This window comes from Ascaphus truei, chromosome 4, assembly GCF_040206685.1.
Source record: "Ascaphus truei isolate aAscTru1 chromosome 4, aAscTru1.hap1, whole genome shotgun sequence".
Lineage (NCBI taxonomy): Eukaryota > Metazoa > Chordata > Amphibia > Anura > Ascaphidae > Ascaphus > Ascaphus truei.
The window spans coordinates 390,296,748-390,368,836 of record NC_134486.1 but is presented as its reverse complement, the minus strand read 5'-3'; the positions used below and the strand labels follow the sequence as shown (position 1 = coordinate 390,368,836).

General features: G+C 46.2%; 2 protein-coding genes across 5 annotated transcripts in view; one reads left to right on the top strand and one right to left on the bottom strand.

Moving 5' to 3' along the window:
• MMUT (methylmalonyl-CoA mutase) overlaps window positions 1–1,323 on the top strand; it is a 68,156-nt gene extending 66,833 nt beyond the window's left edge. For all 4 annotated transcript variants that reach the window (XM_075598560.1, XM_075598562.1, XM_075598559.1 and 1 more), the window contains exon 13: window positions 1–1,323. This exon is cut by the window's left edge and continues 2,588 nt beyond it. The gene's annotated coding sequence lies outside the window, so the exon portion shown is untranslated.
• A 34,801-nt stretch (window positions 1,324–36,124) lies between these two features.
• LOC142492440 (opsin-5-like) lies at window positions 36,125–55,161 on the bottom strand. Its single transcript, XM_075595079.1, has 5 exons — window positions 55,054–55,161; window positions 54,779–54,872; window positions 39,918–40,211; window positions 38,461–38,792; window positions 36,125–37,458 (listed from the first exon to the last, which is right to left on the bottom strand). The coding sequence occupies exons 1-5, from the start codon at window positions 55,159–55,161 to the stop codon at window positions 37,099–37,101; spliced, it is 1,188 nt and encodes a 395-aa protein (XP_075451194.1). The 3' UTR covers window positions 36,125–37,098.
• Window positions 55,162–72,089: the final 16,928 nt, after the last annotated feature.

Sequence of the window (72,089 nt, the reverse complement as noted above, 5' to 3'; positions counted from 1 at the left end):
GGTGCAGTTGGTTTGCTCCAGTTTTCCTGCTGTTAGACACAATTTCTCTGAGTTTTTGTGTGCAAAAAATAAACACGTTCTAACATCCAATAACTACTAAGGTTGTGGTGGTAGGGGACTCCATTATTAGGAGGCTAGAGAAGGCAATCTGTTGCCATCACTGCATGAACCAAACAGTCTGTTGTCTCCCGGGTGCTCGGGCTCAGCACATTGCGGGCCAGGTAGATCGTTTTTTGGGAGGGCCTGGGACTGGCCCGGTAGTCTTTGTACACATTGGCACCAATGACCAAGTTAAAGAAAGATGGAGTCTCCTAAAAAAAGATTTCCGTGATCTAGATCGAAAGCTTAAGGCAAGGACCTCCCTTGCGTTACCCCAGGGAGGCAGTTAAAAGTTAGGGAGGTTAATGCATGGCTAAGAAAGTGGTGTGGGAAGAACATTATTAAGAATACGAATTCATCTTATATATCTCATTTGCTTAGTATATTTGTACATGTGAAATTTTATTTACATACTCTGGTTAACAATTGATGATTCTCCTTTCTATTGAACACTTTTTCTACTAATGAAGTTCATTATTCAAAGTTTTTTTTATTATAAGCAAGATTTTTCATACCGAGGCATCATATATTTGGATATATAGCATAAAAGGTATAGCATTATAGTGGAATTGGGATCTTCTTTATTTTGTAATAGTTTACAAATAGCTTTATTACGTTACTAATTATTTGTCATTTCTTTTAATTTATATGTTTTGTAATAGTTTTTGTATATCTTTTTTAATTATAGGGGTGTTATAGGGATGTGTTGCTTCTTCCTCCGTAATATTGTCAAGATCCGCCCTTTCCTCTGTCAATCTACTGCTAAAATTCTAATGCATGTTCTTATCCTCTCCCGCCTTGATTATTGTAACGCATTGCTAATAGGTCTCTTTTCCCTCATTGCACCTTACCTGTGGAACGTCTTCACACTCTGTAAGCAAAGCAAAGTCTCTCCCGATCTTTAAGACAAACCTTACAAATCATCTCTTTAATGAAACATTTCAATAGCCTGGACTCATGGCTACTGTCCCATACCCACATTCGCTCCTATCAACCATTGTGGTCAAGCACTGCCATCTACTGCACATATTCCTTCTATTGCTGTCTCTGTAACTCTCCCATCATTCCACTTAGATTGTAATCTTACTGGGGTAGGGATTTCTTTTCCTATTGTCTGACTCTGTTGCACTTAATGTATTATAATTACCTGAACTGTAGTCTCTCTTTTGTAAAGTGCCAAGTACTCTCTGGGCACTATATAAATAAAGATATACATACATACAATTTCTACTAGGATAATGCCGTTGATGGTGTCGACTGAGATTTTGCAACGGATTCTGCTACGTTGGCACACTAGAGGTTATAGTACAACATTTATTTCTCAAAGGTTGCAGTATTACTCAAATTTCTTGTAATGTGTCTAAGCTCTCCAAAGGAAATATTATCAAGCCATTTGTGATAGTGGTTTCTACGTAATTTCTACAGTATACTGTTTGTTTTAATCTGGCCATCCTCTATATAAAGAAGTAAATCTAAGAATTATATTTATTGTCTACTATATTTTTATGAGAGTCAATTTGAAATTCTTCATATTTAAGTACCCCATAAATTGCACCAGAGACTCAAATATTATAACGCTCACTCCTTTATCGGCAGGCTTCACAAATATTTCCTCATTTTCGGCCAGTTCTTTTGAGTGCTTTTTAGTGTTTATTATTTAAATTATTTTGACCATGTTGCCTCTTGCTATCAATTCTCTCCAAATCTTCCTGCACTGATTTGCCAAAACTGTCTAGGAAGTTTCTTTTATGTACATTTACTGGGATAAAATAGGGATCTCTTTGTATGGTGTATGGACTAATCTAGTACATACAGTTCTACTTGCAGGGCTGCTGATTGTATGCAATGCCTTGAAGGTTTTTGTAATCTCTAGAGCGATATCTGCAGGGCTGCATTGACTGCAGGTAGACCAGCGAGCGAGCAGTATAACCGGCAAATTACCACTGGATAGGTGTTCAGATGCCTGGTGTCGGCCGAAGTCAAACCTCTGTAAATATTCCCCTACAGAAGAGGAGTGTAAGGATAGGGGAAAACAAGGGTAGCTTGATCAATAAGGCTTAACATGACCTTGTCTAGTCAAATGCCTAGTAACGACAATAAAGTTTTATCGATCTCTACATACATAACCCTACAATAAGAGAAGGGTGGGGGTAGAGAAATCAATTCTTTGTTATGTTTATCACGGTATACCCTCTAGTACAAAGTGCAAGTGTATCACTGAGCTCCATTCTCTAATTTTCCTCTATGTGAACATCTTCATATTATACACTGGTTACTGAGTGCACAATATAGGGGCCTGTCACGGTAGACCAAGACTTACACACAAATTAATACTGGGATTCTGCACTGAGCACACAAGTTGAGTAAAATAAATTGTAATTTATTTCTTTTCAGACAGACACACATCTTCACAATATACACTCAATAAACACTTGCTGGAATGGGGAAACAAAAACAAATGTCCTTGGAATGAAACAAAGTCTCTGGGCACCCCTGGACGCATGCAAGTGGGTGCGCAAAACCATCCGTGTAGCAGTTCCTGGCTAGGGCGCAACTTGCCAGCCCTATATCTCAGTCAACAGGAAAAAGTTTGTTCAGTCCTTAAAGGGTTCGTTCGGGAACCCTTAGCTCTAACGAATTCCAGAAGAGGGGGATGATCCTTGGTTACGATATTAACCCCTCACACTCCGGAACCGCTGACGCTGGAACTTGGTTGAATCGTTGTTAAAATCAGGTTAATCTCTCTGGGACTGGGCTACAGGGATCTTAATAGGGTTATGGGTCCTATACCTAACATACACACCCAATCCCTTCCGTGGGAACACTTTTTCCCCCTATCCCAGACTTGCCAGTAGTTCATAGCATGGGCAGAAGTGGCTTCCTGGTTTGCACAGCGCATGTGTCAACTTGATGCATAACCTGCTTTGCATACCGGGTCCAACTTCTTACCTGGAAAAAGTAAGTCTGGGGTTTGGCTACCAAGTGTGAAGTACCCATACTTTACACCGGTATCTGGCACTCACAATATCCCGGCAACACTAACACCTAGGATTGCTGAGGCTTTTCAACTCCAGACTTCTCATAGACATTGAGGCACCCTCTCTGCAGGGTGTCTTTGAAGCACGGAGTTGAGAAATCCCTCAGTTCATCCACCTTTAGCATATTTACATGTTAATACATTCCTGGCAGGAAAAGCTTCCTGCCTGTACATTTTTGAAACACCAGTACAATACAGTTTATTTATAAAAGTATGTTCTGCTTATGCTACTATTATAAACCTTATATGTATGGGTTTGGTTTCTTTTTACTTAGCTGCACTCCAAAAATTAGAGTGCTAGCTCTTTCCAAGCGCGTTAGCCCCTTAATTGAATGTGCTTTGATCGGGGATCACAGGCACACGCCAGCACTGAAACACACTTTCTTTTGTATATGTGGTTTCTACCTGTATGAACAATATAAAACAAATATGGAGGTGTGTCATATTTCTTCAGCTATCTGGGATCCAAAAATTAGATTGCTAGCTCACTCCTAGTGCCGCAAATACAATTAGCACATTTCACATACATCTAGTTACCTGCAGCTAGCTTTAGAGCTGCAAAACAGGGACACAAATAATAGTATAGGGGAAAACATGATATTAGGGAGACAATACATTTAACCCCTTCAGTCCCAACAGGGATTAGGGTTTATAGCGGTGGTGTAGGGGAAAACATGTCAGTGTGGTGAACATACAATTAACCCCTTCCGTCCCAACACAATTTAGGGTTAATAGCAGTGGTGTAGGGGAAAATGGGATTATGGGGATAATATATTTTAACCCCTTCACTCCCAACAGGGTTTAGGGTTAACCAGCAGGCTATAATGCCTTTATTATTGGCCTGGTTAACCCCTCTCGCCACAGGGCCTTCCTGCCTATATCCCCACTTTGGGGAGAAGGTCTTCGGCTAGGATTTTTCCTTTGCTTTGTATGACACCACATATACAAAAAAAATGTCTAAGGAAAAAAGTATATATGAGATATGTACTGTATGTATCATATTGTATCTAGTGCAGCTTGGTAAGCAGAGACGTTCATGCCAACCAAAGCTTGACACATTTTTGGCACAAATATAATGGGAAAAAATTAAGCATGAGAGGTACATATGATACATTTTATTATTATATGTGTCAGGTAACTCCTACAGACACTCCCAAATCATAAACTGCTTGGCCACATCCACCTTGGTCTTGTGTCTGAAGTGTCACGTGAAGTACAGTACAGTATATTTTAATTTTGCCTTGCTTTTCAGTAAGTGAAACCTACAGTTAATATCATTTCAATAAACGTTATCTCCCTGATGTTACCAAATAGTTTCCTATCCACATTGAAACTATATTAATTCCGGGGAATAGCACCACTGTATGTTGGCTCCGTTTATGTGACTCTGTTCTTTATGTCGTAGAATGGTAATGTGTCACGGGAGACCAGGTTTATCAAAACCTTTTATACTGGGATCATATGATTGAGCAAAATTGTCAAAAACGACCTCTGTAGGAGCCCTTTCCAATGAACGGGAGGTACTCACGAAAGTCCTGGAACGCAATTCGGCATGCAATCCCAACCCCGACCGCTACGTTCTCAAAAAGCGGGACTTAGAAAATGCTATGAGTCAAATTTTCTGAAGCCGGCTCACATCTATTCTTCACAGAGCATCTTTGAATTTGCCGTTGTTTGCGGTTTGGCGCTTGGAATCTGCGCTCCGGATTGGCTGCAAGGTTTCTTATGGGTTTCAGTGTCCCATTCACAAACCTTTACAGCCTATCATCGTGTGGGAATTCTCCTGCCAGCCAATCACCAATTTTCCGGTATTCTAAAGCCGGATGGGCACCTTTTTTCATTCTGCTAAGGGGCATGCGCCAACCTGACACCTCTGCCTCTTAGCATACTGAGACCACCGCTGTCCAGGCTCCGCAGAGTCTGGGACAGGGTAAATGGTTGCTGGATAGCCCTTTGTTAGCCCAGGACGGAGGTACTCAAGTATAACTGCAGTACTCCTCCTGTTTTAACACCTTGACATCCATGAGGCTTTCATGTCCGGACTCCGCACAGACGTTAGGCATCAAGCTTGGTAGCCATCTGGTCCCTCGGAAACCCCGGACTCAGAAATCCCACAGTTCATTGACAGGTTATCAGTACATATACATACTAAACATAACGCTTTAATAAAATATACTGTTCCCTGTATCTTGTGTGATAAAAATATGTAAGTCCCCGTTCTGGTGTCAGGGATGGAATAAGGGGGTATACTGCCTACACTTACTAGCCTCATCCCTGCCACACTATAGAAATGACTTTAAACTTTTAGACACAAAAAAAACACACAGCTTTATCATATAGCTGAAACATCCCCTGAACCCCTATACTAGGTACAGAGCACCTGGGAATGTACCTGGGCATCCCCCCTTATACTAGGGACCCCCTGTATATTGCAGGTATACATTAACCCCTTCATGCCCCGTTTACCTGGTCTGGATCATGCTGCAGCAGGAATCCTGGCGATGAGTTGCAAGAACGTTTTCAGGGTAGGAGTTTGCCCGGAGCAATGTGCTTTGATATATCCAAGAATCTTACTTGATTCCTGGATATATCGTTGGGGTATCCTGTAACTTTGGAACCCTGCTACTGTACATAGCCACATTCTGTAAAGACTTTCTCCGACAAACCCACCCTGAAACTTGCAGCCTAGAAATCTCCTTGTCCCAGCACCCCGAGAAAGGCAAAACACAGAAAAAATCTTTAATGTCGCATAATTTGCACAGTCACAGCAATGCATTTCCGACATCTAGGTCCAAGAGCTAACACTCTAGAACCTCCATACACGGATCAGGGGTAACAAAAGAAATGTCAAGTAGATGCTGCAAAGCATGGATGGAATGGCAGTGTGCAGTCAAATAATGTGATTGTTTTTCGGAGACACTAGAATATACATTTTTTTTAAAAACAGAAAGATGTTAGAGAAGCTATGCTGGGTTACTTTTAATTGTGCAAAAGTTAATGAGTACTTCAATCGTAATAATCATTTTTTATTTGGACTGGCAGAATTAATTTTCAAGACAAGCTTTTGAAAGCAATGTAGTATTCTTCAGGGCGACTAGTACAGGTTTACAAACCTATTTATTCATTTTTTGCACAACAAAAATAAAAGATCCGTTAAAGTGTAGTGAGTTGAATGAATGCACGTCTTTTATCTGAGAGGTATGAAGGATAATGTTGCCACTCTTCAGAAGTTAATAACTCATAATAACAAGTCCTGAGTATATGGGATTATATTGGTAAATAGCAGCCTTCTACCACATTAGAGACTTTCATTTTGAGTAAAATAGTTTTTGATTACACTGACAGATCTGACTGATTGCATAGACTGTTGTGCATTGGGTGATTAGAGGCAAGACGAGTGAGGAATAGGAATAGGAAAAAATAGACTCCACAGATAATTATTCTTATATAAGTAGACATGATAATTTAGCTGCATAGCAGTAGAATTTCACTGTATGTAATGTCGTTATTCTCCTTTGTCCTAGTCTTCAACTGGTACAGATGCAGCCACCAGTATTAGAACACTTACCTGGGAAATTCTGGGAGATTCTGAGGCAGTCTAACAGCAAATGCCTCAACATTTCTGTGAGATTCTTAACGGCTTATCGGATTAACACAAAGGGGGGGGGGGGGCTTGTGACGAAAGAGCGTAGCCGACTTTCATTAATAAAGGTGGAACCTGGCTTGCTGTCCCTGAAACCATATGGCAAGGGCGGAGAGTGTCAGCTCTTGGGTCTAATATTGTACCTCACTGTGTTTCCCTGTAACCTTGTTCCACTATTATACTGTCCCCCATAGGGTTATAAGCTAGGAACTGTGTGTGTGGGGTTAACTGTGTAAGCCCAGTGGGCTAGTTAATGCAGTCTCTGTGTATTCCCTTTGACTCATTGGCCCGTAGCTGCCTGTGCAAGCTTATAAGTAGATTGCCTTGTATGGGTGGCCTCTTATGAGAAATAGCTGCAGGGCAGAGACTTCTGGCACACGAGGGTAAAGGGGGGGTATTTTAACCTGTATTGCCTGCCAGCGAGGTATTATAGGTGGTGTCTAAGAGAAGGTTTTTGAACCCCCACATGATAGGTGCGAATGGTGGAGTGTAAGCTCTTGTGTCTAAATGTTGGTTTTCTGTGTTTTAAAACTAGAATGCATTTTATGTTTGTGCTATGAGTGGGACTGCATACAGGACAAAAGGCAGCAACATGTAATTAGCATTTCAAAGCAAAAGGCTCAAGTAATTGGATTCCCTGTGCAAAACCAGTTAGGTTGGTGCACATGGCCAAGGGGAGGGGATTACAGGATATCTGCCTTTGTTTCCTCCAGACGTATAGGAGCCTTGACAGAACTGGGGTCCTATCAAGGTAATCCTTTGCTGAAGCAGGTGCCTTGCAACTAGGAAAGGGCTAGATCTCATTCCCCAGACCCCAGTAAGTGTGTATATTCTCTGTATTATGTATTTCTGTGTTTCCGAGGTCTTATCCGAATAAACCGCAATTTATTTTACTGCCTGTTTTGCCCTGTGACTGATCCCTTAAATATAAAGGTGTATTTGGCCTGGTCTCCCGTGACAGGCCTGCAATTAACTCCCCTCACACTTTATTTTCTGCAGTCTCTCTCAACAGTTGTCTGCACACAACTTCCTCTCACATCCCCCAAATCCCTCTGCAATCCCTTAACACACCCTAGCACTGCTAAAAGCTGCACACTTTCAGTGGCAGGCAAAAAGCACAAATCTGCTCAATGCACACACTAACTTGACTTACCACAGCTTCATGCAAAGTTACCTACCTTTGTGATAATCACGTACAGTCAATTAGTGATATGCGCTCCAACATAAAAGTCCAATCATATTGTAAATCCTTTAGGTAATAATGTAGAAAAATAGGTACTGGGGCTAGTGAGGTATGTATTCATAATGTAGCATATACCATTAACAAGAACTCTAGCCCTGAAGGCTGAAGGCTGAAATATGAAGAAAATCAGACCTACAGCCTCATTGGGGGAGTCCAGAGGTAGGTAGAAAGAGGAATATCTACTCACAATTTGTATTGCCCCAGTCCTGTAGTTCTTGGTGGGCGTGCAGCCAGGAGAATGCAGAGAGATCCAAGGGGAAAAAAACTCCAACGCCGCACAGCCCTGAACAGAGTAGGTCCCAAAAAACTAATAAAAATATCAAATGCTTTATTCTTCCATAGTTAAAAAAACGGAGGTAGGTACCCTCCTACGCGTTTCGGGCAATCCGCCCTTTATCTCCTTTGTTCAGGGCTGTGCGTTGGAGTTTTTTTCCCTTTGTGATAATCAACCTGCTACTTACCACAACTCTGTTTTTTATTGTGACCTCATGGAAATGGTGATGTAGCCGTGACCCTTGATTCACCCCGGGTAATGAGAGGTTGCGCGTGCAAGGAGTAGTTGCAGAAGCCCGCGAAGTAGGAGGATACATATTGGCGGGAAAGGAGCAGTCCTTTGACCCAGCAGCCCCAAGGGGAAGGTCAGGTGAGCACGTTTAGCCTATGGGCGGAGGAGTTGCCAGAGATATAGGCAGTGGTTGCGCGCACGTGGGGCAGAGCATCGTGGAGAGACGAGGAGAAGGAGACTCTGCATTGGGAGGTTGTACCCCCGGCACAGTCAAGGTGCCCCCGGCCCAGTTAGCCCTGAGTCACCGTAGAGACAAGCGGAGCTAGGGACACCCTTAGTAAGGGCTTTACCACCCCTATATCTACAGCTGTGTTTGGGACTATCCTGTTGGGGAGAAGCGCCCCATACCGTAGCGTGGAATCCCCAGAGACTCTTTGTGAAGAACCGTGGTAGTTCCGAGCATCGGAGTGCTCGCCAGGTATTTCATCAAGTGCACCAACTCTATCCTTCCAATCACCTAAGACCTAGTGGCTGCGCAGTCACTCATACACACATACACGGCCATGGGAAGCGAGAGAACTGATTAACGTTTTGGACACGGGGTGGGAACATCCGGTGGTGGGATTGGGGGAAAGTTATTGTTGGCATCCGCCGATGTGCAAGGTTATGGTGGCATCTGCCGAGGCGCATAATTGGGGACGTCCTCCGTGGCGTGTTAAATGTTGTGTACCATCGTATGGGAATGTCATGGCATGCAATGTATCGTAAGGTCGACTAATCAGTAAACGAGATTTGTTTTATAACATGGTTGTGTGAGAGAATTTCTTGTATAGAGGTCTTGCGAAGACTAACTCCCCCTTTGGAGGGATCTGTCGCAGCTGGAGGCGCTGCACCGAACCTATATATATATATATTGTATGCACCCCGAGCTCTCCGTGGCAGAGGCTCAGACCCTGTGAGTCAGCAGGTAACACAGCACAGAGTAACAGCTTGTCTAGTGATAGGAAGCAGGGTTACATTTGGAGGCGCTGCTGAGTTTTTAGACCTGGGGTGCCCCTCGAACCTAAATTGTGATCACCATGGCTTTACCCACCCGTCAAGAGATACGAGACTAGGCCCGTCAAGTCCGCACTCGCCGCGCCGTAGCGTTGGCCCGAGTACCCGTGGCCTTGCCCTTAGAGACTTTACAGGTGGCCTTGCGACAACTCCCAGGGTTTGCCAAAGCTCGCCTGGTAGATGTAATGATAGACCACGACTCCAAGTGGAATACCTTACTTGTAGACTGTCGACGTAACCTGTTGGTGTTAGAAACTGCTGTTCCACAATCCCTGGTCTTGCCCGACGCACCGCCTGGCGGGTAGTCATTTCGTCTACCCCCTTCGAAGCCCCTTCGTATGCCCGTTGGGGGAGGACGACCCCACCCTTCCGCTGCTTCACTATGCCGAGAGCGAACTCGGTAGCTGCCGCTCTCTGTCCAGTAACCCGGAATCCAGCGCATCCCTGGAAGCGGGAGTGAATAGTAACCTACTAAAGAAACTAAATGACAAAATAGATCTGCTATCTAGCCCCCTCAGTTTACCGCCGTTAGTCGAAGCGCTCACCTTAGCCACCCACACTCAGAACTACCGGAAGCTAAAAGCCTTTTCGGGGACCCTCCCGGTGCCTACCGGGGAAGATGGGGTCGAGACGTGGAAAGAGCACACGCGAGGGGTGATGGAAGAGTGGTCTTGCACAGATGTAGTAAAACGCCAGCGGCTCATGGAGTGTCTGCGGCCCCCGGCTGACACCCTGATCGGAATACACAGCGAACAGCACCCCGATTTGACCTCTCGCTTAATGATAGAATTCCTGGCCGAAGCCTATAGTGCCAAGGAGGATGATGGGGCCCTGTGGGCCAAGTATTATGCCGTAAACCAGAAGGATGGGGAAGAACTGTACGCCTATATACACCGGGTGCAAATATCCCTCGGCCCGCTACTGCATTATAAATACGTACTCCCCTCCCAGATGGATGAGTATCTCCGGAAGCAGTACCTCCGCGGATCCAGTCCGTCTCACCCAATAGCCGCCATGATTCGAGATCACCTCACTGGGGCTCCCCCCCTTCGTTCATCCAACTACTGCAACAGGTGAAGGAACACGAGACGCATCTAACGCTAGACTCCCCTCCGAAACTGAAAGTTAGTGGCGGCGCTAAATCCCGAGGAAGTACAGAGAAGAAAGAGGAACCACCGGAACCATCTGGTTCTGAAAAATCGCCTCCCACGGGACGGTCGTCCCCTCCGTTGGATCGCCGGGCTATCCCCCGCGATATGTCCTGTTTCAAGTGCGGAAAGCGGGGCCATCTATCCTACGATTGTCGCCTGGGCACTTCTCGTCCTCTGAGCCCTTCACCCCTGAAGTTCCCGTCCCAGTCTATGGTCTGCGGGGTGTATGCGGTGGATGCTGATACCGACGAGCCCCCATCGGGAGGGGCTGAATCCCTCGAAGATGGAAATCGAGTGGGGCCGGTAGCGCTGATCCGAGTGTTAGTGGATGGAATCTACTCTTCGGCCCTAGTAGACACCGGATCCCAAGTCACCATCATATATCGAGGGTTCTATGATCGTCACCTTCGGAAGCGACCGCTACGACCGGCCGATCACATCAAGGTACGCGGGTTGAGCAACGACGACTATCCCATCGATGGGTTAGTGACCGTGGATCTGGAAATCCAACAGCAAGTCTCACCCCATGAAGGTAGATGCCTTGGTGTGCCCAGAACCCCGAGACACCCCCAAGTACCCTATTATCCTAGGCACCAATGCCGATATCGTACAAGCGGTCATCCGGGCTTATCTACACGAAACTAAAGAGCTCCCCATGGCTGCAGCTGCAATTGGTCCAGTCCGATCCTGCCTTGCCTTTCCCCCTCCAGATGACTACGGACTGCTGTTCTGTGGGCGAAAGGGGTGGACCAAGCTGCGGCCAGGAGAAACGCAAAGGATGTCTGCCTGGTGTGCTTATGCCGAGCGTCTAGCCGAAGACCAACAATTCTCACTTGAAAGGACGCCAGCGGAAGATGTGAGGCGAGGCTATCGACTCGTACCCGAATTTCGCTATTGGCAAGGCGCCATCCCTAGGCGGATTGATGTGATGGTGCAGAATCTATCACCCTTCCCCCTGGCCATTGATGTGGGCCAGCCGATAGGAAGAATCTATCTGGTTAGTTCTGTGGAAGAGTCATTACAAGCAAATACGACCCGAGTGAAAGAAATAGGGACGGCCCTGGACTTCGACTTCGGCTCGGCCGAATTGCCGAGAACCTGGAAGAATCGGTTACGGGCGCAACTGGAAAAAGACGGTCCGTATTCTCTACCGAGGAGATGGATGTGGGCTGCAGCCGCAGTGCCCAGCATACCATTTGCATGATAGATGAGAAACCTTTCAGAGAACGTTCACGCCGACTCACTCCAAGAGATGTGGAGGATGTGAGAGCTGCTATCCATGACATGGAGGCTGCCGGAATTGTCACTGAGTCCCGCAGCCCTTATGCCTCCCCATAGTAGTGGTGAGAAAGAAAAATGGAACTGTGAGGCTATGTGTGGATTACCGGACGTTGAACAATCGGACGGTACCGGATCAGTACAACCTCCCTCGTATACAAGAGATCCTGGATGCTCTCCACGGGAGCCAGTGGTTCAGCGTGCTGGACCTGCGGTCTGGATACTATCAAGTCCCAATGAGCCCAGAAGATCAGGAATAGACTGCCTTCGTCTGCCCCCTTGGGTTTTATCAGTTCACTCGCATGCCTCAAGGCATATGCAGAGCGCCCGCCACCTTCCAGCGACTAATGGAAAAAACGCTGGGTGACCTCAACCCCCGAGAATGCTTGGTATATCTGGATGGCATCATCGTCTTCGGGAAAACTTTGGAAGAGCATGAGAGTCGCCTCGTGAAGGTGTTAGATAGGCTGTCTGCGGAAGGCCTCAAACTCTCTCTGGACAAATGTCGGTTCTGTCGGACCTCAGTAACGTATGTGGGACACATAGTGTCCGGCGCCGGAATCGCCACTGATCCCGCTAAGATAGAAGCTGTCGTTAGCTGGCCTCGTCCCGAGAATGTGGGGGAACTACGCTCGTTCCTGGGTTTCTGCGGCTACTATCGGCGTTTTGTGGAGGGGTATTCAAGAAGGGCCAAAGCCCTCAACAGTCTGCTCCGCATATACCCGTCTGACCCGGGCCAGAAGACACCCTCGACCAAGCAGCCCTTCGGGGATAAATGGACCCCCGAGTGTGACCAAGCCTTCCACGACCTGAAGCAGAGCCTGATGGCTGCTCCGGTCTTGGCCTACGCCAACCCTGATCAACCCTACATCCTGCACGTGGACGCCAGTCTTAGTGGCCTAGGAGCTGTGTTGCACCAGAAATATCCTGAGGGGTTACGGCCCATAGCGTACATCAGCCGCAGTCTCAACCCCAGTGAACAGAACTATCCGGTACACAAGCCCGAATTCTTGGCCCTTAAGTGGGCCATAGTGGATAAACTACGGGACTACCTGTACGGGGTGACGTTTGAAGTACGTACCGACAATAATCCTCTAACCTACATCATGACCTCCGCCAAGCTGGATGCGACCGGACATCGTTGGTTGGCCGCGCTTTTCAATTACAACTTCACCTTAAAATACAAACCTGGGCCCTTAAACATTGGGGCCGATGCCTTGTCGAGACGACCGGGGTTGGTTCCTGCCAGCGACGACGATCAGTGGGAAGAGATCCCCGGACCGGGAATAGGAGCCCTTTGCAGCACAGCAGCCATCATAGATGAGCAGGTAGCCTTTTCGGAGTTACGAGTGGCTGACTCTCTAGGTTGTGCACCCACCGCTATACCTGCAGCCTATCGAGACCCGAGTGGAATGCATGTCGCCCCCGACAAGATCATTGCCTGGGAAGATATGGTACGTTATCAGGAACAGGATCCGGTCGCAGGAATAATCCGGGAGGCCCTTCGACAAAAGCGACGGGAACTGCTTCGCCAGGCCCCGAGGGACATAGGAGGTATCCTAATGCGGGAGGCGGACAAATTTGAAATTCAAGATCGATTGTTATACCGAGTAGTGAAGTATCACGATCACCCAGATCGGCACCAACTAGTACTGCCAAAACGACTACAATACTTAGTGCTGAAAGCTCTCCATGATGAACACGGACATTTGGGGGTGGACAAGACTTTCGGACTAGTAAGGGATAGATTTTTTTGGCCAAAAATGAGAGAATCCGTAGAGCATCACTAACATAGGTGTGTACGGTGTATCCAACGCAAGACTCTGCCCACCCGAACTGCCCCCATGTGTCATCTAAAGAGTACGGGACCTATGGATTTAGTCTGCATGGACTTCTTGTGCATCGAACCTGACACCCATGGTATAGGGAACGTGTTGGTCATCACTGATCATTATACCCGCTACGCCCAAGCATTTCCGACCAAGGATCAAAAAGCTATCACGGTGGCTAAAGTCCTCTGGGAAAAATACTTCATGCATTATGGGCTACCTCAACGCCTGCATTCCGACCAGGGCCGGGACTTTGAAAGTAGGCTAATAAAAGAATTATTGAACCTCCTGCACATTAACAAGGCCCGTACTACTCCATACCATCCAGAAGGGGATGCCTTGCCTGAACGTTTCAATCGCACTCTGCTGGACATGCTGAGCACACTAACAGGTGTCAAGAAGACTAAGTGGAGTCGCCATGTGGAAATTCTAGTCCATGCTTACAATTGCACCCGGCACGAATCTACCGGGTTCTCCCCCTACTTTCTTATGTTTGGCTGTGAAGCCCGCTTGCCAGTAGATATACAGTTAAGAGTCTCCACCGATGGGGTGCCCAATTCCAACCATTTTTGCTACGTACAAAGATTACAAGAGAATTTGCAGAAGGCCTATGGGCAAGCCGAAAGATTCACTGAAAAATTGAATGCCGGGAACAAAAGGCGCTATGATCACAAAGTAAAACATAGAGACATTAAAATTGGCAACGCCGTACTGCTGCGCAACCTGGGAGTACCGGGAAAGCATAAATTGGCTGACCGCTGGCGAGAAGGGGTATACGAAGTGGTCTCTCAAATGCCTGGCCTTCCAGTGTACCGGATAAAAGACTCGGAGGGTCGGATAAAGACGTGGCATCGAAATCATCTGCTCCCCATTCCCCAACTAGAAGAAGGAGTGTTAGAATGGCCTACATCTCACCTGAGTGGGGAACCGTCATCAGGAAATGAAAGTCTGGACAATCCACAGGAAGGAACCTCTCAAAGGGGCCTTCCAGCCGCGGGGGCATCTCCCGAGGGAGCTATGGGTAAAGAGCCCCTTGGCCCCATAAAAGATACACTGACTCCAGTGAGTCCGCCACTAAATCCTCAGAGCCCGTGCTTTGTATCACAAAGAGACTTTACAGATCTACCCCGCCCCTCAAGGGCCGAGTTGAAGACTCCCGATGAGTCCTGCTACTCCCCCAAGGAGGTAGCGGAGGAACCAATTCGTAGAAGCCAAAGAGCCGGCAAACCTCCCATGAGGTTGGTTTATGATCAGTTCGGGGCACCTCATTACGAGTCTCAGCAGTGGGCTCGCAGCCGGGTGCAGTCAGTGATTATCATGTTCAGTGAAATGTACAAGTTGATAGAGGAACCCATGTATTAGTGTTTTTCATTATATAAATGGCTGTGTTATTGTCGTTGTCCAAGCGGGGACGTTGGAATCCACAGGGGGGAGGATGTAGCCGTGACCCTTGATTCACCCCGGGTAATGAGAGGTTGCGCGTGCAAGGAGTAGTTGCAGAAGCCTGCGAAGGAGGAGGATACATATTGGCGGGAAAGGAGCAGTCCCTTGACCCAGCAGCCCCAAGGGGAAGGTCAGGTGAGCGCGTTTAGCCTATGGGCGGAGGAGTTTCCAGAGATATAGGCAGTGGTTGCGCGCACGGTGGGGCAGAGCATCGTGGAGAGACGAGGAGAAGGAGACTCTGCGTTGGGAGGTTGTACCCCTGGCACAGTCAAGGTGCCCCCGGCCCAGTTAGCCCTGAGTCACCGTAGAGACAAGCGGAGCTAGGGACACCCTTAGTAAGGGCTTTACCACCCCTATATCTACAGCTGTGTTTGGGACTATCCTGTTGGGGAGAAGCGCCCCATACCGTAGCGTGGAATCCCCAGAGACTCTTTTTGAAGAACCATGGCAGTTCCGAGCACTGGAGTGCTCGCCAGGTATTTCATCAAGTGCACCAACTCTATCCTTCCAATCACCTAAGACCTAGTGGCTGCGCAGTCACTCATACACACATACACGGCCGTGGGAAGCGAGAGAACTGATTAACGTTTTGGACACGGGGTGGGAACATCCGGTGGTGGGATTGGGGGAAAGTTATTGTTGGCGTCCGCCGAGGTGCAAGGTTATGGTGGCATCCGCCGAGGCGCATAATTGGGGACGTCCTCCGTGGCGTGTTAAATGTTGTGTACCATCGTATGGGAATGTCATGGCATGCAATGTATCGTAAGGTCGACTTATCAGTAAACGAGATTTGTTTTATAACATGGTTGTGTGAGAGAATTTCTTGTATAGAGGTCCTGCGAAGACTAACTCCCCCTTTGGCGGGATCTGTCGCAGCTGGAGGCGCTGCACCGAACCTATATATATATATATATATATTGTATGCACCCCAGGCTCTCCGTGGCAGAGGCTCAGGCCCTGTGAGTCAGCAGGTAACACAGCACAGAGTAACAGCTTGTCTAGTGATAGGAAGCAGGGTTACAGTACTCTCTCTATTCAATACAAACTCCTCCCTCCTGGCCCACACCCAATATAAGCATACACCCTGGACTACTCAAAAGCCTTGCACTATCTACTTAATGTTGGTACAGAACTCTGAAAACCAGTGCACCAACAACCATTCATTCTAATGGCACACACCACAAACTTGCTGCCTACAAACAATTAATAAAATGTTTATTTATATTGTTACTCTCTTTAAAAGGGGATATTGACCTCAACACAGGCCCTCGCGTTTCAACTCTGTCCTATAACCCTGAAAATAACCATTTCAAATGCCAAAAAGGGCCTTCTGTTGGCCATATAAATATCTGGAGCCTGTTGTCCAAACTGGATGAACTAAGGGCATGGTGCCTTATGCATAAACCCAAAGCCATAATTCTCATAGAAACATGGCTAACTCCTAAAACCCTTGATGCAACTGTCACCATTCAGGGCTACTCAATCTCTAGGAAAGATAGGTCAAAGAAAGGAGGAGGGGTGTTACTTTATATTGAAGTCTCCTTACAAGTTACACTGCTAAATTGACCCCTAAGCCAAGCCTTTTTGGAAATTCTAGTTTGAAAAATTTACCTTCGCTCTAAGCTCACTCTTATTGCAAACATCTACTGCCCCCCTAAAACCCCACTATAATCCCTGACTGATATCATTCGGTTTCTTGGCTCAATTTCCTCTCTGAATGAATGTTAAGTGGGAGCTGCTAGTTCTTGGGGATTTCAACTTCAAACGGTTTGACCATAAAAACAATGAAATCCAGACACAACTCAAGTCATAAAACTTAACCCAACTAATTTCCCAATCCACCTGGATAAACCTAACATCTCACAACCATTCCTTGCTATACTGGCTTCTCTCCTCTAGTCCCAACAGAATCCAATCATCTGGTATCCTACCTGACATTTTCAGAGACCATGCAATAGTGTTCTGCGTAAGGAAAGTCGGTCGACCCAAATTAAGCCCTAAAGTTCTACTCACTAGAACATTTAGAAACTTTAACCCAGGCATGCACAACTCCAGTCCTCGAAGGCCGCAAACAGGCCAGGTTTTCAGGATATCCCTACTTCAGCACAGCTGGCTCAATTAGTGACTCAGTATGACTGAGCCACTAATTGAACCAGCTGTGCTGAAGTAGGGAAATCCTGAAAACCTGGCCTGTTTGCGCCCCTCGAGGACTGGCGTTGTGCAGGCCTGCTTTAACCCATAACAGTTTCTGGCTGATCTTACTTTCCCTTGGTACAAAATATACTTCATACCTGACCCCGATTATGCACTTGATTATTTCCAAACAGAGTTTTTATGATACCCATGCTCCACTAAGCAGAATAAGAGTAAAGGGGCCCACCTTCTTTGGGCTACAACTGACCTTATTGCGCATTACTATTTTAGGCATGCCTTGTAAAATAAAAACTATGAAGTAACTGGCACTACCAAGGATCTTAATAACTACAGATGCCTGCGGAATATGTGCACAAGGCAAACAAGACATGCAAAAGCACAATATTACTCTGAAAATCTTCACCCGAATACATAAAATCCAGCAAACGTCTGGAAGGTCATCAACCATATATTCCAGCCTTCTAGCCATCAACAACCATCTAATATCAACAAGGATGATACTACTCCGACAAATCCCACTGACATTGAAAACGCGTTCTTTGTGGGGTGTGCTACTTCCCTATAAGTGAAGCAGAAATCGAACTACTGCTGACTGGAGCAGTCCCCCTTGCAGCAGGAGAGGAGAAGTGCTTGTGATTATGCTAGATGTCTTATACTCTGTGGTCTGATTTCACACTAGTTATATTCTCTCTACTTTTTCTTTGTCATACTCTTAGATTGATTACTTAGAGGTGCTCTGTGTGCTTAATCTGCTAGGGTTGCTGTTTCATTGTGTTGGGGCTGTGCGGAAGGGAAGTACCTCTGTGTCCCCTTTTGGGGTCCTGAGGGAATGGGCCTGAGGAAGGGGTTTGTCCCCGAAACTTTGCCCCCCTGCTTATCCCCATTTTTTGCCCCCCCCCCTGTTTCTCCCTCCACCCCACCCCACCTCCCATTGTGTGATATTCTGTTTTTTGCATACAGTACTATGTTTTTTTGCAGTATGTATTTTAGACGTTTTTGTGTTGGTCACATCGCTCCGTGGATTTGACTTGTGTTGACATTAAATATCTTTTTTTGATTTGGCAATTACCTACTCTTTTTTTGTAACAATTTCTTTTATTGGTCATATTTTTCAAACAAGTATTACAAACAGTGTTATCTTGAGCCCAAGATAGTTGTATTTCGTGACCATTGTCTTTTTCTCGTTTTCCAATAGAGGAAAGAAAGGAGTGAAAGAGAGAGGAAGAGGAGGGAGGTGGGTAGGTGGAAGGGAAGGAAGTGGGGAGCACTAACAGAGGGGGGGGGTGGGAGATCTGGGGGGGGAGGTAATGGAGGGGGGGGGGGGAGGGGTCTGCGGCCGAATCTATGTCTACTGCTCGGAAATGAGGCATGTTTTTCCGTCTTAGGACGTCCTTAGTCTGGACTGCTCTAGTTCTGTCTCCCTAGCCAGGGTTCCCATGTATTCTGAAATTGGGGTATCTTTTTCTGGAGCATGGCCGTAAGCTTCTCCATTAACATTACTTCGTTGATTCTCCTGATCACCGTCGTCTTTGAGGGGGGTTTGATATGCTTCCAGGCAGCTGCAATTGAGCACCTGGCTGCTGTTAATATGGCCGTGATGAGCCTGGACAACAGGGGGGGGACATCTTCCATAGGTTTGCCCAGCACCAGGGTCAGCGGGTCAGCCGGGAGAGCGAGTCCCGTTGTGTCCTCCACCAGTGTCTGGATCATATTCCAGTACTTCTGAATCTCTGGGCATGACCACCAAATATGGGCCATATCCCCCTTTTGACCACATCCCCGCCAGCAGAGGTCCAATGCGCCGGGGTAGATTTGGCTCAGTCTGACTGGAGTCAGGTACCACTGATACATAATTTTATAGATGTTCTCTTTTGTTATTGTACATATTGACCTTTTTTTAGCGTGTTCCCAGATCTCCGCCCAGTCTTCCTGGTCTATTTCAATATGGAGGTCCTCAGACCATTTTTGCATGTACCGGTGAGAAGGATCCCGGGATCCTAGCTCCATGCCCTTGTAGATCTCGGATATCAGGCCTTTCTGGTATCTGTTTTTGATGCAAATAGATTCAAACCTGGTGAGGGGGGGGAATTTAGCTGCTGGGGACAGTGCTTGTAGGAAGTGGCGGACTTGCAGGTATTTGAATAGATGGAGGTCATGTAATTGGTATTTGAGTTTAAGCTCTTGATAAGTCAAGATCTCCTCTTTCTGCAGCAGCAGATCAGCAACCAGCTTAATGTTATGACCCTGAAATTGGTCGAATTGTCTTGGGGAGCACCCTGGTGGGAAGATGGGGTTCCCGAAGAGTGGGGTGAGCTGGGAAGGGGATGCTATCAGACCATACTTCCCTTTGCTTTTGAGCCAAATATTCCACGTGCATCTCATTGCTCCTAGATCAAATTTCTGAGGGCCAGTCCTGCTGTTGTTAGGGGACCACAGTGCCAGCCAGGAAGCTAAGGCCGGGTCACTATTCCACACCACAGCCTGCCTCAGCTGTGTCGCTTGGTAATACTTGACTATATCAGGGACCCCCAGACCTCCTCTCCCCTTTGACGCTAGCAAGACTGATCTGGGGACTCTGGGCTTTTTATCATTCCATATAAATTGGAAGATTTGGGATTGGAGATTTTTTAATTCTGCTTGTGGAATTAAGATTGGGAGGGTTTGGAAGTGGTAGAGTAGCCTGGGCAGGATATTCATTTTTATAGACACTATCCTTCCAAACCATGATATTTGGTGCTTTCTCCAGGCTTCTAGGTCTTTCCTGATTTGGTCAAATAAGGGGGGGTAATTATGTTGGTAGAGTTTGTTATAGGAATTGGAGATTTTGACTCCTAAATATTTTATGCAACTAGAGCTCCATTTATATTTATAATTAGCTTGAATAAGCTTCCATATTTGGTCGGGCAGGGATAGATTTAAAGCCTCCGACTTGTCTATATTGACTTTATAGTCTGAGACTACTCCAAATTGGGTTAGGACTCTTTGGAGGTTAGGGAGAGAGTTATGGGGGTCTGTGAGCGTCAAGATCGCGTCATCCGCAAATAGGGAGATTTTGTGCTCCCTTTCCGCGATTGGTACGCCCCTTATGCTTTTTTCGCTTCTGATTGTGGCTGCAAGGGGTTCTATAGTTAGGGCAAATAATAGGGGGGAGAGTGGACAGCCTTGCCTGGTCCCGTTCCTAATTTGTATTGGGTTTGAGGGGCCCCCTGGCATTTTTATGTGGGCTGTGGGGTTGTGATAGAGGGCTCTCACTCCTTCTAGATATGGGCCACTGAAGCCAAACCTCCTCATAGTTTGATCCAGGAAAGTCCATTTGATTCTGTCGAATGCCTTTTCGGCATCTAAGCTTAGAATCATTGCTTTCGAACCTGTGAGATGCACGTGGTCGATTATATCAATAATTTTGCGGGTATTGTCGGAGGCCTGTCTTCCGGACACAAAACCCACTTGATCTACATTTATAAGTCTAGGGAGAATAGGGTTTAACCTGTTTGCTAAGATCTTGCTGTAGATTTTGAGGTCTGTGTTTAATAGGGAAATGGGTCTGTAGTTTCCACAGACGAGTGGATCTCTGCCCTCCTTGTGTATTATGGCGAGATTTGCCGCTGTGATGGTGGCTGGGATTGGTTCACCTTGTAAGAAGGAATTAAACATGTTGAGGAGGTGGGACGATAGGGTATGTCTAAACATTTTGTAATAAGAGTTGGAGAACCCATCTGGTCCAGGGGCCTTGGATGGCTTGAGCGAGCTTATAGCTAGACTTAGCTCCTCCTGTGTTATTTCTCCGTTGAGTGTTTCTAATTCCTCCCAAGTTAGTGTTGGAAGGGAGCACTGCTCTAAGTAGCTAATAATTGTTTCAAGGCTCACTGGGTCTCGGCCTGGGGGGTGGAGGTTATATAAATCGGAGTAGTAATCCGCAAATTCCTGCGCTATTTCTTTTTCGGCGAATGTAATCTGTCCCTTTCTTGTCTTAATTCGAGTTATCTGGGATTTGACCCTAGTTCCTCTTAGTTTGGCGGCCAGCAATCTATCTGCTTTGTTGCCTTTATCAAAATATTTTTGTCTAGTCCATCTAAGGGCCTTTTCGACGTCTTCTAATTGGGACTGTTTGAGGGCCTCCCTAGCTAGGTTTAGGTTTTTTAGTACCTTTTTTGATGTTGTGGCTTTGTGCTGTTGTTCCAGTTGTGCGATTTTTTCTGTCAGATCTTTCTGGTGTTTGGATTTGGTCCTTTTCTTGTATGTGGCTATTGAGATTAGATCTCCTCTTATTGTGGCTTTATGAGCCTCCCAGAGCATGGCTGGGGTGGAGACAGACCCTATGTTTTGCTGGAAATATAGTGATAGTTTCTCACGTATAGTTGCCTCTGTGTCTGGGCAGTTGAGCATGGAATCATTTAGCTTCCATTTATATTGCGTGTTTTTGACAAAGGGGACGGTTAGAGTTAGATCTATGGGTGCGTGGTCCGACCAGGTGATTGATCCTATGCTTGTCTGGGCGGAGGCCTGGAAAACGTTTCTTGTACCCAGGAAATAGTCAATTCTCGAGTAAGACTGATGAGGGGAAGAGAAGAAGGTATAGTCCCTCTGACCCTGGTGCTGGGCCCTCCAGATGTCAACCAGCGAGAATTCCACCATGATGTCCCTAAATTCTTTAGCTTTCTTTTGTGACTGTGAGACGTACCTAGCTTGGGGGGGCGGTTGGGCATTGCTAGGGGGGTTTGACTTATCTAGCGTGTGGGAGGCTACCATATTGAAATCCCCGCCTATGATGAGAGACCCCAAGGATTGTTGCTCTAGGGATTCCAGGAGTTTTCTGAGGAAAGGGACTTGATTGTCATTGGGGGCATAGATATTCACCAGTGTGATTGGTGTGCCTGCAAGCGTACCCTGGACTATTAGGAATCGGCCATCTGGGTCTGACTGGGTCTTTGTGAGGGCAAATGGTGTCCCTCCTCTCATGAGGATGGCTACTCCTCGCTTTTTACTCGGGGACGAGGCGAAGTATGCCTGTGGGAACATGCTTTTAAAAGTGTTGGGGGGAGTTGGGGAGTTAAAATGGGTCTCCTGAATAAGGATGATGTCTCCTTTGGATTTTTTCAGGTCTTTCAGGACTAGTTTCCTTTTTTTCGGGGAATTAAGCCCCTTGGCATTTATTGAGATCAATTTAATGGAGGACATTATTGTTATTTGTTTTCCTTCGGGGCCCTGGGCTCCGGAGCTCTTGGGATTCCCATGTCAAGAGATTTTCTTGGGCCTCTAAACTCTTACGCCTGATCTGTCGTGCATAAGGCGGTTTGTTAGGCCTCGTACCAAGGAGAGGGTGGTGAGACACATAGGGGACGCCAGAGGGAGCTGGGGGGGGGGAGGGGTTGGGGGAAAGACCTGGCGGGACAGGGTCGCCAGGGAGAGATAGGGTGGAAGGAGGGCCTGAAGTGGACCCCTTAGTTTACTGCCGGTTGTGATGGCCGGCATGTGGGCAAAAGGCCCAATGGGAGAGATCCGCTGACCTCTGAACCGAGGGAACAGACAAGCCCGGGGCGCAGACTCTCCTGAACTATATACATCTTACCCTATCCTATAGGTTCTTGTCAGGGAGGGTTGGCGGGGGAGGGGGAGTGGACGGAGCGGGGGAGGCGGGGAATGTGGGGGGGAAGGGGGAGTGGGCAGGGGGGGAGGGGGGAGAGGAGGGGGGGAGAGGAGGGGGGGAGAGGAGGGGGGGAGGGGAGGGAGGAAGGGAGAAGGGGAAGAGGGGGAAGGGAGGGGGGGAAGAGGGGGGGGAGAGGGGGGGGAGAGGGGAGAGGGGGGAAAGGGGGGGGAGGAGGGGGAAGGGGGGGAGAGGGGGGGGAGAGGAGGGAGGAAGGGGAGGGGGGGGAGGGGGGGGAGAGGGGGGAGGGGGGGAGTGGGGGGGGAGTGGGGGGAAGGGGTGTGGGGAAGGGGAGGGGGGGAGTGGGGGGAAGGGGAGGGGGGGAGTGGGGGGAAGGGGAGGGGGGAGTGGGGGGAAGGGGAGGGGGGGGGAGTGGGGGGAAGGGGAGGGGGGGGGAGTGGGGGGAAGGGGAGGGGGGGGGGGGAGTGGGGAATAGGGGAGGGAGCGGGTGGGCAAGGGGAGTATATCTCTCAGTTGTTTTCACCCAGAACGATCATTCAATACCAACATTTTTAGCGAACATTGTAACAGTATAATATAGGAGTTTTTAATTACTCCTTGTACCTTAGGATTGGGTTACTGCGTTTTCTCTTAGCTTTTGATTAGTATGTTTTGCTATGGCGATTTTAGTGATTAGCAAGAAAAGGGGGGACGGGGGTAGGGGGTCCCATATTGGGGAGGGGTAGGGGGGAGGGGCAAGGAAGGGGGGCGGAGGGCAGGGGAGGGGAACGGGGGGGGGGAGGTGGGTGGTCAAGGGGAGCATATCATTTAGTTATTCTCATTTAGTGCCAACATACAGTACCAACACTTTCAAGAAACCTTGTAACATTGTGTCATAAAAGTTTAGTTACTCTTTAAACCTTGGGGTTAGGTTAGGGGAGGGGGGGAGCGCGGGTGGGCAAGGGAAGCATATCTCTCTGTTGTTTTCATAAAGAACGATCAATCAATACCAACATTTTTTAACGAACATTGCAACAGTTTAACATAGGAGTTTTTAGTTACTCCTTATACCTTGGGATTGGATTACTACGTTTCCTCCAACCTTGTGATTAACATGTTACGCTATAGTGATTTTGATGTATGTCAGGAAAGGGGGGGGAGGGAATAGGGGGACACGTAGTGGGGTGGGGGGGGTAAAGGGGTGGGGTGGGGGGGGGTAAAGGGGTGGGGTGGGGGGGGTAAAGGGGAGGGGGGGAGGGGCAAGGAAGAGGGATGAGAAGTAGGGGAAGAGGGTGGAGGGGGGGGGTCATCGGGGACATATCACTTAGTTATTTTCATTTAGTACCAACATACAGTACCAACACTTTCATGAAACCTTGCAACACAGTGTTATGTTGAAGTGCTTATCTCCGGCTCACTATGCGTTGCTTAACCCTTCCCTCTGGGAGCTTCTCGCGTGTGTCCGATTGGCCCAAACAGTGGGCACCAAGGTCCATTGTGGGCGGGTCTGATGTGTCAGGAAGTCCCGGCAGGTGCAGGGCAAGGCATGGCAGGGCAGGGCAGGGCGGGGTGGGGGGAAACGGGGTAGGGTGGTGGTATGTACATGGGGGGGGGGAGCGGCGGTGTGGAGGGGGGGGGAGCGGCGGTATGTGGGGGGGGGGGGGGGAGCGGCGGTGTGTGGGGGGGGGGGAGCGGGGGGGGGCGAGCGGGGGGGGGAGCGGGGAGGGGGGGCAGTGGGGGAGGGGGGGGAGCGGGGAGGGGGGGGAGTGGGGAGGGGGGGGACGAGGGAACTCGGATAGTGGGCCTCTTATTATGGTAGCCAAGGCTGCTTGTTCAATGGTTCCGGGGGGGGGGGGAGGGGGTTATCTCTGCTCTTAGATGGTAGTCGTTTAGGTGGGAGGTAGGGGTGGTGTGGGACAGGGGGGTGGTGCGGGACAGGGGGGGGGTGTATTTTCAGGGACCTGGATCGTACCGCTGCCTCCGCTCCCCTCTCGTTGGGGGCAGGGTTCCTTCCCAGAGGGGGGAGAGGGTCCGGGGGGAAAAGTACTTACAGTTAGTCGACTTGACTGGGCTTCAGAGGGTCTCGCCTCCACCCCCCTCCCCCCGCCCCCCCCAGCGCCCGGGCCCCCCAGCCCTGGAGAACCCGGCCGGGCGGGCTGCCTCCACACAAACACCAACTGAAAAACTTGAGAAACTGCGGCAAACATTCAAGCCGCTTTAGAACTGCTGGGCTGCCGCCGGTGACCCACGGGCTTCCGTAGGCGTCTTCTTCCACGAGCGGCGCCCATTCCTCTGGAGTCAGCATGGTGAGTTGCCGCTGCCCGCATCATCGCTGACTGACCTCCTCTGGGTGTTTGGTTACACTGGAACGTTTGGGGCCGAGTCGTGTGCAGCATCAATCTCCTCACCGTCTGGGCCTCCTCGCGTTGGTCGGGGCCTCTCTCTGTCCTGGCTCGGTGTTAGCATCTCCCTCCTCCTCGTGCTGGGCTGAGGCGTGGGGCTGGTCCGTTATCCAGGCAGCTGGCGGTGTTAGACCCAAGGCTCGGACATACTGGGACATGTCTTCCGGGAATCTTATGGTGAGATATTTACCTTTGTTGCTTGCGGTGAGCTTAAAGGGGAACCCCCAACGGTACCTAATCTCGTTCTCCCGCAGAAAGGTCGTCAGGGGCTTCATCTCTTTTCTTCTCAGCACTGTTATTTTGGATAAGTCAGAGAAGATTTGGATTTGTTCGTTTTGGAAGGTAAGTTCCTCTTTCCTTCTGCTTGCCATCAGTATTTTTTCTTTAGTAGTATAACTGTGCAGGCGCACAATTACGTCCCGCCGTCTGTTCGGGTCCTCCGATCTGGGCCCCAGGGCCCTGTGGGCTCTGTCTATTTCCAGGTCGCGATTCTGGAGGGAGTCACATATTGACCCAAAGAGGTCCACTAGGTAGGGGCGGAGGAGGCCAGGGAGAACCGTTTCGGGGACGTTGCGGATGCGGAGGTTTTGCCTCCTGTCTCTGTTCTCCTGGTCCTCCTGCGCTTCCCTGATTAGGCCGATTTCTTCCCGGAGTAGGAGGATCTCCCTCTCCGCTGCCGACTGGCGCCGCTGGCACTTCTCCATTTCGCCCTCCAGCTTTGCTGTTTTGTCGGTTAGGCCATTTATTTGTTGGGTCAGGTCGTGGACGGCCGTTTTGATCTCAACCTGGAGGGAGGCATGTAGCTTTGTATGTTGTAGCGCCATCAACTCCTCCATGAACGCTCTGGTAATCGGCTGTTCTTGTGCTGAGGCTTCTCTGGGCCGAGCCGCTTTGCTCTGTGGAGCGTGGTCTCCGCGTGCGCCTCCGCCATCTTGGATCCCTGGCTGCGTTTCAGGGCTTTTCTGCTGCGGTGAGAATATCTTCGCGATCGACTGTGTTGCCGGCTTCTTCGTTTGCCTTGACATGCTGGCGATCGTGCCCTTCTTAGGGATGTAGAAATTGAGGTGGATTTTTAAGTGGAAGGGTGCTAAAGTTAATAATTATGCGGGAGAGTCTGCTGAGCTCCCAAGCTAGCCGTCCATGTCAGTCGACGTCACCGGAAGTCTCGGCAATTACCTACTCTTGAGATTCATTCTACTAGTCAGTGAGTGCTGGAACTATTATTACTGTTTTGTAATTATTTAGGAGTAATTGGGTCCTTCTTTTTGTTCCTTTATCTGCACCCTGCAACCTGCGTTATATTATCTTATTTTGAGTGCTGTCTATCACTTGTTTTTTCCAGTTCCAGGTTTGGGATGCACAGTAAAAGAAGGTGGAGCGGAAGGATACTTTGTTGAACCTTGGGACCATGAATAGTCTTTTTGGAGTAAGATCTCAGATGATATGTGCTGCATGTGGTAGGGGTGAGGAGCTTGTGCAGGTAGAGGGTAGCTTACCCAGAAAGTATTTGAAGGCAAGACAGGAAAGATGAACTGTGCGCCTAGACTCAAGTGATGACCAATCTAGTTATTTGAGCATTTCGCAGTGATGTGTGTTGTAGTTGCATTGGAGGACAAAACGGCATACTGTATTGACTTGTAGAGGGTATCAAGTTTGCAAAGGTGGGTTTGGGGTGCTGCGCCATATACTATGTCACCATAGTTTATATTTGGCATTAGCATCTGCTGTGCGATACGCTTTCTGACCAGCAGACTTAGGGAGGATTTGTTCCTACACTGGCGACACACTTTATTTGAGCTTGGCTAGTCCCACGAATTCGGGTATACCCGGGTGTATTGAGGTTTGTGACTGTTTTCTGCCCGAGTACATTGAGTTATTTTCCAAGCAGGGATTGAAGCATTTTATTCCCGCTGGCTGCAATACTGCACAGTATATATATATAAACTGCATTACAATTCATGAATTTATGCCATCTGGTAGACACGCGAAGCATTGCAGCCTATTAAACCCTAATCATTATCATTTAACAGATCAGCCGCCCATCAGCCAGGCATGAACCCAGGCTGGGAAGGCAAATGCAACGGGGCTTGTCAGAGGTTAGGAGTGGCGCATTCCAGGTATCTGCCAGGTACATACCGGGTATTTGCTCGAATAAAGTGTATCGGTGCAGTATTAAGTACACCTAGTTTGGTATAGGTTTTAGATGTTAGGGTATCAATGTGCATCCCAAATGTTAAATGGGAGTCAAACCATATGCCCAAGTATTTGAAACTAGTAACAGGGGATAGGATGGAACTGTATTAGCGTTGGTTCTGATCTTCAGTTCATTCATTGGAAGCTTGAAACATTGAGCCTTGGTGCCAAATCCAATTGTTAGAGTCTTGTTAGTGCTTTAAACCAGTTAGTTTTTGGAAATCCAATTTTCAAGTCTCAAAAAGTCAGATAGAATTATGTGTTCAAGGTCGGAGAGGCTAGGGCTGTGTGCATATAAGATTGTGTCATCTGCATACATGTGTATTGAAGTTCCCTTACAAAATGTAGGAAGATCATTGATGAACACTGAGAAGAGTAGGGGCCCCAGAACAGAACCTTGCAGGACAGAGCAGGTGATATCCAGGGGCTTGGAGTTAGTGCCGAGAGACACATTTTGGGATCTGCCTGATAGGTTGGAATGAAACCAGGTTAAAGCATGCTCCCCTATTCCAGAGCACTGGAGTTTGTTTAGCAAGATAACATGATCAACAGTGTCAAAAGCCTTTTACAAACTCTATGAATATTGCACCAGTAAGTTGTCCCTTTTCCATTCCATACCTGATCTCATTGCAAACTTTTAGGAGGGTAGTTAGCGTGCAGTGTTTGGGGTGAAAGCCAGATTGGAATTGGCTAGGGAAATTTGTCTTTGTATAATAGTCGCTTAATTGGGAGTGAACACATTTTTGCATGACTTTGTGATTGCCGAGGACATAGTGCAAGGGGCGCGGTGGATGTTTTTTTTACAGAGAGACGCTCAATTAAATCTGTGACTGGTGGAGATAGCAGAGGTGATCGTGGGCTACATTATGAGTGAGCTGCGAATTGGGATCAGTGACGGCTGATTTACTGCATTGCCTGACAATGTGAGGACCCTTTGAAGTATGTACTGTATACAAGTATCTGTACTGATCTCTGAACTGATGTACAGCCGCTCTTATGGCAGTGAGTAGGTACAATCCAATGGACTGTTTTCTGTTTGCCTGTCTGACTGTTTTCCTGTGGATGCCGTACCCTGGATGAGCCTGGATTTTCTCTGTATTGGCCGTGCATGGGCGATCAGTGCTTGCCGGCCACTTGTGCGCATGCGAGATTGTCACTTGTGCTCGCCGTTCACGCATGTGCAGTCGGTGCTCACAGTTCCCACATGCGCAGTTGGTGCTTTCGTCTTCGCATGCGTGGCATTTGTGCCGGTTTCCGCCGGGACAAATATGTTCACCCTATGTATTTGTAGTTGAGTATACTGTGATATGATCTATCACTACAATCAGTACTCACTTGCCTTAGAGTTAGATTCACGCTGGGTGTTAGGGCTGAATACACATAGGAAAATAAAAAAGATCCCTCAGCGTATAGGGAGCACACTTTTTAGATGTTTACACTGTGGTTGCTTAGCAACTAGGTGCAGGGCCTAAGGCTCTCGGCTTTATGGTTTTACTTCTGGGTTCCCTGACACCTGTTTTTCACCTCCCAATCACTTTCACCCCTGTTTGAACATGGCCCTAATAAAGATTCCTTAGTTGAACCAAAACATTGGAATTCGATACACTTTATGCATTTGAACTTTATTCCTGGAGTGCCAAGTCTTCTTCCGCGTATCTTGTATGGGTGAAGTATTTATTTTATATATCTATTGTGCCTTGTTAAGAGGGGTGTGCGTCTGTGTTTTTTTTTTTAAGCTACGGTGGGTGAAAAAGGCGACAAAAAACCTCCACCGTTAGCATATAGCCAATCAAGAATATCACTTGTGAGCACATTCACATGTCCTAGACAGGTCTGCAACCCTGCCTTTCACCATTATCACCTAGCATATAGTGCTTCCTCTGCAGCAAGGGATTCTGGGAAATGACATGCAAATGAGCACACTGTGTAACCTTTTGCCTGAAATCCATTTTTACATGGAACCTAATATATTTTACATGTAAGCTAATGCTCACTGTTAACACAGTTTTTAAGCACAGCATGGGAATCAGATGCAAAGCCAGAGAAACCACTCACACTGTATGCTAAGTGATAATGGTGAAAGGTAGGGTTGCAGACCTATCTAAGATGTGAATGTGCTCACAAGTAATCTTTTTATTTGCTATATGCTATACGGTGGAGGTTTCTTGTTGCCTATTCACCCACCATAACTTAAAATGTGATTGAATGTGTAGCCAGGTCCACTCTGGGAGTCCCCCTTGTTTCCCTTCGCCTCTGCTGAGTGAGCTAGTGCCCGGTGAGCGCTAGTACTGTGGGGGGCGGTTGCGGTGGCGATCGGATCGCCGGAGGTTCCAGCGGCTCCCTCTGCAGGGAGCCGCCATTTTGTGTATCGCATCGCGCATGCGCAAAGCTGGTGCACACGCAGAACAGCCCCTTGAGCCGGCGGCCATGTCAAGGGAGCGCACACCTGCGCAGAAGATAGCGCAAGTGGCAGTCAGAACAGGGGAGAGGCTCCGCTGGGACTACAACCCCCAGCATGCAGAGGGGCATGCAGTCAGGTGTTCAAACACAGCCAATAGGGCTGCAGTATTCTCGGAGTACTGGAATGGATATATTTGGCGCTTCAGGACCACGTTAGTCGGAGCTGGGACACAGAGAGGTGAGGGTGTATGTGCAGGGCATCTGTGGCACCCCCCTCCTGATAGGCCCCAGCTGGGCCCCGACTCCCCTGCAAGTTTGTGGCTGCTAAAGGGACAGGCCCTTAGGCAGAGACACTGCCCCATTAGCTGAGTAAGCATTAGGGCTACAGCTGCACACTGTGCAGCTCTGACTGTCTGTGGTCTGGGACCAGATCACACTGAAAGTGTATAGAGACTACCTGCATGTGGGACCCTCCAGCTGGATACCACCAACGCGGAGGAGAACTCATCGCGGAGGCAGACACCGTCGTTGGATCAGCGGATCCTGTGTATCTATCAGCCAGCGTGCCCGGGTTGAGTAGCACCGGCAGGTACCTATACACCAGCGCACCAACCATTTACACCTAGACTAGTGGGCAGCATTGTCACACATTGGGGTTGGGTGTGGGACTCTTTGCGACACGGTGTGGGTTACACGGTGGTGGGTTCTGGCCCTGCGAGGCTTGATAGGTAGCTGTAATTAGTAGCATTATTATTCTTATTACCGTTATGATATGGGCATCAGTAAAGGTTATTGTAATTTTATACAGTGTGTGTGTGTGTGTGTGTATTAGTACATTTGGTTCCTGTGAGGGGCTCCTCCCACTACATTGGGATCCCTCTCAGGTGGAGGCGCTGCACCGAGACTATTGTTGCTATATCACCCCGGGCTCCCTGTGGCGGACGCTTGGGATCTCCGTGAGCAACAGGAAATGTAAGCACCAGTAGCCTCTCTACACTTGGGGGAAAGAAGGCTACATATGATGTATGTATTTACAGTTATGTGAAAAAGAAAGTACACCCTCTTTGACTTCTATGGTTTTACATATCAGGACATAATAACAATCATCTGTTCCTTAGCAAGTCTTAAAATTAGGTAAATACAGCCTCAGATGAACAACAACACATGACATATTACACTGTCATGATTTATTTATCAAAAATGAAGCCACAATGGAGAAGCCATCTGTGAAAAACTAAGTATATCTTATGATTAAATAACTTGTATAACCACCTTTAGCAGCAATAACTTGAGAAATTGTTTTCTGTATGACTTTATCATTCTCACATCATTGTGGAGGAATTTTGGCCCACTCTTCTTTACAACGTTGCTTCAGTTCATTGAGGTTTGTGGGCATTTGTTTATGCACAGCTCTCTTAAGGTTCAGCCACAGCATTTCAATTTGGTTGCGGTCTGTACTTTGATTGGACCATTGCAACACCTTGATTCTTTTCTTTTTCAGCCATTCTGTTGTAGATTTGCTGGTGTGCTTGGGATCATTGTCCTGTTGCATGACCCAATTTCGGCCAAACTTTAGCTGTCAGACAGATGTCCTCACATTTGACTCTAGAATACTTTGGTATACAGAGGAGTTCATGGTCGACTCAATGTCTGCAAGGTTCCCAGGTCCCGTGGCTGCAAAACAAGCCCAAATCACCACCCCTCCACCACCATGCTTGACAGTTGGTATGAGGTATTTGTGTTGATATGCTGTGTTTGGTTTTCGCCAAACGTGGCGCTGTGCATTATGGCAAACATCTCCACTTTGGTCTCGTCTGTCCAAAGGACATTGTTCGGGAAGTCTTGTGGTATGATCAGATGCAACTTGCAAACCTAAGCCGTGCTGCCATGTTCTTTTTAGAGAGAAGAGGCTTTCTCCTGGCAACCCTTCCAAACCAACAATACTGTTCAGTCTTGTTCTAATTGTAGTGTCAAAAACTTTAACATTTAACATGCTAACTGAGGCCTGTAGAGTCTGAGATGTAACTCTTGTTTTTTTTTTGCAATTTCTTTGAGCATTGCACCGTCTGACTTTGGGTTGAATTTGCTGGGACGTCCACTCCTGGGAAGACTGGCAACTGTCTTGAATGTTTTCCACTTTTGAATAATCTTTCTCACTGTAGAATGATGGAATTGAAATTTTTGGAAATGGCCTTATAACCTTTCCCAGATTGATGGGCATCAACAATTGCTTCTCTAAGATCATTGCTGATGTCTTTCCTCCTTGGCATTGTGTTAACACACCCCTGAATGCTCCAGACCAGCAAACTGCTAAAACGTTGGCTTTTATAGAGGGGGTTTCACTTGATGATCAATTAATTAAGGCATTTGATTAGCAGCACCTGTCTGCTACTTAGCATCTTAATTCCTATGGAAGCAGTAAGGGTGTACTTAGTTTTTCACACATAGCTTCTCCATTTTGGCTTTATTTTTGTTAAATAAATCATGACACAGTGTAATATGTCACATGTTGTTGTTCATCTGAGATTGTATTTTCCTAATTTTTAGACCTGCTATGGAACAGATGATTGTTATTGTGTCCTGATATGTAAAACCATAGAATTCAAAGAGGGTGCACTTTCTTTTTGACACCACTGTATGTATAATACAAATCTTTCTCTCTCTTTTTTTTATTTTATTCTTATATGTTTTCATCAAAGCACAGGAATGAATGCTACTGGTTGCTTCTTGAACCCACTGTATTGATATTTCTATCCCAACTGTCATTCATCTAGGCAAGTGGTTTTTATGGCTGGAATTGATGAAATCAAGGTTTGTACTGAAGTTTGACCATAATTACCTTTTAATCTTTTAATGATCTTTTTACTGGCTTAGAGCAGGAAAATAATGCTTACCTCCACATGTGATGAGTATTATTTGAGCTTGCTCAAATTAAGCATTTGATAATGTGTATGTGAGCGTATTTTTTCCCCCTCTGTTTTTATATTTGTCTAGGCTTCAACCACACCTTAAATAAGTGGGTAAAAAAGTAAAAAAAAAAAAAAAAAACCTCCAACGCACAGTATAGCATATGTAACCAGCATCACACTGATGACACCCAAAAGGTTGAATTATTCTTATGCACTTTAACCCAGGCTGTGCTGAAACGCTGTGTAATGTGGCAAATACAGTATAAGCTTATAGGGGTCCGTGTCAAAATGGATTTGAAGCAAAAGGTGACATTGTGTGCTTGTTTGCATGTCATTTCCCAGAATCCCTTGCTGCAGTGGAAGCATTGTATACAAGGAGATAATGGTAAAAGGACAGTTGCAGACCTGTCTAAGACATGCAAATACGTTTTCAGGTGAATTTTTTTGTAGAAATCAATTAAAATGTAAATAGTTCTTCTGATGCAGACCAACGAACAAACAACAACTGAAGTTAGCTGCAGTAAAGGCCTGGCAAAGCATCACAAAGGAGGAAACCCAGCATTTGGTGATGTCCATGGGTTCCAGACTTCAAGCAGTCATTGCCTGCAAAGGATTCTTGACAAAGTATTAAAAATGAACATTTTATTTATGATTGTGTTAATTTGTCAAATTACATTTGAGCCCCTGAAATAAGGGGACTGTGTATGAAAATGGTTGCAATTCCTAAACGTTTCATACAATATTTTTGTTCAACCCCTTGAATTAAAGCTGAAAGTCAGCACTTCTATTGCATCTCGGTTGTTTCATTTCAAATCCATTGTGGTGGCTTACAGAGCCAAAATTATGAAAATTGTGTCAGTGTCCAATTAAATTCAGAAGGGATGGAGGCATTATATCAGATGTAACCCTGTTCCCCCCCCCCCCCCCCCCCCCGCCCCCAATCGAAGATAGGGTCTATTACGGGGAACTACGCTGGTTACTTGGAGCAGTGTGGTGCCTACCTGCTGATAGACAGTAGCCCTGAGTCTCCCGCATGATGGTTTGGGATAGTAACAGGACAGACTTCTGGGGTATAACCTGACTCGTACTCACGGTGACAGCACCTCCATCTCTTGCAGCCCCCAGGATACGGGGAGAAATCCCTGCTTGAGAGTTTCTTTCTCCTTCTTCCCAATAGATTTCAATCTCAAGACAGAAGTATATTAAACAGTATTTCTTTATTCTCTATGCACACAGCACAACAGTCACTCAGCAGAACTAGGGCCTGCACCCTCAGGATGTTCCTGAACTACACTCCCAGCCAGCGGGCACCAGGAGCAGTCCTAGATTTTCCCTTACTCTCTGATAGAGTAAGGGGAACAGTTTCCCACCACTCCCCTAAGGGAGGGCACACAGTATGCAGAGCCCTGCACACTGCTCTCGGGTAGACCAGCCTCTCTCACGGTAGAGGCAACTGAATAAATTCAGGAAGTGCAGCCCCTTAAGTACAGATCCAGTAAGAACCAGCCCCTTGCCCCTGATTGGACACCAGGCCTGATTACATTACCTTCTCTGTGACTCACTGGGCTGCAGAGAGGCAGGGAAAACCCATGATAAATCCTGGCAAACCTGCCCTTTCCAGGGATTACTGCCAGAAGGAGGGCAGACGTATTAGCCCAAACCAGACAGGGCTACACTCTGCCTCTGGTGGAATCCAATGGTCCCCGCTTGGACCTAAATTTGCTGGGCCATCCTGTAGGTGAAGAACCTGCAACAAGTACATCAAACATTAACAGGGTACACAGTATGCCATCATAGTACCTGCAGGTTACATACCCACCGACCCAGGATGGTGATAAAGACTGGGATGTCTCCAACATGGAGAATCCTTTTTAATAATAATGTCTAGGGTCCGGTTTCCTCACGGTACAACCATTTTGGTCAACCACCTTAACAAAATAAGTCTGAGGAGGGCCATTTTCTGAATGATATACACTTTATGCATGAAAATGTTCCGCCCTACACTCCAGACCCTCATGAGGTAGCATACTCTTTCTTCAGTTTGAAAAGCTGAGTTACTATTCTTAGAGCTCAGGTAATCTATTACTGCGTCTCGGAGCCAGGTCTCTCTTTGCCTCTCAATTTCCAACATAATGGGCTCTGGCACGTTAAAGTGTAATGCTTGCACTTATCACGAACATCTCCCTACATTCTGCCCAATGACATCTGCCTTTCCTCTGCTTTATTACCTCCTCTCACTGTCGCCTACAAGACTTCTCCCATGCTGCCCCCTCTCTCTGGAATTCCCTACCACCCAACTCTCCCCCAGCTACTACTATTAATACTACTAACATCCAACCCCATTGGGTCCAGCTGTTTAGCTGGACCAATCTCCATGATATGTAACAAATTCTAACATCCCTTCCTTCAAACTTTAATGGGATTACTTGCCAGGCTGGACCATATACCTTCATCCTGAAGTATACTCTATTCCACAATGAGCAATCACTTTACCTCTTTGTTTCAACATTGTCCCTCATTTCCTCTAGATTGTAAGATCTCATGACCCGGGCCCTCATTACTCTTTGAAGCGGTTTGTGCATATGTTAGTCCTTATTTGTATTTGTTTGTAACTCTGTTTATGTCATTATTAAATCTCTCTACCCCCAGTGTACCATGCTGGCACTTTACAAACAAATAAGCAATAATATATTGACAAGTCTAAGGCACTTTGGGAGGAAGGGGGTACTGGTGATAAGATCAACAGAATCAGAACCCTTAATTGGTTATTCAGGACAGCAATTCTAGTAGTGTGAGCTAAGCCAGCTGCCTGTTCGCTTAATTGTCACAGCATACTTTTGAGCTCTACTGCTCAGACCTGTCGCTAATCCTATTAGCATGTATCTCAGGAGTGCTCCTTTTTATGCACTAGGAACTTTGAGTTGGTAACCAGGAAGTGGAAGTGGTCTGCTTTTAAAGGAAGCCAGGGAAGGGGGCTACAGGTGTGAGCAATGAGAAGTAGAGCTCAAAAGAACAACATTGCTATTCATTTTAAACATTAGCCTTTCCCTAGGTCAGTGTTTTTCAAACATCTCCACGTGACCAACAGCCACACCAGGTTTTGGGGAAAACCAATGCACTTGCAAACAGGGAAATGCACTTTAAAAAAAAAATATATATTAATAGAATGTTAGGTGGTTACCTCAGAAACCCGGTGTGGCTGTGCGTCACAAGGACAGCAAGAAGCACAAGATGCCACTAGTAGTGGAAGAGTGGAATGTCACACATGGACAAGATGACCAATACAGATGATCCATGAGGGATACATAATATGTTATGCGTCTGCATAATGGGTAATTCAAAATATCCAAAGGGAAAATTATCATTGGGTCAAATTTAAGGGGTTAACGTTTGTGGCGTGAGCTTCCTGCATTGCATCCAGTGTATTGAACTTTACTTAAATGTAAAAAAAGGAATCGACACATTGTTACATTGTTTCATGGATCGACTACACTTTATATTGGCAAACCCACTCACTTAATTTCAGCAGCTGATCTGGGTATACACGCATGTGTTGCAGGTAAATATGGCATTAATTATCTTCTAAATATCTATTAAAGAGATATATATTTTCTATTCTGCAGAAGAAATAGTGATCAGGGATCATTCCATTTATGAACACGTTTTGAAAAAGCACATCATTTTGTTTTTTTTTTCCTGTGGAATATTACTTCACGCTGTGGCTTTCCAGAATTAATCCGTAACACACATACTAACAGCGGCAGTGTGTTAGACATGAAACAAAATTGCAGTTATTACCACATTGAATATGAATACATCTGACATTCATTTGATCTAAGAAAGCAACATTGCATGTCCTTCAGCTTAAGGTATTTCACTTCTTTGTTCCAACTCCCATTGACATATTCAGTTCAGGGGTAAATTCAATACCCTCCGAAGGCCATATTTTTAAATTAAAATTCCTATTGCCATCAATGGGGGTTTGTCAGAAAATTTTGTTATATTTTCTTTTCCTCAAATCCTTTGCCGTTCTTTAAAAGCTATTTTCAAAAACATAGTCTTAACAGAGCACAGAATGTTACGTGGACTGGTTGCAGCATACGGTATATAAAAAGCACTGTATGTTTCCATGTTTCTTTTGAACCTGTGAATTTCTGACTGGAAAATACCATTCATTGTGTCATTGTGGAGATGGAATTCCCTTTGTTTTCTTTTAGGTCAGATAAAATGTGGATGTTTTCCCTGCCCGCCCAGATCACAGACACTGGTATGTTCTCCACTGAGTTTTGTGACTGCAAAAAATGAATCCTCCATCCGAAGCAACACTTCAGCTGTTTGACTTTTTGCCTGAACGTTTTGCTGAACATGTAGTAGATGATGGGGTTGAAGGCTGTTGAGGACTTTGCAAAGAGGCAGGGAAGTAGGGATACGATAGGTGGGATGTTTTCGCTGGAATTAAATATAGACCACAAGCTGATGGCTGCATAGGGCGTCCAAGAGAGGAGAAAACCAAAACTGACGAGCACTGCCAACTGGAATAAATAAAACACATGTTACATTCATTGATAATAAATCAATTTTTTATGTAAAGAAGCCGTCCCATTTAGGTCACATACAGTACATCAGGAGAAACATACTGCCAATGTACCTTGATCCCACAAAAAAAGGCAATCAAACTTAAACCCCTGTTTAATATGCGGTGACGCCACTTTCCAGTGCTTGATAAGAGTTCAGCTCCAATCAAATGAGGTGCTGGAAATTACTGCAGTCCCATTCATTTGATTGGAGCTGAACTATTCCACATTGAATATGACTCTTGGATAGGAAATTCACTTTTTTTGGTTCTGTTTGTAAATTAAATCTCCTGTGTCCTCCAGTCTTGTCCTGTTTGTCCATACCACAATAATAGTATTCTAAAAATCATAAAAACGATATCCCCCTCAGATGACCAAACACACTTGCTTGTGGAAGGGGATTGGTGATCTCCTGTAGCTCAAAACTGAGCAACTTCACACAAAAGTAGGAGCACAATGTAGTGACCTATCTCTTAACGTTGAGACCTCCATGGGAGCAATCTAAACAGCTGTCATAGCTGATAAGTTATTTCTGATATTGCCATATAATATGTGTACAGTATGTGTGTGGGTTTTCCTGATTATATACTGGTTCCCATGACATCCTCACATTCATCTCTTAATGCCCTTCTTTTATCTTTGCAATGAAATCTTCACATCTCCTGTCTAAGATTTGTTATCTTGCTTTATGCATCTGTGTTAAGCTCATGGAGTCTCTGTAAATCAGAATTACTGACCTGAGGAAGAGAGAACCTTAAAAACTTGTTAGTCCCATATAAAAGATATCACCTAATACTGAAGTACTCCTTTAATGCAGGAAGCACATTCTGAGATAGTTTAAATTAAAATCTGTGAAGACCTCAAAGGACTATGTTTGAACTTTTATTTTATTACATGCTAACTTGATAACATGCATGATGGTAATAATAATACAATTCGAAGATGTAATTATTTACTTACCAGGGTCAATTTTTTCTCCACTCTTGCAATATTTCGGATTTTGTCATAATGTTGTATTTCTTGATATGCTTTATGGAGTTTCCATGCTATTCTTGTGTAGCATGTTATAATTGTCACAGCTGGCACGATAGTACACAAGATAAACATGCTTATGACGAATGAGAATCCATTTGTAGAATTATGGAATTCACTCCATGCTATAGTACAAGATATACCAAAAGGTTCAGCACCGTAATAGCCCCAGCCAAGCAAAGGTAATATGGCCCAAAGCAAAGAATAAAGCCATATACAGGTTATCACAATATATATTGTTCTCTTTTTTATTGTATTACCTGAAAGGAAAAATAAATAAAACTTTAGTTTTATGGTGATAATTTTAGGTCTCTCAAAATTGGATTTAAAATTTCCTTTACTGCAATATAAAATCCAAACAAGATTGGACAAAATACTCCACATCCCCTTCTATTGGGGGATATATTGCTGGGTTTATATTTGAACATATTTTATCAATATTCTACAGCCACATAAACATGAAGCTTGGCAACAACTGTAGGTTGAGTGACTAGTGTATCAGTTAAAGGATAGGGTTTTGACAAACAACTCTACACAGGCCATTTCCAATGTATAATTTATTCTAGCTTTTTACATATAATGTATACTGTAAATATGTATTTAAAGTTTTTTGAATTAATATTTACTTTTATTTCAATAGAATGGCTGATAATTCACTTTAATATTACTATTGCTGTATTCATGTAAACTTAGCCACCATTACCAAAAGATGTGCTCTAGATCACCTAGCAGGGCACTGCAGATGTTGTAGCATCATCTTTGTTAATGGAAATGATGAAGCTGCAGGATTCGCTGAAATCAAATAACTGACATTTATTATCTACTGCCCTTTCTTATCTACTGCAGCAGCAAAGTGACTTTTACAAATGGCCAAATGTCATCCAATGATGTTAAGTTGAATGGCATTATTCCTTTGGCCTTTAATATGGATGAAGTAGCCAGATTATCATGGTGTTGGGTACTTTATCATATATTACAATAGCTTTTTGGTGACATATTACTCGTGCAGTTAAAGCACACGTGCACAAATCATTAATTTGTGTAAAAACATATAAGTACAGCTCAACCCCGTTATAGCGCGATCCGTTACAACGTGAATCCGCTTGTAACGCGATGCAAGTGTGGCTCCCAATTTTTGGATTTATGAAAACTTAACAACACGATTATTGGTGTCTTAAATACTTTATTGTACAATGCATGCAATTGTACATTATTTCTAACGCGTTATTGGGAGATTTTTTTAAATCTGACATTCTTTCTACCTGCTATAACCCCCAAAACTACTCAAAAGGGCCACTGTACAAGCAAGTGTACTAGTTGACTTGACTTGACTTCCTGTTACCGCGTTTAATCAACAAAAACACGTTATTCTTGTTTTTACTTACGATTTGATCTGGGGGAGGTTGTCACTAGATACCGAACAACAGCCATAGCAGATAAGGTCATCATACTGCATACGCCAAAGCAGAAACCCATCAGTGCATAATACAGACAGGACGGGTCTCCCCCAAGCCAGGCATGGTTCCAAGCAGAAGCAATAGCCAACGGGTACATGCTGATAGCCATACCTAAATCAGTTACTGCTAAGTTTATAGACAGGAGATCTGGTGACTTTAGGTGAGAGGAACCTTTCACTGCTGTGGCAAGGACCGCTAAATTCCCCACTATAGTTAAAATAGCTGAAAAGAAAACATGTCATAAAAAAATTATAAGCATATTATGGCTACAGATTATGCACCATATACAATTCAGCATGTGCTTTAATAACATTGTACTGTATGTAGTTACTGACTTATGACCGTCTGTTAGGTAGATGAGAAAGAACTGAAAGAACTGAAATTAACCTTTCAATTTTGACAAGATAGACATTGAAAAATGCATACTGTATCTTATAAGCTATGTCATACAAATATGACTTTTGAATACTTCGATAGAGTTATTACACTCTGCCCCAATCAAAAAGCAAAACTAATTTTTATAACATTTAAATCATCAAGGGGGCTGGACAGGACACGTAGCACTGTCCAAGTCCCTTGGCAGCTTCCCGTTCTCAGGGCCGCGAGAACAGTAGCCGCACCGGAACAGTGAAAATCATAGCACTGAGGACAGCATGTCATGCTACATTCAATTAATTGTGAACCATTTATAGATACTGTATAAACACTTGTATTACCAGATTCCCATACTATTGCGTAATGAATGCATGTAATATTGAAGATAACGAAAATAATGTGAGGACTATTTACTAAAGTCAACTGGTTGCAAAATTAGGGAAAAAACCCATTCAACAGAATTGCACCAGAATTGTCAAAAAAAAAGGAATCGCATTGAAAAGCAATTACAGTTTTCTTTTACTAAATCTGGTGTAATTCATTTGCACTTGTTTTTAAGCTGAGAGATTTTAGTAAATAACGGACTGTGTAATTTATGTAGTGTATGAACAATTGTATTTGCATTGCAGTAAATGTATGTGGCATGCATTAAGGACAAAATGTATGTACAGATGCAGCGGCCGTTATTCGAACAAATCACGGAGTCGTTTTCATGTGCGCTTCTGTACTCCACGTGGCATTAACGCGGCCAATCACCCCAGGCACTCGTGTTTATCGCGGTTGCTTTGTTTGAATTTCATGGATCCTGTTTCGTATCCGTGGCAGAAATTAATGAATTGTAATGTGTACAGTGCTTTGCTACTGTGTCAATTTCGGTGTTTAACACTGTTTAACACTAAAATGTCATTTCTTGCACTCGCGTCTTAAGGCTGGAAGGGGCGGTAAGGTTGGAAGTAATCCCGCGCCATGACATGTGTATTCCGAGGTATACAACACGTGAAGTGTTCGAATAACGGCCGTTGCATCTGTAACTACTGTACATTCACTAAACTTTGTTAAACTTGAGTTAATACCACTCACAGTAAAGAAAAGATAAAAAGGAGCATGACATTTCCAGTTTCATAAAATCCACTTGTTAATTAATAAATAGATTTAAATATTGCGATAAAAATGGTGGTCATTTAACTAGAGGCATCATTAAGTTAAAATCTTGCTTGATGCATATGTAAGGATGTGGTAGGAACCTCATATGTGTGTTTAGTTGGTGTTTGACTCTGTTCAGTGAGAGGCATGTGGAATGTCTGCAACAGTGTTGCAGTGTGAGAGAGCAGAGTGAGGCAGGCAGTGGATGATGTAATAACTGAGCTGTGTGTCTGTGCAGATTAGGCAGAGAGGCTCCGTGGAGAAACTACAACTCCCATGAGCTCCTGGGCAGTCACCTGACTTGAGGAGCCAATCGGAAGGCTAGAATTACAGGAGGAGGAAAGGGAAGCATGGGGCAGAGGCCACGCTAGTCAGAGGGGATCTGGAAGGTAAAGGAGGAGGGTGTGTGCGTGCAGGGCGTCCGTGACCCGCCTGCATAGGCTAGCTTTACCCCGCAGGCCCTTAGGAGAAACCCCTGAGCCACAGTAGGTTGCTGTGCTGCAGGGACGCCCATAGTGGTAGCGATCAGTCACCTTACTGTGTAGACCGTTAGGGACAAGCGTGCGGAGCAGGTTTGCTGGTGAGCTGCTTGGGACCAGACAGCTGCACTGCGGACATCAAAGACAAGCCAAGGATTCGGCTGATCCTTTTCGAAGCATTACCGGTCACCGCAGTGACCGGAAGGTATCTAACATTAAGTGCACCAACACCGGTCAACAGGCGCCGATCCCGCCTTAGGCGTAACTCTTTGAGAACACTAGTGAGTGACCAAAGGCCTAATACACTGAGTTATTCTAGCTACTAGCGCAAGGACACGGTGTGTGGGGCACGCGGTGGCGGGACCCGGACATACTCATTAAGAGCGTGGCTGAGCCACTACTGTACAGGACAATACTCATTAAGAGCGTGGCCGAGCCACTCACGTTATAAGGACATTACCATTTAGCTGCGTTAAGGTTATATAGGTTATAGGTTATGTGTTGGGTTATATGCTGCGTGTGTATTAATATGATATATTGTGCATATAGTAAAGTTGGTTGCATCATACATGTGTGTGTAAATGTTTCTTGCCCAGGGGAATCTCACATCACGGGGATCCTGGGTAAGTGGAGGCCCTGCGCTATAAGTGTTACCCCAGGCTCCCAGCTAGCGGAGGCTCAGATCTCCTGGAGCCGCAGGTGCGTGCAGTTACCCGTAGTCGCTTTAGCGTGTCAGAAAAAGGGCTACACATATGTACTGTAACAGGATTTCTTATACCCCTTAAACCTATGACACAAAATGTAATAGCACAAGATTTTATATTTGTTTTGCTATTAGTTTCATAAGTGTTATATATTAAACAAAATGGCCGCACATTATCTAGAATACCTCAGCAGAGGGGTAGGAGGTGCAAGGTAAATGTAAATAGAAGAATCCAAGGTGATCAAAATACCAGCACAGCATATGGATAAGGGTTTTCTGTCCATCATGCAGACATAACCTGATGTTTTGGTCCTCAGAGGGACCTATTTCAAGGATAACGTAACATGCCTAACACAATTTATAACAAAAAGAGTGGAGGTGGAGTGGGTGGGTGTTGCTAGGCTAGTGAGTGAAAATGGTATCTGAGGGTGGAGTAGTTAACTTGACTGTCTCGATAGGAGTGAGACAAATGGAGTGAGGAAACAATCAACGTCTGTGTCACAATGCAAAAATAAAGAATACAAATGTAATGTATCCCTCAGTGTGGTCTCTAGCGATGCCTGCTGTGGTCTACACCGCGGCCAAATCTCCACCTGCGCTCCTCTGCCAGGACAACTCCGATCGCAGTGCAGCCGGTCGCCTTTCATCATTTTTAAACGTCCTAGGACTCAGAAGATCTACCCAGCCGCATGTTACAGCTACCCAGCCGCCGGTATTTGTGAGCAAGCCCGTGGTAGCAGCCAAACATCCCATTCAGGCCTGCCATGGGAGAGCAGCAGAATGAGATATGGTACCTGGGTGGTAATGGAAACAGGTTCCATGTAAAAGCAATGGTGTCTCACTACCACAGTGTAGCCACCAACGCCACCTTAGTTTAAAGTTACTTTGTATGCGTGTGGTAAAGCCTGCATATCTACTACCCATAAGTTGTAATAGAATGTGTGTGTATGAGTGTTGTCGTGAAGGGAGCAAATACAAAAGAACACAGACATCCAAAAATTGGCACACATCAGGAGTTCATATACACAAGACTGATCCAAGTGGGATCAATGAACTCCCAAATTGCTGCACTCAATATGTATATTTAATATTTAGTATATAGGACTACATTGTTCCACCAGATAGCTTATCTGCAAAGGCTGTCTAATTGACCAAGGAAACAAAAATGATAACGTTTTATTACATCCAAATATAGGATGGTGACAAAGTGATAACTATATACAGTGAGTAATAAAATAAATAAAATGTCCCAGTAGTGGAGAGTAGATAGGATTCTGGGATATTCTAGTCTATTAGACATATCATGAACACGTAGCATGGTGTCAAAAACTGTGGTGCCCAGAAGTTCTAATCGGACATCCAAGAATTCATCAAATATATTGTGCTGCTATCTTGAAATCTGGTAATGGATCACAGAGGTATATAATCACAGGAGACAAAGTCAGTATAGTATGCAAAAGATGTTATATAGGTATAGCTATGGCTGGTCCAGCTATCTCTCTACCTTCCCTGTCACGCAAGTTCTAATAAGATGTAGACAGTGACAGGCTGTCCTATGGGGTTTTCCCTCTCCTCATGCTGACTTCCTGAGTGACTGGAGTGGAGATGACACAGGGATCTGTAATAGCCAATGGTGGTAAAGATATTGGGCCCTCCCTCTTTGAGCTTCAGGAATGAAGTGTCTAAATTATAGATTGAAGTTGAGCCCCTTAGGGGTAGGACCTTCAGTTTGTTTCCAGCCTGCCCCTGCATGGGGTAGGAGAGTGTTGGAGACGTCTCCTCCCTGCTGGGAGGGAGACGTGCTCAGCCTCATGGGCTGAGGGAAACATGCTACTCTAGCCAGGCCTCAATATTACCCGCAGGCCAGTACCATCCAGAAGCCAGGGATCTATCCTATCAACTGAAGCATATGCTGCAATGACACCGGCAGTGGCTGCTACAATAAAGATCATCCTCATTTATACGTTTGGTTTGGTGGCAGTCTGTTGGACAAAGGTATTGGGGGTAAAGATTGTCATGGTGGGACTGCCTTCAGCTCTGGTGAACCCACTATGTCTGGAGGTGCTGCCACCAAGAGGAAAAGAAACAGCAGATCACCAAAAAGACTGTCCTGTTCCCCCACACCATCACGGGCAACTCATCTCTCCTCTCTCGCAGGTAACCAGCACTACATCAGCAGTAGCCTACCCAAGTTCCCCCAGAAGAGGGGGGGGGGGACATGTGCTACATAGGTATGCCAAGACAGTGTTAGCTTAGCGCTACAAAGTAACATGTATGGAAAAGATGCAGTCTATGCTTGTTGACCAGTTCACACAAGCAGCTAACAGCATTATTAGGTATATTGCTACGAATGTCTACTGTAGAACTCTGTGGGTAGCTATGGTTGTCTATAGATAGTATATACTTGCAAATAACAAGGCACAATCTCTATATGGTGTCCCAAGGGAGAGATGTGTATGTGATTATATCAAAATAATGTTCGTTCAACCAAAACAAATCTGTATGGAATAAGGACAGTCTATGCTAATTAGCACAGTTATCACAAACAACTGGAATTGATAATGGGTATACTGCCAGGGATCTCTGCTGTTGCAGTATATAGATAACTATGCCTGCCCATAACAGCTGCATTTTCTTTATCACATTTTCACCTGACAATGTCAACCACAAAATTAAGAAGGCTGTTTACCAACACGTAGAAATGGTACAAGTGGCTTAAAATGCTTAAAATGTTTCTGACATTTACAGGGTATGAACAAACCAAGGAAATTCTGTTAATATGGAGATCAATTTACTACTGTAGGTGCCGTGCATCTGTGCTGACGGTTTCCCCAGATACATCAATAGGTCTTAGTATAGCTACATTTTATACAGATTTGTGTAAAATATTTATGTATGTGTAAACCAAGTACCATCTGCGGTTCTAGTATGGCAGATCTACCCTGCTCAAGCGAATGAAGAGGGATTAATAAACCAAACAGTGTAAGGGAAGAGTGGTGCTCACAGGGAATAAATGATAAACTAAGTGAGAGGAAAGACAGAATCCCTATATTGTGGCACTAAGAGAGTGCACCCAAATTAAAACTTAATATTTATTGATTAATCTTAAAATGAAACTGTTTGGAGTAACCATAAATGCAGGACAAATTATTAATTAAAAAAAACGGAGAGGTGGGGTAATTATATATAAACCCTATTGTCGGTCTGTTAACCCTTTGATGGTTTGTAAGTGTAAGAGAAGTGTCACACAGGTAAGTATGGTGAGGATACTGTTATATCACTGATCCCTTGTGGGAGTAGCCATAAACTTACATAGAGTATGAGAGGAGAGAATGATTATAGCTATATAGATAGACATCTATGTCCAGGGCAGCCATAAATATAGCCCTAGGTCTATCTAAGTAGCTAATCTCTAACTAAATAGATTCGGACACAAACTATTTATTGAAACAGACTGACGCTAGAGTCTGGGTGCTGTTGCTGCCCACGAATGCAGTCTACGAAGCACCCAGACGGTACACAAGCCCTCACCAATCCGATGAGCTGATGTCACGTGATGGTGACGTCAGACGTACCCTACATATGTTTCACCTCGACGGGCTTCATCGGGGGCTTCATGGTATAATCATTCTCTCCTCTCATACTCTATGTAAGTTTATGGCTACTCCCACAAGGGAACAGTGATATAACAGTATCCTCACCATACTTACCTGTGTGACACTTCTCTTACACTTACAAACCATCAAAGGGTTAACAGACCGACAATAGGGTTTATATATAATTCCCCTATGTACTACCCCACCTCTCCGGTTTTTTACTATTTTTAATTGATAATTTGTCCTGCATTTATGGTTACTCCAAACAGTTTCATTTTAAGATTAATCAATAAATATTAAGTTTTAATTTGGGTGCACTCTCTTAGTGCCACAATATAGGGATTCTGTCTTTCCTCTTACTTAGTTTAAAATATTTATGTACTGTAAATTTGCATCCACTATGAATTTTAGACTTATTTGCGCTGTATGAAACAGCCAGGAAAATATCAACAGTCACGTAAAACTCAACATCCACCTCCAATTTGAAATGTTTGCAGTTTCTTTAACTAATTAACACAAACATGTTTGGCAGAAGGTTTTTGCACATGTTTTCCAAAAACATTTGCTCAGTAAAGTGGAATTTTTTTCACACATCTCTATTTATCTAGCACAGGCCTGCATAACTCGTAAAGCGAGAAGGGCCGAACTGCTCCAAGGAAAAAAAATTGGGCCGCACGGGTAAAATCATCATCATCATCATCATCATCATCATCATCATCATCATCATCATCATCATCATCATCATCATCATCTCTCCTCCAGCTCCTATCATCATCATCATCATCATCATCATCATCATCATCATCATCATCATCATCATCATCATCATCATCATCATCATCATCATCATCATCATCATCATCATCATCATCATCATCTCTCCTCCAGCTCCTATCATCATCATCATCATCATCTCTCCTCCAGCTCCTATCATCATCATCATCTCTCCTCCAGCTCCTATCATCATCATCATCAACATCTCTCCTCCAGCTCCTATCATCATCATCATCATCATCTCTCCTCCAGCTCCTATCATCATCATCATCATCATCTCTCCTCCAGCTCCTATCATCATCATCATCCTCATATATCTCCCCCAGCACCCCTCACTATCAACCTTTGCGATACCTGCACCTCGCATCACTCTCCCCCCTGCACCTCACATCACTCTCCCCCCCTGCAACTCACACCACTCTGCCCCCCCTGCAACTCACACCACTCCCCCCCCTGCAACTCACACCACTCTCCCCACCCCCCTGCAACTCACACCACTCTTCCCCCCCACTGCAACTCACACCGCTCTCCCCCCCCCCCCTGCAACTCACACCACTCTTCCCCCCCCCCGCAACTCACACCACTCTTCCCCCCCCTGCAACTCACACCACTCTCCCCCCTCACAAGGAAAACAGAGTCGGGCCCCACAGCCCATTTCAGCAGCCCCCCACAGCAGCCTCCCACAGCCCATATCAGCAGCCCCCAACAGCCGATATCAGCAGCCCCCCAGTTCATTTCAGCAGCCCCCCACAGTAGCCCCCCACAGCCCATATCAGCAGCCCCCCACCCCCTTCCATGTCAGCAGCCCCCCACCCCCTTCCATGTCAGCAGCCCCTCACCCCCCTCCCATGTCAGCAGCCCCCCAGCCCCCTCCCATGTCAGCAGCCCCTCACATGTCAGCAGCCCCCTCACCCCCCTTCCAAGACAGCAGCCCCCCCACCAAGTCAACAGCCCCCCACCCCCCTTACAAGTCAGCAGTCCCCCCACCCAAGTCAGCAGCCCCCCCACCCAAGTCAGCAGCCCCCCACCCCCATGCTTATCTGTTGATGGTGATGGCAGGTAGCGCGAGGGATGCGCGCTCTAGCAGCAGACTTGGAAGTTCCGGGTCGCGCTACACTACTAGAGCGTGTCCCCGTGCAGGAGGAGGGAGGAGGGAGTTTAGAGGTTAGGGGAGAGCGCACGTCGCGCACAGACACTGCTGGAGCGCGTCCTCCTTTCCCAACCAGGGAAGGGGGGTGAAGATGGAGGGGGTCCGTCACGGGGTGCCCCGGCGGGCCACATTCGGCCCGCGGCCGTATGTTGTGCAGCCCTGATCTAGCACAACTGTACAGCATTCCATAGTACAGTAGGGGGTGAGTAAGACTGATTAATTGTTAAGGGGGTAGTCCCACAGAGTTGTTAACAACTTATTAATGTAATTGGCTCATTGAGAGATTAAATGACCCCAAATTAGAATTTTCATTAATTAGCTTTTATTATCATAAGGAGTGATTTTTCTATTTTCTACAGATCCGTTTTATTAGAGCCTTGTCTGGTTATTATTTCTCTTTCCCTTTAATGTACTACGTTCCTAGGAGGGACTGTTTCCAAAAGGTCATTGTTACGATTGATTTCTATCAGCAGATATTTGAAAGCAAATCAAACATGTAAAGTAACTTAAATGTAATTTTGGGATAACAAATCAAGAGATAAACTAATCAATTGCAGGGCTGACGACAAATTATTAAAATAAAAAAAAAAATGCAGGATTCCTTCAATCTAGTCCTAGTAAATTATTATCTTGTGTTTTCACATCTATGATCCCTGTTTAGTGCACCCTGAAGTGGCCAGTGATTGGGCAATATCTGCCTCTGATTTGGACAAGAGTTTGTGGCTGATGGCGATGCATAAAAAGCTCCTATGGCTGGAATCTAATATGTGACAATGTGGGGTACTGCACGCTTATCCAGCATTAATGGCCATCTTTTATATGACAGTTATACAGAATAGATAGGAATGGGGAAATAGCTATGGGTCATGGAGGTGGAGTGGAGGGAAGTGGGAGTTTGGCAAGATGGGAAACTCAAATATTAAAAAAAGATGATATTAGAAAACTTCTAAAGACTAAATTCAATGATAGTAGGAGTGGATAAGAAAACAATAGTATAGACTGGTAAAAAAAACTTAAATGCATGCTTGCTAATGCAAGAAATACATAGTTACATAGTAGATGAGGTTGAAAAAAGACTTCCGTCCATCAAGTTCAACCTATGCTAAATTTAGACAACAGATACTTTATCCTATATCTATACTTATTGATCCAGAGGAAGGCAAACAAAAAACCCCATTAAGGGGAAAAAATAATTCCTTCCTGACTCCAAGAATTGGCAATCGGATTAATCCCTGGATCAACATCCTTCCCATATATACTTATTTGGTATATCCCTGTATACCTTTCCCATCTAAAAAGATGTCCAACCTTTTTTTGAACAAATCTATTGTATCTGCCATCACAGTCTCCATGGGTAATGGATTGCACATTTTAACTGCCCTTACTGTAATGAACACTTTCCTTTGTTGCTGGTGAAATTTCCTTTCCTCCAACCTTAAGGGATGGCCCCGAGTCCTTTGTACTGCCCGTGGGATGAATAGTTATTTTTAAAGCTCCTTGTATTGTCCCTGAATATATTTGTATATAGTTATCATATCCCCTCTTAGACGCCTCTTTTCTAATGTAAATAAATCTAATTTAGCTAGCCTCTCCTCATAAGTTAGAATGTCCATCCCCTTTATTAATTTGGTGGCTCTTCTCTGCACTCTCTCTAGTTCCATAATGTATTTTCTTAGGATTGGTGCCCAAAATTGTACTCCATATTCAAGGTGTGGTCTTACTAATGCTTTGTAAAGGGACATAATTATGTTTACTTCCCTTCCATCCATTGCCCGTTTGATGCAAGATAAGATCTTGTTTGCCTTTGCAGCTACTGCATGACATTGGGCACTATTGCTAAGCCTGCTGTCTACAAGCACTCCTAAATCCTTCTCCATCAAGGATTCCCTCCAATATATCTCCATTTAATTTGTAAGTCGCCTTTTTATTCTTGCATCCCAAATGCATAACCTTACATTTATCTGTATTAAACCTCATCTGCCATTTACCTGCCCACGTTTCCAGTCTCTCCAAGTCCTTCTGAAGAGAAATTACATCCTGCTCTGATTCTATTACCTTACACAATTTAGTATCATCGGCAAAGATGGAGACTTTGCTCTCGATCCCAACCTCAAGGTCATTAATAAACAAGTTAAAAAGCAGGGGTCCCAGTACCGATCCCTCAGGTACTCCACTCACGACTTTAGCCCAACTTGAAAAAGTTCCATTTATGACAACCCTCTGTTGTCTGTCCTTTAACCAATTTTCAATCCAGGTGCATATATTATTACTGAGTCCAACTTTCTTTATTTTGTACACCAACCTCTTGTGTGAAACCGTATCAAAAGCCTTTGCAAAATCTAAGTAGACCACATCAACTGCATTACCCTGGTCTAAATTCCTACTTACCTCCTCAAAGAAACAAATAAGGTTAGTTTGGCAAGATCTATCCTTCATAAATCCATGCTGACTATTACTAATGTAACCATGCTGTAAAATGGCTACAGTCATCTCTCCTGCTGACAGTAAGGCCTGGTAAGTTATGGGCATGCCAGCAGTAATTATGCCAGCGGAGAGTCCTCGCAGTGATCCTGGACACTCTAAGGGTAGAGAGCGGGTCGGAACCCCGCGGATACCATTTGCCCGTCCATATGCCCAAACCCATGCCCTAGATAAAGCCCCTGTCCCCGTCACCTTTTCCTGTGGTCCTCATCCAGTTTGGAAATGTCGGGAGGGTCCCAGGGAAATTCGGAGGAACGGACTGGGGAGAGACTGGCGAGTTATACGTCCGATGATGGGTCGGTGGGTGGAGGCTATTCGGGGGAGGCATCTACGTCTAGTTGGAGCCCTAGCGTGGCTATAGTGAAGTTGGAAGAAAGGCCAAAGCGTGTGGGGTGGCCTAAGTCCCGATCTACCGGGACATCTGGGGTGTCTTCCTGGGGGGACACAGAGGAGGGAGAATCCCTAGAATCAGAGCCAGAGAAGGTTAAGGAGACCCGGTGGTGGGCCCCATTATTCGAGGGTTATGTGGGGTGGATGGACCGCACTCGGTTCCTACTACAAAGGGAGGATGTAGTAGATTACTGGTGGGCTAAAGGGGAATTTTCACCGGAGAAGCGGCAAAAGGAGATGCAGGAGCGGTGGTTTCAAATCTGCCATGGCAGTATAAAGCCCAAGGGTCCCAGTATACTGACAGACCCCGTGGACCCAGACGAGCCCCTGTCATGGAAGTTGCCAGGGAAGGCAGGGAATGCTAATTTAACTCGGTGCAGCCGGGCTGAGAGGGCTATTACTGCCAAGTACAAGTATTCCCATGGCTTGGAATATCCCTACGTTCCGGAACCGCTCATGCAGGAAATTGAGGACAATAGGGACAGATGGTTGCGAGAGACCATAGAGGAGTATATGGTGAATAAGGGGGGTGCCATTAAGGGCAGCCGAGCAGAGGAGAGGATAGTGCACCTTATGCGGGTGTGGAGTATAGGCAGGAATGTCTATAAGCACAAAGTGGTGTATCGACCTGAAAGGGGGTTGCCACGCGATTATAGTGTGACCGTCCTGGACATGGGGGGTCGGGAAGTTAAGAAACCCGATCCTCGTCACTATTATTAGGGGGAATAGGATGGCTGTTGCGTAAGTTAGTGGCTACTGGTCAGGGCTTGCTTGGCGCAATAATGTTGTGAAATCAGTCAATGTTGTGACTAATTACAGTAGCGACATTATTTATTCTTACACTTCCCGCACGGCAGGATGCGTGCGGGAAGCGTGGTGACGCGGCGTGTTGCGGCGCACTGTGACATCACAGTCACGTGCGCGCCCGGCTTCCCCGGCTTCCCCGGCTTCCCCGGGCTTCTCTGACACCCCTGGAGTTTAAAGTGAGGTAAGCGGGGGTGCGGGGAAGCAGAGGGGCAGAGCAGGAGCCGGGTTCGGGGTCGGGAAGGGGGGATAAAATGTGCGCGAAGTGGAAGGGGGGTGCGTGTAGGAAACGCGGCGGCGCGCGATCTTGACTGGCGGCAGCCGGAGTAGATCCCGGCATGCCGCCGGCATTGGTAAGAATAAAGTATGCCGCTACTGTATGTGTGTCATTCATTTTACAGTGCTTCCTGAAGAAAGGTACTTCAAATTTAGGTCCCAGCCGGGGTCGGTGGGATTCACCAGGGGGAGAATGTAACCATTCTGTAAAATGGCTACAGTCATCTCTCCTGCTGACAGTAAGGCCTGGTAAGTTATGGGCATGCCAGCAGTAATTATGGAGGTTTGCCCTCACACCCTGGTGAGGTGCCCTATGTATGGATGGGAGTGGTCACATGCTCTGAATCCATGATTAGTGATGTCAGAGTTGTGCCAGCCCCCAGAGGATACATAAGGCACAGCACTGCTCAAATAGTTAGTTGTTGGTGGGAGTTCAGTTGGTAGTTGTAGAAGGAGCAAATCTGAGTACAGACTTGGGAGAATGCAACTCATAAGACTGTGACCAGGGACCTGGCACAGGGAATATCTCTCTAAGGGGAGATAGGGAATCCACCAATTTGGGAGAGGACACCTTTCAAAGGGAAGTGCAGTGAACATGAACAGCTGAGTACACCCACTGTGAGGGGCAGCTGGCCGCCGCAAGTCAATAAAGATGATCTTGTTAACTTATACCCTCGTGTGTAAGTGTGGAGTGATTACACAGAGGAGTGCACCACAGAGGAGTTCCTCACCAGGACCATCCACAAGCGGACGCTGGGATCCTGATGAGGTGGAGGCGCTGCACTGGATTTAGGTAGGACTCAAGCACACTACCTCAGCTGCCTGTCTGGGTTGGCAATCCCCACACAACATCATGCGGGAGACTCAGGAGTCCTGTTGCCAACAGGTACACCACCAGACACTACACTGTAATGGGGACTGGTTAGACCACAGGGGCCAATGTGAGATTGGGTGGGTCAGGCCAGGTCAGAAAATCCGTTACATTTGGAGGCGCTGCTGAGATAGACCTGTCAACAGGACAGGCTTTTGCTAGGTCACTTGGAAACAGGGAGAGTGTTTGCTGCCACTTTGTGCTGCGTTGGGACGGACCTAGGGGTAGTCAGGGGGCTGATGGAGTTTGTCAGTTCGCAGGGATGACCTAGGGGCCTGAAAGGAGTTGGGGGTTTGGAGCCGGTTTATAGCTGTCCTAGTCACCTTGAGGCAGTGCTAGTTGGTAGGATGCCTAAAGGGATAGCCTGTTAACATGGTCAGGAATTCTGGAGAGGGTCTGCGCTAGGCTAGCCAACAGTAGGTAGACGCCCAAGTACTGCATGGATGAACCAGAGTACTCTAGCCCATTCCAGACCACTTACCGAAGGGAGCACAGACTGGGAGGAAGGAGATACAGCAGACACAGAGAGAGTGAGCCTAGCCTGAGGTAGTGCAAACACGAGTCCAGCCTACATTAGGTACACAAGGTGGTGCATCAAGGTAATCTTTATTGTACCGGTGTAGTAGCTGCCCCGCAGAGAGGAGCTCCATGTACAATAGTCCTAAGTACAGTGAAAGAATGGCGACCGCAAGAATGGAGGATCCGCGCGGTGCGGAAGGTCCAAGATGGCAGACGGAGGTTAATGGAGAGAGTGCACATGGCGTGTGTGCGGGTGAAGAGCATGCTACGGAAATGACTTTCACGAGCCTGCTGTGGAGTGGTGCTCAGGCTGTGGCCGCACCGTTTTGGTCCTGCCTAGGACCGCAGGGTACTACCCTGGAGGACAGTGTTGAAGACATTGTGATTGTGGCTGGTGGAAAAGACGGATCTGCTTGCCAGCCGGTGAGCGTTATACAGAAAGCTACCTCAGTCGCTAAAGTGATTGGGAAGGCAAACCAAGATGGCGGCTCCCGCTTCCCTGGGAGACCGCGTGGTCTCGTTGCAGAGAATTCTGCAGTTGCAAAAGTTGCAGACAGTTGGCCGGGATTGGCGCCAAAGAAAGAACCCCACCCTGTTGGGGGTAATGGCGCGAAAGCTGTGGCCACGCCCACCAGGACTGTGAAAGGTGCGGCCTCAATTAAAGGACATCCTATTAAGCTGTGGGACTCGCCCATAATTGCTACGAGTGGGGGTGGTTTTCAGCTTTGTCAGATGAGGGTGGAGCTGGTCAAGGGAGTGGCTGGCAACTCAACCCCTGCTTGTCAGTCTCGCGGAGCCAGTTCACAGAACAGACCGCTGCTGCAAGTATCTCCTACTAAGACAATGGCCTGTCCACAAGAAGCGACTGCCATGGTATCTACCCAGCCATATTCAGTACCAGGAGGCTTACTGGTGATTCGGGTGGTGGGCACCGAGACTGTGGTGTGCCTGTGTCTACAATGCAGGCTACCGGACGGTACCGTGGGCACGACGGCGTGCTGCCCGCAATGTGGTACACAGTACTTGTTGCCTATGCCTACATTTGTGCCCATCCAGACTATCGAACCCGCGGGGGATACGGCTAGGCTGTCCGCCGGGTCCCCCGGTGCACTGTGGAAAGAAAGTGCGGATCCCGGAGAATGGGGGTCAGGGCCGGTTGTTAAGGCCGAGCCCGAGGAGAAAGGAGCGGTCGGTCAGCGTACCGACCGAGAGACTAAAAGGCGGTCACCACGAACGGTGACCACGAGCAGAGTGGAAGCGGATTCCTCCGATGAGGAACCCAGAGTGTCGTCCGGTGCAGTGATCCGGCCTGTGGTAGTATCCTGTTGAGAAAACGGGAGGAAGGTACCACTTACCGGGAGTATCGGTGAGAGGAGTCGGGTGTCGCCAGAGAAGTGGAAGGCCGAGAGGCAAAGTCCTTCCATTCCTGGGACCGGCGGGTCCAGCGGTGACGGGCGATCCACGCCCACCCTGTGGAGCGGTAAGAGCAGCCCTTGTTCTCACCAGGCTCTGGTGACGGCATCCGTGGAGGAGAGGCGGTGTCAGGCCCAGGCGGCGCAAGAGAAGGCAGCGGAACTTCCGGACATCGTCCTGGAAGAAGAGATCCCGCATGGGGATCCATCACAAGATGGGGGAGTTTCCGGTTCCGGTGATGACGTCACGTCCGGCGGAGGTAGCGGAACGACCGGAGAGATGACAACAACGCCGCGGCGATCGGGCAGTGCTTCCCGATCACCTGTGACAACAAAGAGCTGGCAGGCTGCGAGGAGAGTCGAGAAGGGTGAGGCTCAGCCAGCGGAGAGTCCTCGCAGTGATCCTGGACACTCTTAAGGGTAGAGAGCGGGTCGGAACCCCGCGGATACCATTTGCCCGTCCATATGCCCAAACCCATGCCCTAGATAAAGCCCCTGTCCCCGTCACCTTTTCCTGTGGGTCCTCATCCAGTTTGGGAATGTCGGGAGGGTCCCAGGGAAATTCGGAGGAACGGACTGGGGAGAGACTGGCGAGTTATACGTCCGATGATGGGTCGGTGGGTGGAGGCTATTCGGGGGAGGCATCTACGTCTAGTTGGAGCCCTAGCCTGGCTATAGTGAAGTTGGAAGAAAGGCCAAAGCGTGTGGGGTGGCCTAAGTCCCGATCTACCGGGACATCGGGGGTGTCGTCCTGGGGGGACACAGAGGAGGGAGAATCCCTAGAATCAGAGCCCGAGAAGGTTAAGGAGACCCGGTGGTGGGCCCCATTATTCGAGGGTTATGTGGGGTGGATGGACCGCACTCGGTTCCTACTACAAAGGGAGGATGTAGTAGATTACTGGTGGGCTAAAGGGGAATTTTCGCCGGAGAAGCGGCAAAAGGAGATGCAGGAGCGGTGGTTTCAAATCTGCCACGGCAGTATAAAGCCCAAGGGTCCCAGTATACTGACAGACCCCGTGGACCCAGACGAGCCCCTGTCATGGGTGTTGCCAGGGAAGGCAGGGAATGCTAATTTAACTCGGTGCAGCCGGGCTGAGAGGGCTATTACCGCCAAGTACAAGTATTCCCATGGCTTGGAATATCCCTACGTTCCGGAACCCCTCATGCAGGAAATCGAGGACAATAGGGACAGATGGTTGCGAGAGACCATAGAGGAGTATATGGTGAATAAGGGGGGTGCCATTAAGGGCAGCCGAGCTGAGGAGAGGCTGGCGCACCTTATGCGGGTGTGGAGTATAGGCAGGAATGTCTATAAGCACAAAGTGGTGTATCGACCTGAAAGGAGGTTGCCACGCGATTATAGTGTGACCGTCCTGGACATGGGGGGTCGGGAAGTTAAGAAACCCGATCCTCGTCACTATTATTAGGGGGAATAGGATGGCTGTTGCGTAAGTTAGTGGCTGCTGGTCAGGGCTTGCTTGGCGCAATAATGTTGTGAAATCTGTCAATGTTGTGACTAATTATGTGTGTCATTCATTTTACAGTGCTTCCTGAAGAAAGGTACTTCAAATTTAGGTCCCAGCCGGGGTCGGTGGGATTCACCAGGGGGAGAATGTAACCATTCTGTAAAATGGCTACAGTCATCTCTCCTGCTGACAGTAAGGCCTGGTAAGTTATGGGCATGCCAGCAGTAATTATGGAGGTTTGCCTCACACCCTGGTGAGGTGCCCTATGTATGGATGGGAGTGGTCACATGCTCTGAATCCATGATTAGTGATGTCAGAGTTGTGCCAGCCCCCAGAGGATACATAAGGCACAGCACTGCTCAAATAGTTAGTTGTTGGTGGGAGTTCAGTTGGTAGTTGTAGAAAGGAACAAGTCTGAGTACAGACATGGGAGAATGCAACTCATAAGACTGTGACCAGGGACCTGGCACAGGGAATATCTCTCTAAGGGGAGATAGGGAATCCACCAATTTGGGAGAGGACACCTTTCAAAGGGAAGTGCGGTGAACATGAGCAGCTGAGTACACCCACTATGTGGGGCAGCTGGCCGCCGCAAGTCAATAAAGATGATCTTGTTAACTCATACCCTCGTGTGTAAGTGTGGAGTGATTACACAGAGGAGTGCACCACAGAGGAGTTCGTCACCAGGACCATCCACAAGCAGACGCTGGGATCCTGATGAGGTGGAGGCGCTGCACTGGATCTAGGTAGGACTCAAGCACACTACCTCAGCTGCCTGTCTGGGTTGGCAATCCCCACACAACATCATGCGGGAGACTCAGGAGTCCTGTTGCCAACAGGTGCACCACCAGACACTACACTGTAATGGGGACTGGTTAGACCACAGGGGCCAATGTGAGATTGGGTGGGTCAGGCCAGGTCAGAAAATCCGTTACACTAATAATTTTGTTTTCCATTAGGTATTCCTGAATATTATCCCGTATTAAACCTTCAAGTAGTTTCTACTATTCCTGTTCCTACTATTGAAGTCAGGCTTACAGGTCTGTAATTTCCCGGTTGTTATCTAGCTCCCTTTTTAAATATAGGCACCACATCTGCTTTAAACCAATCTTGTGGTTCTGAGCCTGTGGAAATGGAGTCCTTGAATATTAAATATAATGGTTTGCTATTACTGAGCTTAACTCCTTGAGAACTCTTGGATGTATGCCATCGGGGCCAGGTACCTTATTAACTTTAATTTTTTCAAGTCGCTTATGAACTTCTTCCTCAGTTAACAAATTTTTCATTAATATGGAGGTTGTGTCTTCCTCCTGCGGCACTACTATTGAACTTGATTCTTCCTTGGTAAACACAGAGGCAAAGAATTTGTTTAATACCTCAGCTTTTTCCTTATCTCCAATAATCTGCCTACCCATCTCACACTGAAAGGGTCCTATATTTTCTTTTCTCATTTTTTTGTTATTAAGGTACTTAAAGATTTGTTTAGGGTTGACCTTACTTTCTATTGCAATCCTTTTTTCATTATCCATTTTTGCTAATTTGATTGCCCTTTTGCAATCTTTGTTACATTCCTTATAATTCTGATAACGATGTCTCTGTCCCTTCTGACTTAAAGAATCTAAACACCTTCCTCTTCTTGTCCATTTCCTCCCCTACCTGTTTATTTAGCCAAATTGGTTTTGACTTATTTCTTTTATACTTATTACCCAAGGGTATACACTGATAAGTGTGCTTTTCTAACAATGTTTTAAAGACTGCCTATTTATCTTCTACATTTTTCCCTGCAAAAACATCATCCCATTGAATTACTACTAGATTAGACCTCAGTTTATTAAAATCTGCCTTTCCAAAGTTGAAGGTCTTTGTTGAACCCAAGTTATCTGTTTTTTGATAATTTATTTCAAATGAGACCATGTTATGATCACTGTTACCCAAATGTTCCAGGACTTGAATATTTGTTATTACTTCTACATTGTTTGATATGACCAAATCCAGAACTGCCCCTCTCCTGGTTGGTTCCTCAATAATTTGGGTCATATAATTGTCTTTAAGCACCCCTAAAAACCTGTTCCCTTTTGTTGTAACGCTAATCTCATTGCCCCAGTCTATGTCTGGATAATTAAAATCCACCATTATGCAAACATGACCCAGTTTTGATGCCTTCTCCATTTGCAAAAGTATTTTAGCTTCCTCAATCTCACAGATATTTGGTGGTTTATAGCATATTCCCACAAACATTTTCTTAATACTTTTACCTCCACTGCTAATTTCTATCCACAAAGTCTCTACATTTTCATCATTCCCGTCATAGACATCATCCCTTATAATAGGTTGTAGATCCAGTTTAACATATAAAGATACTCCACCTCCCCTTCTATTTGTTCGATCCTTCCGAAAAAGAGAATAACCATCTAAATTAACTGTCCAGTCATGAGTTTCATCCCACCATATTTCAGTAATGCCTATGATATCATACTGCTCCCTTGCAGCTATTAATTAAAGCTCCCCCATTTTATCTGTCAGGCTTCTTGCATTAGCAAGCATGCATTTCAGTTTTTTTTCAGTCTGTACTATTATCTTATCTGCTCCTTCCTTTCTGCGCCCACTTTGTTTAGTCTTTAGAAGTTTTCTAGTATTATCTGTACAGTATTTACTATGGGTGTCTCACTGCTTGTCAAACTTGCACTTGCCCCCATTCTACCTCCATACCACCTTGTATCCTCATCTATTCCATTTAGTTCATTATATGTTTCATTCCCCTCCCCCTCCATCCTAGTTTAAAATCTCCTCCAACCTTTTTAGCATTCTCCCCACACACCAAAAGAATTTGGACGGCGCTCCCACACTACTCCATATAAGTGAATCAAGTGGATAATAAAGAACATTAAAAATATGTGTGATAGAAATTTGGCTGAAAATTGCCCAAAACCTCCGATGAGGACTTGTTTCCATAAGTCCCCTAATACAGCATTTTCTCCTTCAGAATCCAGAAGGAGCAGGATCACCCAAAAAAAGAGAAGATAATAATCATGTACACTGTGTGGTAAGTATGGGTAATATTGAGCTAAACTTGGCTCATATAGTTGCCTACTTACTATAGTATAGCAATATTAAAGCAGTTAACCACTGATGGTTGTGTGACTTCTTGGTATTGGGCTGGTGTTTGGACCCCAGGTTTATGCAGGCACTGATGATCCCCCAAATAGATAGAAGCAGTCTCAGGATAAAGATGTAGCCTCAAGGTAAATGAAAGAATATAGTGCAGACCAATAATTGACAAATGTTTAGTGCAAACATACACACATTTTACTCACTATTTGAGGTGTAAAAAACAGGCAGTATAATAGGGGTAGCTGTAGGGTTAAAGCCTTTCGATGCCGCTCAGAAGCTGTTTCCCGGCAGTCCTGTAGATCTGTAGCTGTTACCGGGGAACCCCCCACATGTAGTGTGTCCGCGCCAACTGCCTCGGCGTCTGACGTCACTCAGGGAGAGATTATCCGCCTCTGGTGTCCTCGGCAATGCAGTCTCCATTGTCTATTATTGGTCTGCACTATATTCTTTCTTTTACACTGGCGACACACTTTATTCGAGCTCGGCTAGTCCCACGAATTCGGGTATACCCGGGTGTATTGAGGTTTGTGACTGTTTTCTGCCCGAGTGCATTGGGTTATTTTCCAGGCAGGGATTGAAGCATTTTATTCCCGCTGGCTGCAATACTGCACAGTATATATATATATATACTGCATTACAATTCATGAATTTATGCCATCTGGTAGACACGCGAAGCATTGCAGCCTATTAAATCCTAATCATTATCATTTAACAGATCAGCCGCCCGTCAGCCAGGCATGAACCCAGGCTGGGAAGGCAAACGTAACGGGGCTTGTCAGAGGTGAGGAGCGGCGCATTCCAGGTATCTGCCAGGTACATACTGGGTATTTGCTCGAATAAAGTGTGTCGGTGCAGTACCTGGGATCCCTGCGCTATGGTGCCCCTGAGGCAGCCTGAAATGGTCTACCCAGGGCACCGGTACCCACAGATGGGGAAGCTACAGGAGAGGATGCTCTGGTGACCCCAGTCACCGAGAGCCAAAGGTGGGCAGTTGCCCAGGCAGAGGTGCAGTCGGCACAGTTGCCCACCAAGGTGGTTTTTACTCCCCAGCATTGGGAGACCATGCTCATGGAGGCCCCTGATGAGATCAGGCGGGTAAGTCAGACTATGCCCGACCAGTGACCCAATGTGTATATCGACCCCCATTGTGACTTTTGTTCTGACTGTGTGACAGACAGGGAGCTACAGGAGCTCAGTGAGTGGTACCGGGAGATAGTGCAGTCAGATGCCGATTTGCCTGCAGACCATGGTATGCATTTTGACTGGGTACTTCCCCCAGGAGCTCCGGCTAGCATAGTGACAGTGAGGGACCAGGTAATGGACTCTTGGAGGTTTAGGGAAGGCTCTGTGGAGCAGGGGGAGACTGCTCCCTAGCGGGAGTGGAAGCGAGAGATGTTAGGGAGACAGACGGTCTCAGTTATGAATGAGCAAAGCGGGACCCAGTGTGCTGATTGCGTGGTAGACCCCGGGGGTCAGCAGCCCCTCCACCAGACTGTGTGCAGTGTCCAGTTGAGAGGGAGAGGATATAAGGGGTGATCAGGGACATGCAGGGGTACTACAGAGACTTATTGGCCCAAATACTGTGCCCTGACCGATCCCCTGACTGAGGTGCTGGCAGCTTGGTTCCCAGAATGTGGATAGGCATTTCAAGCTCTACAGATTTGCCTTGCTACACTCAGCACCCCAAAGACCTTGCAGCCTTTTGTGACCCCAGTGGTCAGAGACCCCAGCCCCAGGGGTGGGTACCCAGGGTGGCAGGGGAGGCGGGTGTGTTGCTGCAGTGGACCCTTGCCCAGTTGAACTCGGACTATGGATGGGGCAAGGGGTTCAGCCCTGCTGGGGGACTTTACCAGCCAGAGGGACTCTGTTTCATCCATGGAGCCTCAAGGATTACAGGCTCAGCAAGCCATCTGATAAGATGACTATCCTGGAGCCTTCATCTTTAGGGGGGAGGTGTGATGGTATGGGGTCGTCAGTCTTCATAATGAAGGTGAAGCCCAGCTGGCTGCCTTCCTATCAGAGCCTCTAATGTTAATCTCCAATTTAAGTTCTTTTAAGACATTAGCTGTCTCACATTTCAATCTTGTCTGTAACTGTTACATACACCAATAACATATTATTTTTAACTTCATGAAATGTATTTAATATACTGTAATGTATAACCTCTGTTAATTTGATGTAACCATGTATTGTCATCATAACTCTGCCCAGGAGATACTTAAAAATGAGCTGTAACTCTCAATGTATTACTTTCGGGTAAAAAAAAAATGTTTATAAAACAGAAATAAATTACATGACCCAAATTGTCGAAGGAACCAGCTACGAGAGGTGCAATACTGGATTTGGTAATATCAAACAATGTAGAATTAATAACAAATATTCAAGTTAGGGAAAATTTGGGAAATAGTGATCAAACGGTCTCATTTAAAATAAATTATCAAAAAGCATATTATACTGGTTTATCAAAGACTTCACATTTTAGAAACACAGATTTGAATAAACGAAGGAATAATCTACAATAAATTGGGATGACACTTTTGCAGGAAAAATGTGGAAGTTAAATGTGCAATCTTTAAAAGATTGTTCCATAAGTACACTTATCAGTGTATACCCTTGGGTAATAAATATAAAAGAAACAAGTCTAAACCATGTGGCTAAACAAACAGGTTTTCTTTACTGGGAATTACAGACCTGTAAGCCTGACATCAATAGTGGGAAGATACTTGAAGATTTAGTACAGGATAATATTTAGGAATACCTAATGGATAACAAAATTATTAGTAATAGACTTCATGGATTTATGAAGGGTAGGTCATAACAAACTAACCTTATTGTTTTATTTGAGGAGGTAAGTAGGAATTTAGACCAGGGTAATGCAGTTGAGGTAGTCTACTTAGATTTTGCAAAGATTTTGCTATTGTGCCACACGAGGTTGGTGTAAAAAAAAAAAGAAAGGAACTTATCCTCTGAAAATATATACTGCATGCACCCGAATTTAAAACTGATTGAAGGTTAGACAGAGAGTTTGCACAAATTGAACCTTTTCTGGTTGGGCTAAAGTTGTGAGTAGAGTACCTCAGGGATCAGTACTGGGACCACTGACCTTGAGGTTGGCATAGAGTAAAGTCTTCATCTTTGCGGATGACACTAAATGGTATAAGGTAGTAAAATCAGAGTAGGATGTCATTTCTCTCCAGACGGACTTGGATAGACTAGAAATTTGGGCAAGTTAAGGGCAGATAAAGTTTGATACAGAAATGTAATATAATGCATTTTGGAAACAAGAATAAACAGGCTACTTACAAATTAAATGGGGCAAAACTACAGTACGTCAATTCTTGAAGGAGAAGTATTTAGGATTGCTTGTAAATAGCAGGCTTAGCAATAGTGCTCAAAGTCATGCAGTAGCTGCAAAGGTAAATACGATCTTATCTTGCATTAAAGAGGGTATGGAAGCAAAGAAAGCATGTTTTTGCCACTGTATAAAACATTAGTAAGACCGCATCTTAAATATGGAGTACAGTTTTGAGCACTACTCCATTAAAAATACATTATGTAACTAGAAAAAGTGCAGAGAAGATCCACCAAATTCATAAATGGGATGGAAACTCTGACTTACAAGGAGAGACTAGCTGAATTAGATTTGTTTACATAGAACATACAGTAGGTGTCAAGTGATATGATGGCTACTGTATATACAAATATATTCAGGGTCAATAGGAGATTTCAAAAGATCTATTCATCCCAAGGGCAGTACAAATGACACAGGTTCATCCATTAAGGTTGGAGGAAAGGAGATTTCACCAGCAACAAAGGAAAGGGTTCTTTACAGTAAGGGTAGTTAAAATGTGGAATTCAGTACTCATGGACACTGATGGTAGATACAATAGATATATTAAAAAAGGTCGGTCATCTTTTTAGAAAGGAAAGGTGTACAGGAATATACTGTACTTAATAAGTAAACAATATAAGGATGTTGATCCAGGGATAAATCTGATTGCATTTCTGAAGTCAGGAAGTAATTAATGTTGTTCCCTTATGAGACGTCATTGGGTAATGTTTCACCTCTGAGGCTGTTCAGCTAATTTCATTGTTTGCTGCCACCAGTAGCTAATCAGAGATATAACTCATGTGTTAATAATGGCAATAACCCATTTTTCACAATATACCTGTAGAACACTCATTGAGTTGATTTGTGATTCCAAACAATAATCTTATGTTAGATCTAAATCCTATGCATTGTGCCTTGTGTGTCCTTTTCAGATAGATAATTTATTGACTTATATACTGTACCGTCCCAAACTCTACTCTCTGTACAACACCCCGAGACATACCTGTGAACACACATGACGTTGTGTAGATCAGTGTTCTCTCTATATATTTTGTTAAATTATACTTTCCTGAAAACGTAAAGGAGATTTAATTTAAAGCCCAAAATGTAAATATTTTATTGAGCAAACAAAGGTCACACTTTACAAGCTTTTGACTTTCAGAGAGTTCTTCTTCATGTGCTCTTAATGACTCACAAAAACCCTGCAGTAACGTATTAAACTCTTGACATGTTTATCACACCTCCCTTAGCAATGGTGTTTGCAGGAGTTAGTTTACCACCAGATAATCCATGCCTCGGGAAAGATTACCTGACAGTGATCAGATTTGTGCTGTGAGCCATGATTACACAGGTCAGAGCAAATGGAGTACTTACCGTCATACCAAAATAAATATAGAAGTAGAACAGATGTCCACTAAGTGTATTATTTTCTTTCATTCTTGAGGAAAATGTATATTGATTTTAGCTTCTGGTGATTTTTCACTTTCATTCCCTACGTACTGTACAGTACAGTACAGTACATAGAGAAACACATCTGCTAGAGTGTTCCAGTGGGACAAATAAGGAATCGATTAATCTGATTCAGCTCATAGGGACATACAAGGCACAACTCTGAGGATTTACTGTATATTAACACACTATTTTTTTTGTTTGGCATCTCATGTCAATAGCAGTGGCCACAGCTGAATATTATCAGTTTACAATTGTCTTTTGTTGTAATCCCAGCCTTTGTACATTTTATCATGCCATGCTAAAACATGAATTAATTTAATCTATAGTAGTTGCCCACAGTGCACTTTATACACGGTTGCCAGATACTTTATCTTAATTATGCCAAATGATATGTGCTGAGAATTAAGCTTACTGTACAGTACCATAAGGTTATGTGCCAAATAATTGAGTTTGCCCTGTTTTATAGTGGGATGGCTGCTTCTGCATGTTCTTGATCTTCTGAGTGCATATACTGTAGTATATAGGATGATGATGCAGAATGTGTGCTGGACTTACTTTTCTCAGTGAGGTTGTTTCAGTACCATGATCTCCCACTCTCAATCACTCACTTACATTACTATGTCCCTTCCCCCACCCCCCACTCTTCCTCACTTAACCTCTATCTCTCTCCAGGAGATTGGTCAGCCTGTGTGCTGTTGTAATGGGTGCAGGTTCATCATCACTGTTTTGTGCTGTCTGGACTGGGTCAGCGATATCCATTCAGGCCTGTGTTGTTACATTGCATTGCAGTTTAGTTTAAACTCTAGGCTGACATAGCATTGAGTTGCGAACCCCCCTGTCAGCTATAGGGTTAAGGCAATCAAGGTTGTACCAATTAAATCATACATATGTAACAGTGTTTCCCCCATCCGATGGGAGATTTGGCCATTACTACGAATGTGGTGCATGATACCTGCTGGTAACAGGAGGGTTGAGTCGTCTACTGGTGGTAGTGGGGACACAGGACTAGGCTTCTGGGGTTCATACCCTACATATTCTTTAGCAGTGCAGCGCCTCCATCTGCCGTAGGCTTCAGAGAACTGAAGATGATCTCCCACGGTAGAACGATTACCTCCCCCCACAGTAAGGTCACACACCAGGCAGGAGGTATAACAACAAGAGCGGTTTATTGTCTTCACTTCACAGTAACAAGGCAGAGTTCTGCCCGGTCCGTTTCTCAGCTACCACTGAAGGATGGTCCCTGTACCTTCACTATATGCCAAGGGCACCCGCAGCAGTCCCAGCTCTTCCCTGCCCCTCCAGCAGGGGGAGAGGTATGGTACACACTCACTCTCCCCCGGAGGGAAGAGGACCAGAGAAGGCCCAATAGTCAGGCTCTTGGCTGTGTGACCTGCCCCCTCAAGTGGGTAGAGGCACTCCCGAATTTGGGGGCGGCACTGCCCTTAAGTACAGCCAGGAGGAGGGCACCAGGTCTGTCACATGATTGGTCATGCCCAGGCCGGATGTCACCGCCTCCCACTGTCACTCAAGTGCTGCTCCTCGGAGGGGGAAAACCCCATATCAACTACTGGCAACCTGATTGTACCATCCTTAATGCCAGTACAGGGGCAGAATAGTAGCCATCAGGTGACCTGGCTACACATATACACTTTATGGGACATTATTTTTTTTATGTTGGAAGATTTGAGCAATGTTTTATTAGGGTGTGGAGTTATTTGGGAGTAAAATACTGTACATCAGCATGTTAAATAAATGTGGAAGAAAGGAGTTCATCAAGGTACTTCCGGGTTCGTAGAAAAAACTTTATTGAAGCCTCACAAACACACGGCTACACCACGATCTCCCACCCAGAAACGCGTTGAGGGGGAGATCGTGGTGTAGCCGTGTGTTTGTGAGGCTTCAATAAAGTTTTTTCTACGAACCCGGAAGTACCTTGATGTTTTTCGCTGGCTGTGGCGAAGGAACTCCTTTCTTCCACGTCCTATCTTCAGAAGGCTGCACGTCAGGCATTGGAGCTCAGAGGAGAGCGGGACCCAGGTCTGAGAGCTCACATAGGTAAGGTTTCCCTTCCCAGCTCTGACCTATCTTGAGGTCCGTCATCACACTCTCCTGCTGCATTCCTTGTGACCCCATTTGACACCTACGGGTGCTGGAACTAACTGCCAGAGCGCAGGACAGGCTTTCTCTTTGGTAAATAAATGTGTATACAAAAAATTCACAGAAAAAATAGACAGATTATATATTAAATTTATTATACAGATGTTTATCATTTTAATCTATTAATAAGATACACATGCTTGTTTTTCTTCATTATATTAATATCTCATGACAGATAAAACACACGTGTTGGAACTCCTAAGAACAAAATTCAATTACATATTTCTGTGTATTGCCCAATTTTCAAGCTGACTCAGAGCAAAAGAAAATTACATGACATGAATGTAACGTCTTTAAAATAAGGCAAATAACATTTGTGTTCACATAAGACTATTATGTGAAATACATTAGTTTTTAGGGAATGTTATTATCAGTATTTATACTTATACAGCATGGTAATAAACTCATACAGAAGCTACAAAATGAAATACAACATTGATTAACTAAATACATTAAAACTTATTTTTCAATGCCTCTTTTCCCTCCATTTAGCATGTAACTATTTACATATTCTTTCCATACTATCTTTCGGTTTCATCATTAAATAATAAAGAAATAAAAAGTTTAAACTTTTCTTAAATGTGGCCCACAATGGTGGACACAAAAGGTTTCTGCTACATTAGGCAAATGTTTGCCTCTACGGTGCCAGATAAAAGGTTAGTGTAGAAAATAAAGGAAATTGGTGTCTGTAAAAATATTTGCACATGGATTCAAAACTGGTTGAAGGATACGTAACACGTGTTCCTCCTCCCCCCCTCCTTACCCCAACCTCACCTAGGGGACTGGCTCTTACAGGACTCTGGTTCATCTTGGTGTTATCAGTGCCTCCAGTAGTGATGGTTCCCACGAAGTGTAGGCGTCAGCCCCCATCACTACGCACATACCTTCACCCAGCCCAGGAACTGACACCTTAGGCTGAGGTATATTTGCAGGATCTTTATTCAGCATCAATCAGCTTAGCAGCATACTCTTCTGCATACGCCCCAGGACTTCTGGACGGTGCTTTACTTCCACTGCTCCAGGTGGTCTTGGCTAGCCAGCCAAGTGAACAAGCTTAACCCGCAATGGGGAAGACTCACAGTTCCCACCATCACTTCACCCTTCTTCACCCTAGCCAGGGATCAGAGAGGGACACACCCTGAGGTGCAGAGGCAGATTCCTTCTACCTCCTCACTCCATGAGGGGCTAAGAGGAACTCTTTCTACCTCCTCACTCCCTGAGGAGCTAAGAGGAACTCCTCTAACTTTAGCCTACTCCCCCTTAGAAACTTCTAGAAGGGGCGGGCTCATGGACTGTACCCACCTACAAGTGGCTGTACACAGGCCATAAGACACCACCTACCTTCCTTCACTTTCTGGGGAAGCAGGAAGGGGGTCAAGGGCCCACGGATTAACCTGTTAATGCCTGGATCTTAACAGGGCTTACATAGCAGATACACTAAGTGGGGAGAAACAGGTACGGCTGGATATACCCTGTTACATCCTCCCCTGGGTGAAAACCCCCAACGACCCTGCTTGGGTCCGAATTTAGAGCACCATCTGTCATCCTGGAGACCTGCAGAATGACAGAAAAATTACATAATTAATAGATGTACCATCCACTGACTTCAGTAATGGTATGAACACATAACAATATTCTAACTCTTATTCAAAGATATTATCTTGGGTCCAGCTTCTTAACAGGCCGCCCATCAAACTCTTCAACCCAAACTGAATAAACTTTGGGTACCCCTGCTTCTTGGCGTACCTCTGCTTGGTCTTTGACTATGCACGTCCCTATAATCCACTCCCCAATGATGGAACATATTAGGGTTTCAGTGATGAACTCTTTGTGGCTGGTCTTTCACTGCAAATAATCAATAACAGCCAACCTTAACCCTTCCCGCCGGTTGTCGTCTATGTCCTGCATGACAGGCTCAGGAACATATGGGAAGTAATACCCATGGGACTGCCTAAACTTGGTGCTTATTGCCAGATCAGCTCTGCTTAGCTTAATTATTTTCCTGCTCCTTCCCTTGCCTGGTAATTCCCAAAACCCTGGTTCTTTCGGATTAGCTTTCCTATCCAGGCTGGGAGAACCTTTAGGGAGATGGACACCAATCTTCATTTCGTTCTCTCTTTTAAAGCGAATCTCTGCTTTCTCATCGATATTAAATGCTCCCTCTTCCCACCAATGATACACAATGGGACCACTGTGAAGTATGAACCATGTTTATCTCAGCTCAGGGGCATGATCCTGGAATAAAGGGTACCACCAGGGACATGGTTCTGGAGAGGTGGACTCAGATCCAGTATTTACAGATCTGGCTGGGACAGGGGACAAGGCACTTGCTGACCCCGATTGTGATGACACTAGAGAGGCCTCTGAGAGGGACCCTGAGGACCATCTGAATGATTGGAGAGAGCCTCTACTTCCCGGCGTTTTAATACACCTGGAGACAGATTTGTCTCCATCCAAATCTGAACTATCACTTAACCACTTGTTAACATCTATTTCCTCTTCAGGGAATTTGGTTAGTACAAACCCTTGAACAGCAGGATCAATGGATCTTACACCCTGAGAACTACATGTGGCAGTGGTAGGGCTGAGTGACTCTGGGCAAAGTCCTTTATGTCCAATACTGGGGCAATCACAGATGTGGCATTTAAAGCTAGGGCCATGGACTGGGACTCAAATACCTCTTTATTACGGGATACAGTCCTGGGCTTCACCTCTCTTTCCACTGAGAGGGATGCCTTGGCTGCTGCCAAGCGATGTCCTCTACCAAGTCCAGCAGGGGGCGGAATCAAGGCAGGGGCACTCTTCTTTCCCTTCGCACAGGGATTTTCTTCTCTGTTAGCGACACCTTGTGGGGCCAGGTCCACACACCACTACAGGGCCCAACGGTAGTGTGACCAGCTCCGCGGGCGCCATCTTGGTGACGTCACTCCCGGCCGCCATTTTCACGAAACCTCTGGTGCAACCACCACCTGGCGCCATGTTACTTCCAATGAGACCGGAAGTTCGTCACCAGGCTGCGCACTTGACGAGGCCGCCACCAGAGCTACCAGCGAGTAGGCCACAACCGGCTCTGCTGTAACAGAAGAACGGGACTGCTCACCCACGGCAATGTAGGGGATGTCCAACGTTTTCTCCGCAGGCGGTCGACGGACTCCTCCAACGTCATCTGAAGCTGGGGGTCTGTCTGGAGTCCCCGGAACCTCCGCATCTGCCGGAACAGGTACCTTTGGACCGAAACTCGTCTGGGCTGCACAGGTAAGTGGTGGTCTTTCTTCCACAGATCCCGCAGCATACAATTCTTCTTCTAGGGGAGACACCTCCACCAGGATGCGATGACAGGGCAGGCCAATCACCCAGGCGACCAGACTTAGGGAGCCACCATTCTCCGCAGTCCCCGAGGGCCCACACCCGACACCTCTGGGGCAGTCCACTTAACCCTCTCATTGGTCGTACTGGTCCCAGGCCTGGGATCGACGGTACCATCACCGTAGGCAGCGACAGTCGCGGTAGGGCGCACGGGCCCACAGCATACACCAACGCGAAGGTAAAATAACAATAAAGTGGCACCGGACCACCGACGCCTCCGGCAGCGCTCACACAGGCCCACGGGCCCACAACATCAGCGGTAGGGGGAATCTGGAAGGCGGCCGCACAGGTTGGGGTAACGGCTCGTGCTGGCGACAGGCACGTTTCGGCGGGCACTGGGCTAGCCGGCCACAGAAAATAAGTGCCCCAGTGCTGGCACCGCGCTTCTAGGCCGAAGGGCCCTCCAGGCAGGTGACAATGCGCACAGATGCATCTTAGGTGGTAGCTTCCTCCCACTCTCACCACAAGGCAGGTGCCAGGGAGAGAGTAATTAGTTGCTTCCAAGTCAGCACGTTCAGTAGAGAGAGTCATTTTAACACAGTGAGGCCTCACGTATATGCAGCAGCTCTTCTCTCTTGCTCTTCTATTGGGGAAATGGCTTTAGGGTCCGCGCTGCAAACCCCTCCCATCGCCTACAACAGCCACGATTGGCTGCTCCGCACTAGCTCCTCCCCTGGGTGACTGTCAGAGGTGGGGCTTCTATCACTAGCTGGGCTTGGCCAATCAGCTCACTGGCCGGTGCCTTCGCTTGTCGCTGAAAGCTTGCAACTTTATCTTGCAACTTTCTGCAATTCCTTGCACCACAGCCCACGCAGTCCCGTTTTTCTTGGAAGGAGTGCCATTTTGGACTGTAGTCCACGCACGTGCACCCACCCTCGTGGTGGATGCCATTTTGTGAATCTGGTGCAAGCACTAACCCCTGGCTAGCGCTCTGCCCCTGGAACATGTACCAACCCCAGGCTAATACACTGTCCCACTATGTGTGTACACGAGCTCTGTGAGAAGGGTAACCACATTCCCTGGTGTAGCCTCAGGGTACGCCCTCATTATAGGACTATGTGTGTGAGTGAAGGGTATCCACACAGCCCGGTATCTTACCCTCAGGGTACGCCCCAACACTTTCTCTTTCGGTAAGGGTCTAAGCTGATCCCCTCCCTGGTGCTGCTTCAGAGAGGGACTCCCCCCTTCCTTAACACAACTGGGTGCCCAAGGTCCCTGGTGTAGCCTCAGGAGCCTGGCCCCTTGCTGCTGCTTACTGCTGCTGCCTGCTGCTGCTGCTCTAACAGCCTTTCCTGTCATCTCAGCAGCGCCTCCAAATGTAACATGTGTTCTCCCCCCCCAACCTCACCTAGGGACCAGTGTGAGGAAAAGGGTGCATTACCTCACCGTTTTGGTGCTTCACCTGTTGGTTCGCAGGAGGTCTGAGTGGTCTGCAGATGTTATGAGACTTGGATAGGACTGCTCTTACAGGACTCTGGTTCATCTTGGTGTTATCAGCGCCTCCAGTAGTGATGGTTCCCACGAAGTGTAGGCGTCAGCCCCCATCACTACACACATACCTTCACCCAGCCCAGGAACTGACACCTTAGGCTGAGGTATATTTGCAGGATCTTTATTCAGCATCAATCAGCTTAGCAGCATACTCTTCTGTATACGCCCCAGGACTTCTGGACGGTGCTTTACTTCCACTGTTCCAGGTTGTCTTGGCTAGCCAGCCAAGTGAACAAGCTTACCCCGCAATGGGGAAGACCCACAGTTCCCACCATCACTTCACCTTCCTTCGCCATAGCCAGGGATCAGAGAGGGACACACTCCACCTCACATCCTGAGGTTCAGAGGCAGACTCCTTCTACCTCCTCACTCCATGAGGAGCTAAGAGGAACTCCTCTAACTTTAGCCTAATCCTCCTTAGAAACTTTTAGAAGGGACGGGCTCATGGACTGTACCCACCTACAATGGGCTGTACACAGGCCATAAGACACCACCTACTTTCCTTCACTTTCTGGGGAAGCAGAAAGGGGGGTCAAGGGCCCACAGATTAACCTGTTAATGCCTGGATCTTAACAGGGCTTACATAGCAGATACTCTATGTGGGGAGAAACAAGTACGGCTGGACATACCCTGTTACAGATAGATAACAGAGAGTTGTCAGAAACATAATCTTAAAGGTTTAAGTAGAGCACCTCAATGATCAGTATTGGGGCCATTGCTTTTAACTTGTTTATTAATGACCTTGAGGTTGGC

Coding starts and splice junctions, on each gene's coding strand:
- LOC142492440 (XM_075595079.1), bottom strand. CDS start 55,161: ATGCGGGATCTCTTCTTCCAGGACGATGTCCGGAAGTTCCGCTGCCTT. Junction 54,873..55,053: donor GATGCCGTCACCAGAGCCTG/GTGAGAACAAGG, acceptor TTTTCTCAACAG/GATACTACCACAGGCCGGAT. Junction 37,459..38,460: donor TGGAGAAAAAATTGACCCTG/GTAAGTAAATAA, acceptor TATTTATTCCAG/TTGGCAGTGCTCGTCAGTTT.